The sequence below is a fragment of the Mytilus edulis genome, chromosome 2, assembly GCF_963676685.1.
Source record: "Mytilus edulis chromosome 2, xbMytEdul2.2, whole genome shotgun sequence".
Classification (NCBI taxonomy): Eukaryota; Metazoa; Mollusca; class Bivalvia; order Mytilida; family Mytilidae; genus Mytilus; species Mytilus edulis.
In genome coordinates this window covers 74,339,751-74,411,839 of record NC_092345.1, presented here as the reverse complement: position 1 = coordinate 74,411,839, position 72,089 = coordinate 74,339,751, and the positions used below count along the sequence as shown (strand labels likewise).

Genomic DNA, 72,089 nt, shown 5'->3' with positions numbered 1-72,089 from the left:
AGATCTGTTCTATCTCTAAATTTCCCTTAATAAAAAATAATATCCCAAAAATAACCCATATATAGAATAGCTAAGATTGCGTTAATTTCAATGTATTTCAACTAAAAAGAAACACGATCTGTGATCCCCAGTTTTTAGAATGAAATTTGAATGGACATTGACCCCGAAACCTGTACAGAAGTTTAAGAAAAATCTAGCGTCGAACATTTAACACCAAAGCTACTTTAACTTAAGAGTTGAATGCTTCTTTTTGTAAATTAATTGAGGTGTAAAAGCGTTGACCGATGTACATTTTGTATGAAGCGCGGAAGCCCTTCATTCTAAAAATGTGCACACGGTCAACGCTTTTACAACCCTATGGAATTACTAAAAGAAGCATTCTATACTTATAATTACATTTTTTCGCTATGGTCATAAAAAATGATTTTTATCATTTATTTTCTTAAAATAAAATGTGCAGTTTTTTGTAATGGCATGTGTCATCATGAATGTTAAACTTCATTGGGATATGAAGGTGAATTTTAGTCTGACGCAAAAGCGTTGTTATCCAATCCAAAAAAAAGGGTTCTTCTGAAACATACAAGTAATGTAATTTTATACAAATAGCACATAGCTGAGAAGGTGGTAGAGCAGAGTGTTACCCCTACCCATTGTCAACTAATGCGAAGCCAATTAGGGTTGACAATGTTTTTCGAGGGATACCAATTATACAATTTATTATACTGGATGTTCTATCATTGCTATGATTTAAATTTAAAATTGAAAGTACTTAACTATGAAGGCCTATTCATAACAACATTATAGATTAAAAAAAAGTGAAGCAGTATGTTTTTTTTTTTTTTATTTTGGCAGTCTATGGAAAAGTTCTGAAGCCAAAACGTAGAATTTTAGCAGTGTAGTTTTTTAAAGGGGTACATTCGATTCAGTATCACTTAACCTTTAAATTATTGATGTTTGATTAATCCTCACGAGTGGGTGACAATAAAAAAAGTGTCTCCCGCTGAGCCATGAGATAGAGTAAATTATCTCCCTCGTATTATCCAATCAAAATATCGCATTTTAACGCGAAGTATAATAATTTCATTCGTCGACGTCAAAAGGTGAAAGGACCTTTTTACCATGTATTTGTTTTAATACAAAGGGGCACTAGCTGTCAAATTCATGTTCACCGATTTTAATCAAATTCTCATATTTGATTTATAGCAATGTAAAACATTTATCCAAACTATTGAAAGTCTGAAATAAACAATTAACAGGACACGGGCATGAAACAATGTAACTTCGTTTCGTGTGTATTTTAACCTAGACGTCATCGAGTTGACCTCGAAAGTCATCCAATGACCATATAAGCAATGTAAACATAAATATTCAAGCAAACTCGTGCTATTGGATTTTTCTAGGTCTATTTAATTTTTATATTATAGATGAAAAATAAATGTTTAACATCGTTTTTTATTTTTTTGTGGATCGAATCAGTCAATCGAATGATTTACCTTTGTTTCACTTACAATGATGACATTCTTTTCCTTTAAATAACTTTACAAATACAATTCAGTTGTTATCCATCTCAAGCCACGAGTACATTGAAGTTTACATGAAAACGGATTCAACGAGGTCAAATTATTCACTAATAATTCATAATCAATGAGTTTTTTTTAGCTTATTTTGACAAAATTGAACCATACTGGCTACTAAAAGCGAAATATTATTTCACTTTTTGCATTTCATTAAAGATTGAGCAGAAAAAATAATATATTAGATTATATATATATATATCTCGTAGCTAGTGTCCCTTTAAAAGGCCAACAAATTGAAGTTGTACAATTCTTCAGGAAATTAAATATCAAAGAGTTTGGTTATGGCTAATTATGATCTCCTTATACATGTATGTGGTAAATACTCAAACTTGCAGTTGTGAGCTATCTTCGGGCAATTGTAATTTGGTGATCTGTTTAGAATTAAAAGAGAGGAGAAAGATAGCCAAGGAACATTCAAACTCATAAGTCGACTAAAACAGAAAAAGACAAATAGACAAACAATATTTCACAAAACACAAAATAGAGAATAAAGACTAAGCAACACGTAACCCACCAATACTGGGATGATCTCAGGTGTTTCGGAAGGGTGAGAAGATCCTTCAACAATGAACAAAGCCCATATAGCATAGTCAGCTATAAAAGGCCCCGAAATGACAATGTAAAACAATTCAAACGAGAAAACTAACGGCATAATTTATGTACAAAAAATAAAAAACAAATATGTAACACATAAACAAACGACAACCACTGAATTACTGTTTTGTTTTGTTGCTGTTATTGGTTTGTATCATTTGCGAATTCAAGACTTATGGAAATATTTTCCTCATCTGGCTTGGAAATCCCATTTACGGTAGTTTTCTGTAATCTTTTGCCGGAGTTAAAAAAAAACGACAATAGATTTATTTTGTTCTACCCCATAGCAAGCAAAATAAGTAGAATAGATGATGATACGACTCACAAATCTTCCTTAATCGAATCACTTTAATACAATTGAATCGGGTAGATTATTTAATTTTGTGCGAGAATAATTTCTAGTATATGATACAGGCGCTTGGGTATATGATACTGTAACAGATAAGGTTGGGTTTTTTTTTTTCTTTTTTTTCAGAATATTCATTTTTCTAACATATCTATCACTTCTGTGCATGTCTCACCTAGTTTCGAGTGATTTAAACGACTCAGAGGGAAAACAAACTATTTTTAAGAAACGCAACATTTTTCTTAAACTTCTGTATAGGTTTCAGGGTCAATGTTCATTCAACTTTCATTCTAAAAATTGGGGATCACAGATCGTGTTTCTTTTTAGTTGAAATAAATTGAAATTACCGCAATCATATCTATTCTATATGGGTTATTTTTGGGAAACTTGTTATTTTTTATTGAGGGAACTGAATTTTCCTCTGGTCAAGGATAATTGAAAACTGTTAGAAACTGACTTTTTCACCTTACATTTCAATGAAAATTCGCAGTTTGAGCGCTTATATTGAATTTCAAAAAATAAAATCAAAAAAAATTGTAAAAACGATTATATATTCCCAGTCAGTATGTTATACTGAAAGGGTAAAATATATATTTGACCAGATTTTTTTTTAGGCCGGTACAGTCCTGCCTGGTGCTCTCTGACATTGCCTCATTAAAAAAAAAATATTAAAAGAAAAAAGAGAAGACTCGCCCGGATAAGACCCCTGTTTTGTCCCAATATTAATATAGCGTTTTAACAAAGTTGCTAAATTGTTAACTTAAATTACTTATTTATTGGAAAGTAACCTTTGCTTATACAATGGACATGCATCTGGTACTTAGTATGGATAATAAAATTGGGGGTTTTCTCTGGGTCGTTTAAATCACTCGAAACTAGGTGAGATATGCACAGAAGTGATAGATATGTATTACAAATATGGAAAAATTAATATCTTAATCAACAACAACAAAAAAATGTGTAGTCATATATACTCATATTAAGCGCCTGTGGTATCACTTAATTTTTGTGCGAGAATAATTTCTAGTATATGATACAGGCGCTTGGGTATATGATACTGTAACAGATAAGGTTGGGTTTTTTGGGGGTTTTTTTCTTCAGAATATTCATTTTTCTATATTTGTAATACATATCTATCACTTCTGTGCATGTCTCACCTAGTTTCGAGTGATTTAAACGACTCAGAGGGGAAAAAAATATATACCTATGAGGGTATGAATGAGGTTTACAGACCACATAAAAAACGGGCCCTCAAATTAATTTAAACTTAAAAGAATAGATCTAGCCTGAGATTTGAAGGGGAAAAAAAGAGAAACATGTTCCCCTAACTGTAGAACAAATTATACACAGAGTTTCGTTGAATTTGGCATGGTATCCGCGGCAATCAAAATAAAATATGCACAAATCATATTTGTAGCATTCACTTAATGGCTTTCACCCGCCGACCTTAACGACAGGTGGCGCAACTGTACTATCAGTTACAGAAAATCCAATATGGCGGATGTTTACGTTCTGTGGCCCATACCGAAGCTAAAAAATGAGCTTTCACGTCGTGGTGCCACTACTACCGGCAGAAAAACAGACTTAATTGAGAGGTTGATAATCCATTTTATATCTTTTTATTGATTTACAGGTTATTTGTTTCAGTTTTGTTCTGTTTTAAGCTATGGATAAAACTGGATTGGCACCAAGGTCATAATCATGATCTGATCATTGAATCACTCGCCCATTATGGCAATATCTCCCGAATCTTGTTATCTAAATAATTTAATACCCATACACGATACTGTAATAATCCCAATAACTGCATTTCATCTGTACTTAATGGCCTTACGTAGGGTTTTATCATGAAATACCGTGTTTATAAGATTAAAAAGGGGTGGATATAATTTAAATTAATAGACCTGTAAAAAGGCTGTATCTTATCTTGTCACTTTCAGTTTTGATCCTGATGTGGCTGTTGTCATCCATCAAAGGGCCTTAGGGGTCCATCACACTGTTATTTATTCTATTTTGAACCTTTGGGAACCACTGTATAATGTATTAAATTTACCAAATTTTACTTAATTCTAGTCTTTAGAAGTGTCAACTTGACACTATAATCTCTCTGTAATTTCAATCACTTTGGTAATTTTATGTCGCTATTGTATATAACTCATTAGAACACTAATGAGTAATAGCTCATTTCACTAGCCAGAATAAATAATATAATTAGACTGACTACTCTACTATGCATTCCCTGTATCCATTCTTCATTTTATGTAGGGATACTGATACTAGTGATGATGTGTAATCTAAATAATCTAAATAAATGGCAAAGATTGAAACCTGAACCTGATTGTTTGTGTTGTCATGTTTTTACAACAGTATAAAATAAAAAAATACTTTAAACGACCCTCAGACCTTCCTTGATAAAATTGAATGTGGTCAGCCGTAAAACAACAATTAAGCACAAGCTTCATTTTAATATCCTTTTTAAATCATAAAAATTCATATAAATTGAAAAGATCAAATAGGTGTGGTCAGCTTCATTTTAATATCCTTTATAAATGTCATATAAATTGAAAAGGTAAAAAATGTTAACATAAATATGATCTGTAATTTTCTGCGGCACGAGAGAATTTTAATCACTATGCTCTATCACACAATATGTAAGGACAAATGTAACATTAACTCTAGTCTAGTAAAGTTTGGAGAACCTAAAGTGTCTGAAGCATAATAATGTCACACAATATGTAAGGACAAATGTAACATTAACTCTAGTCTAGTTTCGAGAACCTAAAGTGTCTGAAGCATAATAATGAGTCGTATTTATTGCAATGGATTTAGTACCTATTTTTTTTACAATTTATAGTTCATTTCATTTTTTTTTTATTTTCAGTTTCCAGTTGGCATGCTTCCTGTTGTTGTTGGAATTAATTTGATTTGTCACAGTTAGGGGAAGTGCTAGTATGTTGATTTCAATATAACATCTTGGACTTCCTCTCTTGTTTCAATTTCATTTTCATCATATTTACTGTCCAAGTTGGAAAAAAGATAAGTATGAAAATGGTGATCTCTGGTCAATGTTCAAACAAAAGTAAGTGTATTCTTATATTTTATGATATGTATGAAATGAGACTTATTGATTGCAACAGAGAAGCCAGTTGTTTTCCTACCGATATGAATGATATTAAACATGAGAAAACTATATTTTAAATTTTTAAATGCAGTGCGATATTTTATTTTTATTACAGATTGAGAGCTTATGACAGAAATGCAAACTTCCGAGGTGTTCCTGTTAACTTGCCAGAACCATTAGAGCCACAGTGGCCTTTGACAGGATTCCAACAGTTACGACCTGAACATAAAATTATGCTACCAAAACTTACTACAGAACAAATAGAGGGATACTTCCTATATCGGATGGCAGAAGATCGACAGGCCAGTGGGGATATCAAGGCATTGGAAAAAGGGAAAAAAATGTTTGAATCACATAGAATTTTAGCCTGCAGCTTCTATCAGAGTGGTCAAAACACTTTCTTGAGTGGAATTGTTGGTGCAGCAATGAGACATAAGGTTCCATTAAATAAGAAATTCAGAAAATTAACACATTATATCATTTATTTTACTACTAGGGGGATTTGACTGCATATAATCATGAGGGCCTCACACATTTGCTGCATAATTTATAATTTTTTTTAAGTCTTTTAGTTTTTTCAAACAATATTCATTTGTACTATATTCTGAAAGTCTCGGTTACATGTTAGTGCATACAAACAAATAATTTATAGTCCATATATTTGTCATTTAACTCTGTAAAAGTTTTGTGAATTCAATATTTATATGTCAACACATACATTGGACCAGTTGTCACGGTTTTTGAGGGCACATTATTTAAATATTTACCTTGTCATAGTGGTCAAAATTGAATGAATGTTTACATGATCAAACCAGATAAACTATGTTGATCATTTCTAACATTCCAAAGTACTAGTGGCTTCTTTTGACATAAAATAATTAGTGTGGTATGATTTCCACAATGAGACATATCCAACAGAGTTCAATTTCATACATGTATGTAGTGGATATATAACTTTTATAAAGGACCTTCAACAATGATAAAATTCCACATTAAATATGTGAAATATTAATAATTCAAATCATAAAAATAGGGGCCTCATTCATAACAAATCAGTTATGAAAAACACATATGACAAGGCTTTCTTAAATTTTATGAATGCATGCTTTTAAAGGTTGATACTATTGTGAAAGTAATACAATTCCTTCTACCTGTAGGTGACATACAACTATAAAATTAAAATTGATAGACGTACTGGGGAACCATTAAATTCTCACTGTGAATGCCCAGCAGGAAAAGGACCACATGGTACATGCAAACATATTGCTGCTGTCATGATGATGTTGATGCATTTTATTCAAACAGGAGACGTACAGGTGGAAAAGTGTTGCACGGAAAACCTCCAGACTTTTCACAAACCTAAAGCTTTCTACAATGGTATTGTAAAGTAGTTCAAAACTCTAGATCAAGATTACACACACTGAAAAATCTCGCCTTCTTTACTTATCATTGACATTATGTTGATACACCTAAATATAAACTTTACTACAACTGTCACATATGAACCATGAAAATAAGGTCAAGGTCAGATAAACCATGCCAGGCAGACATGTACAGCTAAAATGCTTCCATACACAAATACAGTTGACCTTTTGCTTAGAGTTTAAGAAAAATACACCAAAACACAAAAATTTAACCCTGAACAATGAACCATGAAATTGAGATCAAGGTAAAAAAATAAAACTGCGGACTGACATAGATCATAAAATATTTCCATACACCAAATATAGTGGACCTATGGCATATAGTATTAGATAAAAAGACCAAAACTCAAAACCTTAACTTTGACAACTGAACCATGAAAATGAGGTCAAGGTCAGATGATATCTGCCAGTTGGACATGTACACCTTGCAGTCCTTCCATACACCTAATATACTAGACCTATTGCTTATATTATCCGAGATATGGACTTGACCATTAAAACCTAAATTTGTTCACTGATCCATGAAATGAGGTCGAAGTCAAAACATTTTCTGTGTATCTGCTAAGTAAATTGAAACCGACATGATTACATACTTGAGTAATAGGCAGAAAATGATTAAGAATGAAAAATTTGCATTGCCCCATTTTGCCAAATTGGAAAAAAACTTGATACAAAATATTTTTATTAGATCAAGGTGACATGACACTGTCAGTATAATTGCAATACATCGACATATCCTGCAAAATTATGTCATACAGGAACATATTTTTTTTTATTCAAAAGCAACAAATGTATTTTCCAGGATCACCAGTAAAGACACAAAATATTCCATCTAAAAGGAAACATTTAGATAGTATTCTGGATGATCCACGACCAGCAAAGTTCCAGAATTTAAAGGGGTACAATGATCATGTCAGAAATTCCTTAATTAATTTTTGCTCAACATCTTCCATGGATATATCCTTACGCTATATATATCCAAAAGCAGATCTTCAAAATGCAGTTCATGACCATGACTATCTTGAAAGGCCATTTGCTGAGTATTGGATAGATAATGCCCTTAAGGTGAGTCTAATAGATGTTGTATGAGAGCCAATGAGACAATTCTCCATCCAAATAACAATTAATAAAAGTAAACCATTATAGGTAAATGTAAGGCCTTCAACACAGAGCCTTGGCTCACACCAAACAACAAGCTATAAATGGCCCTAAAACTACTAGACTAAGAATGGATTACAAGAGACTAGGCTTGCCATCAAGATATTTATTCAAGAAATATTAAGCTTGGATAACTTGTAATTATTTCTCCTGGTATTATGTATTATGATCTTTAAAGAAAAATGTATATATTTTTACACACATATTTTATAACTAAAGTCACATGACACAGGATTCATGCATACATGTAGTAAGAACTTCTGATCACATCATGAGAAACATTTTTCTTGTCACTTTGAGATGAAGAACAGTAATGAAAATCACTGTTCCTTTGCTTGGCTGTGAATTTACTGATATTTCCCATATCCTTTGTTTTTCAATCAACTTGTTTTGATATTCATGAGATCTTTTGTTTTTATTAACACAATTAACGATTGTATTTGGTATTCACAGACTATGAATTCTATGTGCTATTTTGTTGGGTTTTTTTTTTGCTCTCTGGCAAACTTTTTTTATTGACTTGCATTGAATAACAGAACTTGGGTATACAATTGTAACCTCTTCATCCTCAAATTTAGACTTGATCATGAACCAAAGACATGTATTTGTAAAATTCTATAACTAGCAATCGATATCTAATTGTTTCTACTCTGAATAAAGGTTAAAAATAAATAATAATTCATTTTGTTGCAGGTTACTGAGAATGACTGCAAGGCAATAGAGAAATGTACGAGAAAGCAAAGTAAATGCAATGAGTGGTTCAGGCATAGAAAATGGAGATTGACTGCGTCAAGATTTGGGGAAATTACCAGAATGACTTGTAGAAGAAACAAAAACAAACTATGCAAAACTTTAATTAATAGCCATAAAATAGTTAGAAAGTGTTTGTTACATGGAAAACAATTTGAATCTAAAGCTATTTGCAAATTTGAGGTACAAAAAGGTGTAAAATGTAGGCCCTCAGGTCTGTTTGTTAGACCAGATTTCCCATTTTTAGGGGCTTCACCTGATGGCATTGTTGATGGTGATTTTTTAATAGAAGTTAAATGTCCATACAATGGAAGAAATGATAAAATATTGCCAGGAAAATGTTTTCCATTCCTATACAGAAATAAATCTGGAGAAATAGCTTTAAAGGAGATAAGCACCTATTATGCACAAATTCAAGGTCAATTGTTTATTGCAAAAAGAAAATACTGCTATTTCATTGTGTATACTTTTGTAGATTTGTTTGTGCAAGTAGTCGATTATGACGAAAATTTCTGCCTTAACTCATTAGTTCCAAAATTATCCATGTTTTATGAGAAATACTTCAGACCATATTTGGCATCTTTGTTATAACTCTCAAAGTTCAAACATTCACATGTTTTTTGGTATTCTAAAAACATTAATTGTACTTTTAGATTAGATAACTGCTGCATCTTTGGTATTAAATAAAAAAAAAAGGATTCATTAAGAATTTTTCAAATGTCGATAGTTCCAAATAATTTAATATTTTTATACATTCCATCGTGTCCATGCCTGCCATATGGCTTTCAAACATGTATCATAAATTTAATATTCTAAATGAAATTAAACAATTTTGAACATAAAAATTTGAACCAATTTAACCAAGACAAAAATGAATAAACCAAAAACTTTTTTTTTTCTTTAAAAATTTTGTACATGTACATGTATATCTAAAATGAAATTACATGGAATAAATGTGCCAAAATTTGGGAACCATGATTAATTCAATGTTTGTCAAGTAACATAATTAATAACAAGAGAAGAATATCAATTTGAAAATCAATCTTATTCTTTCAAATTTTGCAAGTCAATAAATAATTTATGTAGGTAGGTACATGTAAAATAAACTTATAAATCTCATTTTTTAAATAATTAACATGCTTAAAAGTAACCAAAAAATTATGTGTGTTTCAAACTATCTTCAAAATTTTGAAAGACAATCAAATAATGTTATTATTTTGGCAAATTTTAAAAAGCATGTTATGATTGAAAATGCTTCAGTAAATCTGATATTAAAAGTAATGGCCTTACTTTTTTTCAAAGCCTTTTAAATATTTTGTATCAATTCTGCCATTAAAAGCCAAAGAATCACTTTAGACACATGAAACTGATAAAGTGTAATTTATAAATAAGCAAACAACATTTACATAAACAAGCATTTACCATGTTTACAGTTCATCTGGTTTTGAGTAATTTTGTCAAATATATATATTCTTATGCATTTTCATTCACAATACACTTTCTGAAATTTGCAATAGAAAAACACACAAAAACAATTCTAGACCCAAGTATAAGTTTGCCTGATGGCAGTTCATTTTTCAAGATCTTAAATGTTTTGGCTAATCCAATAACTCGCTCTATGTGAATTCTTTTGGATGCTACTCTCCTGTCCCTTACAACTTCCTCAGGTTCCAACTGACTTTTTCCTTTAAGCATAGTGGGAGTGTTCACTTTCACATCTTGTGCTGCAAATAAATCCTGAACCATTATTCCTCTGTCTGCCATTATGCTATCTTTAGGTTCAAACAAATTCAAATTTAGCTGAAGCAATTCAGACTTTTCAATGATCTGACGGTCACTTGCTGAACCCCCATAAGCATCACTTACATATGATACTGTGCCTCTTGGTGTGCAACCTATCATGGTTTTAATTGTGTTTTTATGTTTGTAGCTAGACCATGTCACACTTTGTGCATCAACATGTGATGGCTTCTGTATAGGGGTTTCAGTAGCATCTAAAATCACCCGGGTAGTTGCAAATTTGTTCTTAAAATCATCCGGCATATAATCAGTAACAATATCTCTAGATGGCCAAATGTTTATCTCTTTTAATTGAAAGTATAAGAAATTAATCCAAGTTATGACAATCTTTGACACAGTTGACTCAGACACTTCAAATAAAAAACTTAATTCTATATCTTCTTTGTTCTGACGTAACTTCAGTAAACACATAAACAGTTGATCTTTTGGTGTCAAAGACAGACATTGGTAATTTAACTCATTTACAGCTGGGCCTAAACAATTGAAAAACAACATAAAATGCTCGTAGTCCCTGAATGAAGTATAATATTGCACACGTTTTGGATCATTCTCCAAATTATCAATACCAAATCTTCCAAGTAAGGTACAGTGTACTCCCATTTCCTGTTGCAAAGGCTCAATACCATCTAAGTCGTCAGATTCTTCTTTGACCTCTGCCTCGTTACCAACCTCAACTTCCATCTGTACATTATTGACCACGCTTAAGTCCACATCATCTCGTCTACTGTATTTGGATGATCTGGGTGTAGAGTTTTCCCTAAACAAGAACAATGAAGGGACAGCATCTGGAAGAAGCCGCTTACGTGACCCTAAAAAAAAAGGGCATTTTTGTTACTTCAATCAATATGAAAGAAAAAACATTAAACAGGCCATAACAATTAATGGCAATATATTGACATCAACTCTCTTTTTATATAAAAAAATTTAAAAATAGAGATAGACTTTTATAGCTGACTTTGCAGTATAGGCTTTGCTCATTGTTAAAGGCCGTAAAGTGACCTATAGTTGTTAATGTTTGTGTCATTTTGGTCTTCTGTGGATAGTGGTCTCATTGGCAATCATACCACATCTTCTTTTTTAAAGTGTTTATATTTAGTGGTGAACATTAGCTTATATCTGGTCTTGAACCTGTTATTGTGATACATGTAGAAATAATGTGTTTGAATCATTTTCTAGAAATTTGAGAAAATATAGCAACTCCCCCTAGCCCTTGAAACATAAGGTTTTCCTATAAAATAGGTTAAGAAAAAGAATACTGAAACCAAAGATGTTTTTTGATTGTCCTTTTCAAGTCATATCTTTTTTTAGAACAAATTTAAAAATTAAATGAATGGTTTATGTTTAGTGGCAAATATTACATGCTTATATCAGGAGTTAAACCTGTTAATTTGATACTAATAATGTGTTTAAATCAAGCTTTTTGCTTGGCAGATATTTTTTAATAAACTATTTCAAAAAGTCATGTCAACTCTCCCACTCCCAGACAAATTGATATGATTCAAGAGTCTTCACTTTTATCCCTAAAAGTTGTGTGAGTAGCTGTGTAGCAGCAAATACCAATTTTTAAGTTTTCAATTTAATTGGTATCAAACTATCAAATGCTTGACCACCTAAACTGCATGAACAAATTATTTTTGACGAAAAGTTAGTAAACAAAGATGCAGCATTTCATTCAAATATTAATGAGTGATTGCAATAAAGTTCCTTAATAAAATGTAATATAATTATAACTTGATTTCACTATATTAAGGTGGTACCTAACACTACAGGGAGATAACTCTGTAAAGTCAAATTAACGTTATAATTACATTGTGTTGTAAAGGGAATATTAAGCTTTTCAATCATAAAAATTGGTGTTTGTCAAATTGCTATATAACCACTGTAATTTTTCTGACAAAACGGATGGTTCAAAATTTTCAAATTTTTTATATTTTTGTTCAAGGGTCAAAGTAAATACTGTGTTCAAATTTTATGAAAATTAAGCAAGCCAAATTAAATTAAGTGAAAGTGTTGTGTACCACCTTAATACATTTTTTTCTGAAACAATATAATTATTCAACTTGAACTTATTATTTTAGATTGTACCATCTGTCTAATGAATGAGTTATTGCCCTTTGTACACAAAATATTTATTTGTTGTTCATTATTTATTCATGTGGTTATTTTTCATGTTCCTGTATGCGGTAAATATATAGTTATTAATATAAATACTTTTGTACATGTCAAATGCAGATGTTGCATAATGAATCTGAGATGAATTTGTTTTTTATTCTGCCTTATAACCTGTTAATAGAATTTTTTTAATTACAACAGCATTGAAAATCAAAGCTTATTCCATAAAGTGATACATTTCAACAATACTGAATTCCTGATTCCAGACATTAGAGACTGTGTGTTGGTCAGATCAATGGTCCCTTTCAAAATGAATGTGCATCTAGGTTTTCTGTAAAAACAAACAAAAAACACAAAGCAAACAAAGCAAATATCATGCAAAAATAACAGAAATTCACTAGTAATGATAAAATGAAATGAATTTGAGTCTGAGTCTGAAAGAATTTGACCATGGAAAAAAGATGCCAAATTACAAAAAGGATGTATAGGATTAATGATGTGCTCCTTCAAAATTCGTTTGAGAGTAAAACAGAATACTGTTAGTGTTATCCATATTAGCACAAGTTGCTCAATAAGGCAGGTCTAAGAGGTAAAACAAATTACTGTTTCTTATTTTCATGTCAAGGCTTTTTATAGTCAGCTATATAATGGAGTTTTTCTCATTGTTAAAGGCAAAAAGTTGCCTCTAATTGCCTACATCCACTTCATTTGAAGTTGCTAGTAGACAGCAGTTGTGAATCCAGAATTTTTCATAAGTGAAGGCCCACTGACTGTCTAAGAGGGGGCTGCTATGGCCATGCTTCAATGATTTTCTATATAATCAACGAAATTTTGCTAGAATAGGAGGGCAGGCCCCCTGGAAGGCCTCTAAATCCACCTCTGGACAGCTTTCTCACTGACAAGCATACAACTTCTAATTTTATGTTAATTTCTTGTTTGAATTGCTTCACATTTATTCATGTGTGATATTTAATAACCAACTATATGGTATGGGATGTCTTCTTGTAAGATGTGTCAATGATACTCAAGAATGTGATGATGTCCATGTCAGATACAAGTCATATAATACATTTGTAATATATATGAATCAATGATATTGTAACCAAAGGTAAAAATTTGGCAACATATTTGCATAACTTAAACAAATACATGTAGTTAAAATACAAGATTGTGTCATTTATCTCATCTACATTTTTAAATGTTCATTCTTACATTCTTAAAACTTTTAAAAGTAAAATATCCAGGTTATACAGTGTATAGTACAGTGACCTATAGTTGTTAATGTTTGTGTCATTTTTGTCTTTTCTGGATAGTTGTCTCATTGGCAATCATACCACATCTCCTTTTTTATATAGTGGAAGCCAAATGCAGCTATGAATAGTTTGTTGCTAGAAAAACAATTGTCATTCAATATATTGTATGTTTTATTAAATTTGACTGCAAAGTGTAGGATGAAATTTATGAAGACCCATCTGAAATAGATACATGTAGACAAATGTCTAATCAGCTAAACAAAACTATATTTGGGAGGTTTGAAAAGCTGACACCTAGTACTATATAGGTACATGTAAAAATGTATGTGACTATGTCCTTAAAGGCCCAATTTATAGAAAGGTAATTTAATACTGTCCTTTTAACAAACAAAAAAAGACAAGTTGAATGAAAAAACTCATTTGACACAAAATTGCATTTGTAGAAATTGGTTTATAAACATGATGAACAATGAATATATATATGTAGTGATTCTTCAAACAAGTAAACAAGCCCAAGCTGCTAAAAAAAATACAAAAACCTGTTGCTACAGTACAATAAACATGATAAAATATAATTGATACATATTTTAAAAAATAAACAAGGAAAATGTGCTGCCAAAGTGCACTTAAAAACTGATTTATATTCATAATCATATTATATTTGCCATTATCTGCGCTTAAAATTGACATCCACTTGTGAAAGGTATATGACTTGTTCTTGGAAGTATCACTACACTTTAAAAAATTCAATAAATATTAATGTTATTCATTTTGAAAGTTATCTAACCTAATAGTCCAGAAACTCTGTAGTCAGCCTCCTTGAAATGGGCGGCACAAACAACGTCATGTTTCCCTGGCTTCCAGAGACCTTTTGTGGTAGAGTCTCTTCTTTTAATAGCCACTCTCCATCTAAGTTGCAATTCTCTTTCTTCAGGAAACTTGTGACCACCAGAATTCGTACATCCAGGAACACTACAATACTGTGGCATCTTCTTTAATCTTTAAAATTCGCGGTGTTTACGTTGACAACAATATGGCGCTTTTTTGATAGATCACGAGGAGTTCCGAAAGTATAACTGATGGAACAATACGCCACCTATTAGCGAAAAAAACGTAGGTGCAAGCCATTCAGCCAATCTCGTTTTTATAATTTTTTAAAACTACCGCTTTCAAACACTATTCAAAGAAAGACAACTCTAGTCAAACTACAAAAAAATATAAAGCCTCAAAAATCAATACTTCATTACGTAATCTAGCGATCATTTACGATTGGTGAATTCACACGACAGAACTGAAAGGTGAAGCAGCCATTGTTGTCTTCACATGGAAAGGTTTGCACACGGAACGAATTTTACGGTAAGTTTACGACATGGGAAACCGAAACGAAATGGGAAGGTTTTAATCGAGTCTAATGCAGTTCCAGTACACAACTAAATGTAAGTAAACAAATGACAAAAACAAAACACTTCAACATCAGGCCTGAGGTTTGAACGTTGTATCAGATGGTTCTTCTTTGCATTTGGTTTTGCAGTTCACATTTATATTCAATGGCACACAAGCCATGAAATTATTTGTTACAACTTTTATATCCAAGATAAGTGATATCTCTTGGATGATCCTATCTCTTTTCGGAAGATAATGTCAACAGTGTGATGATTTTGTTTATTTACTTCTGACGAGTAAATTATGTGACGCACGCGGTACGTGTGCTTGCACTTTATTCCAAATATTAACAATGAATAAAATCATTTGATTTGGTTTGGTGAAAAGAGATGTCGAAAACAACACTCATTGCTACAACATACATTCACTGAAAGAAATTTGTTTGCTACAACATAAATAAACTGATTCAACTGATTTTAAATTGCATTAACTTAAGAGGGGGGTAAAGGGTTATTTTGCGTGCAACGTGTTTTGCCATTTTTATTTCATGTGCAGCTGTAGTCCAAATAAAATATAACGTCTGGCTAGGCTAATTTGATTATTTTCTGGGACGCCTACGTTGATCGTCCAAAACAACGGGGGTTGCCACCCCAGAACTCTCCCCTGAATCCTCCACTGGTTATTCACCGTGTTTTCTTGAAATCTGTAAAAAAAAATCAACATGCAGGAAATTTTTAATTGTTAGTTAGGTCATCGTGAAATGGCAATTGTATTTCGTGTTCTTGTGTAGAATTTATATAGTCAATGCTGCATAAAAAAAAACAATTATTTAAATCACAGATCATTGAAGAACTACTGAAAGCCTAAGAAAGACAAAGATCATACCCGGCCACGTCCACTTGTATTTTTGTCCATCTGATGAGTTAAGCCTTTTTCAACTGATTTTTATAGTTCTTTCTTATGTTGTACTGTTATACCACTGTCCCAGGTTAGGGGGAGGGTTGGGATCCCGCTAACATGTTTAACCCCGCCACATTATTTATGTTTGTGCCTGTCCCTAGTCAGGAGCCTGTAATTCAGTGGTTGTCGTTTGTTTATGTGTTACATATTTGTTTTTCTTTCATTTTTTTATATAAATAAGGCCCTTAGTTTTCTCGTTTGAATTGTTTTACATTGTCTTATCGGGGCCTGTTATAGCTGACTATGCGGTATGGGCTTTGCTCATTATTTCAGGCCGCACGGTGACCTATAGTTGTTAATGTCTGTGTCATTTTGGTCTCTTGTGGACAGTTGTATCATTGGCAATCGTACCACGTATTCTTTTTTATATGTACAAACATACCTAGGCTCCGATAAACAAATGAACTTCACTCAGCAGTGAGGAGTTATTGCCCTTTATAGTCATTTTTTTTTTTTTAAATTGTAAATTTTTGTAATCTTTTACAAAAAAATCTTCTCCTCTGAAACTACTTGGCCAAATTTAACCAAACTTGTACAAACTCATCATTAGTGTAACTTGTTTATAAAGGTGTTCCCTGACCCTGAACGCAAACCAAGATGGCTGACATGGCTATAAATAATACATAGGGTAAAATTCATATCTCTGTAACCAAATTAAAGCATTTAGAGCAAATCTGAAGAGAATAAAATTGTTCACTAGGTGAAGATGTATCTGCCCTTTAGAGATAAACTGTAAACCGCAATAATGGACAGCAAAGTAAGACCAACAAATAAGTCAACACGACCAAAATGGTCAATTGACCCCTTATAGGGTTATTGCCCTTTATCATGAGTTTATAGTCAAATTTAAACAATTTTCATAAATTTTGTAAATTTTTACTAAATATTTTCCACTGTAACTAATGGACCAAGTTCATTATAGATTGAGATAATTGTTTGCAGCAAGAATGTTCAGTAAAGTAAGATCTACAAACACATCACCATCAAAAACCCAATTTTGTCATGAGTCCATCTGTGTCCTTTGTTTAATATATATACATTGTACACATAGACCAAGGTGAGCAACACAGGCTCTTTAGAGCCTCTAGTTATGTTTTCAAGACAAAATATCCAACTCAGACACACCTTAACATAAAAAGATGCGCTCGATTTTCTATTTTCTCTTGATGCAATTGTCACCCATTTCTGGGAATTATTTCTTGAGTCACATAGGGGAAGCTAAGGGCAGAAACGAAATTTAAGGAACAAATAGATTGATATGTCCTCTGTCTGTGTTAATTTTTATTTTTTAAATCAGAGGTTAATGCATTTTTAAGATCCAACGTACTGAATAGACACCCATGTCGTGGACCTGATATCTAATTGTTCTGCTTAATTATGTATTAGATAATAGATAAATTGAATTTTTGTCGCTATAGTAAACATTACAGCAAGCATTTATCGCCTTCTCTAACAAAGAGCTTCAATTCTTTTGTTCTATTTCAACTGGGTTTCCGCCTGTGTATAAATCATGTAAATGGATATAGAATGGTATCATTGACACTTACAGTATACCAATTCTTCTTCAATCTATATAAAAATATTAATAAAAAAGAACATACATGACATAGATTGTGTAAAATTGAAAAGATAAAATATTTAATTCTAACCCTGAAGTCTAAATGTTCTATCATCACAGACTACTAAACTCTACAATATAAAATGAATTTAGGTATCATAGGCGGATCCTGGGGGGCCCGGGCCCCCCCCTTTTGTGGGAAAAATTTGGTAGATTATATAGGGAATCATTGAAGCATGACTGGAGCGGCCCCCCCTTAGGTCAGTCAGCGGGCCCCCCCTTAGGAAAAGTTCTGGATCCGCCACTGGGTATACATTGTACATAGCCATGTGCACTGAGGTAATTATATATAATTGAACAATGTGTATTTACATGAATATGTGATCATTAATTAGGTGGGAAAACCAGAAGCAAGATTTTTTGGGAAATAATAAAAATAAAAAAGTTTTGCCATAAAAGAAAAATTTTCAATATTTTTTTATGTGTACATTTGAGGTGGTTATATATAATTATACATATGGCATCTTTCTTTTTACACATTTTCATACACTAATGGGATGTCAATAATGATGTAATGTTTTATTCCAGATGTGTTCCTCAAAACTATGCTTTGTATGTCTAGCATTATTTTTGCTGTCCTTTATACCTCAACAAAGTAATGGTAAAGAAACAGATCAAAGCAACTTGTATGATAAAGTCACCCCAAAACCTATCAACCCAATCGAGGAAACCTTGAAACAGATCATTCCACAGAACTTCAGTAATACATCACAAGATGAGAGACTTGTAAAGAGGGAATATTTTATTTCTAAGTTATTTGAAGATTTTGGTAATGAAAATGGTGTGTTGACACATGATGGGCTGGATAAAATGTTAACACAGTTAGGTTTTAAAGTTGGTCATGTTCACAGCATTAAAGACCATGATCACAACCGAGACCATGATCACAGCGTAGACCATGATCACAGCAAAGACCATGATCACAATCACCATGAAGTTGAGCAAAAACATTCAGAAGAGGAAGATCATACTCCCAGGAACAAAGTAAAAAGATCTTTGAAGATTAGCACTAAAAATGACAGTTCTGTTAAAGTGAGTATTTACATTGTGTATTAAACATACAACATTGTACAATGTACATGTACATGTATATATATTATCATTATGATAATGTTCAAAATGTATCTATTAGAGTTACCATGTATATCGGACACTAGATATTATCTTAAAAGAGACATTTATTATATAATCAGCATTTTCACTAAATCATTGGTATAAAGGTGAATCCATGAGTCCTGGACTCATCATTTTCAAGATTAGCGAGATAAAATTAAAGATGCATTAAGAAAGTTGTACCAACTGAGCACACATACATGTACATTTGTACATGTATTATTTTATAGCACGAGTATGATACATATATTTACATGATATATGTGGTATGAAATAACCAGATACAATGTATTATATGAACATAATGAATGAATAATGAAATTCTTCTTTTATCAATTCTAATCTTTAAACATGTTAAAGAAAAACGATAAAAGAGTACATTTTGTAATTTATATGCAATATTAATTGATCATTGGGATAGAAAACTGTCATACATTGTAACTTGCTGGAAGGTATTTGCATTCATACATGTATATAGATTATTTACATAAATCATAACTTATCTTGTAGGCTTACATACTTCACATGCTTAACTTTCTCTGAAGGTACATTTGACATTTGATCAAATGGGCTATATATTTACTTTAAAGGTGACAATGTACATTTTTACTTGTTAAATCATCAGACTTAATAATGTCTACTTGGTTCAATTGTTTTTTACTTCTTTTCCTTTAATGATTTAATTTGTATAACACCGGGGGTCACCACACTTCAGAATTATAAGGAGTGACTTCTCCCTGAGGGCCAAACCTAATAAGGAGACATCAGGGAGAATTGAAGGATCTCATCAATACATTTACTTTTTAAGTATTAAATTTTCCAAGCATCAAAACCTTTTTGTTATTTTTCACAGCCTTTCACATAACAACTGTCAAGGTGAATTTTTCCTGCCTTGCCATTCATGCCATTGTTGTGGTCTAAATTACCTGCAGACCCAAATTTTCAAAACATATGTACATTGGACAAAGATTTTTCAAACAATAGTCTGTTTTGAATTGCTCACAATTAATCGTGTTAAAATTCATTATATAAACATGATAAACCAACAACCAATGACCCCTTTTGAAAAAAAAATAACAAGTAAGTTTAAATATCTTGAATGCTGTTTCAATCTCTCATTGCCAAGAACATGATCATAACAAATAAAAAAATAGATATATTTCTTCTTTGAATTATTTAGTTCGTTGGTAGGGGACTTCAGGTTTGCACTCCCTCTATCCATACATCTTTCCTGCAAATCTGACAGCTTCCCACACTTCGTGCATAAAGATATTGATTTGATATTTGGTATATACATTGTACAACAAATATCAAATCAACAAAATGCTAACCAGATAAAGTTAGCATTTTGTTCCAGTGCAATGAAAAATAAACCTTTTTCGTCACTTGGTGAAACTGGTGAAAACTTCTAGTAAACATGGAAAACTCAATGTCAATTTCAAATCAGGGTGGGGGGAGGGGAAACAAACATATTTTTTTTATTTTGCCCTAATGTTTAAAGGACCTTAATCAAGCTATAGCAAAGCACATACAACATTCTGTAACAACAAACTGAGACATTGTTGCTCACTTTGCCTGTATATAAACTTTTGTAAAGGAAAAACATGTTTGCTTTAATTTTTTAGGACAAAAATAACAAATATAATGTTGACAGTTTGTTACACGAGTATGGATATACAGATGGTATAACAAGGAACCAGTTTGTTAACTTTTGTCCTGGGTTACTGTTCATGTTGATGGGTTTAGAGCATGCAGATCAACATTATCCCGATGGAATACACCAACATCTGAATACGTCAGAGAGTAGCTATCGTCTACCAGAAGGTATGCAGCTAAAGATAGTAAAAAAAGAAATGTGTTAAAAGCCTTCCATCAGTCCCCTGGAATTTCGTAAAAAGAGGAAGTCTTGAATTTGAAATTTTGTCTAAATGGATGATATGCATTTGTATTATTGGACACTTCGTCCAGAAGTGTATATAACATGTTTTTTCGTAGATTGAACTGTTTGTAAACCAATATATATAAAATTGCCGAATGCAGTTAAATGAATTCACTAAATGTTTTTTTATTTCAGTATGGGGATTCAGCTGTCTGTCAGTGCTTGCGATCAGTTTAGTAGGATTACTTGGTGTAACTGTTATTCCTATCATGCAGAAAGTCTTCTATAATCATCTGTTACAGTTTTTGGTAGCGTTAGCTGTTGGAGCCCTTTCTGGAGATGCTATGTTACATCTCATTCCTCATGTACGTTTAGTTACAATGTATGATATACCTCCAAACATTAGGGGGAGGGTAGACATGTCAACCAAAAAGCTTTTTTTGGGGTATAAAATCAGCTAATGACAGTATAGTGACACCATTTATTTACATAATAACTTCTTTGAAATTGGAAATTCATATTTTAATCATATAAAGTTCCCGGTTTCATGTTTTACATTTCCATCTTTAGAAACGAAAGACATTACCAACATGAGCAAATGAAGATTCTTTTAATAAAATCTAGTTTGAATTAAAGGGTAAAGGTACTCACTGTCAATAATTTATTCATCAACAACATATAAGATAAACCATCTTTGTCAAGAAAATTATAATATTCATGCCCCTTGTACAATTTTTATACCCCCGCTTTAAAAAAGGGGGGGTATACTGTTTTACCTCTGTCTGTCCGTCCGTCAGTCCGTCCATCAGTCCGTCCATCAGTCCGTCAGTCAGTCCGTCCCATGAAACTTTCGTCACATTTTTCTCAGGAACTACACATCCACCCTTTCTGTAATTTGGTATCAACATTTATATATGTTAGCCATACCGTGTGATGCGTTTTCAGATTCATCACTTGACAACTTCCTGTTTACCGAACACTTGTATGATTTTACACATGATAGCCAAGTTGAAAATTTTCGTCACATTTTTCTCAGCAACTACAATACAAGGATTTCTGAAATTTGGTTTCAGGATTTATATAAGTCAGCTATACCGTGTGATGTGTTTTCAGATACATCACTCGACAACTTCCTGTTTACCGAACACTTGTATGATTTTACACATGATAGCCAAGTTGAAAATTTTCGTCACATTTTTCTCAGGAACTACAATACAAGGATTTCTGAAATTTGGTTTCAGGATTTATATAAGTCAGCTATACCGTGTGATGCGTTTTCAGATTCATCACTTGACAACTTCCTGTTGACCGAACACTTGCATATTTTTACACTATTAATATTATCCACTTGCGGCGGGGGTATCATCAGTGAGCAGTAGCTCGCAGTTTCACTTGTTGTATCTGTTTTAAAAAAAATAGTGTCATTGATTAGGAAATATTTCATATTGGAGTCATCTCTGTACCTCATTGTAGTTGAAAACCAATTTGAATTATTCTCTTCCAGTGCTTAATACAATGCAATATTTAATTTTGAGTTCCTAATTTAAAATGAAAGAAATCTTTACCCTTCAGTACTCACAAGCACTTTAAATTTGATTTCATATACAAAGTGATGAATCTTGAAAGACAATAATGCATGCCCATTGAGTCCTATGGCAAATCTTAAAAAGATAAATTGGCAAATGTAAATTGGACTTGACAGGAAACAATATACTATATACTGTATTAATGTTTTTGAATTCCACTTTCAATTGATCAAGTGATCTGCATACAATGATAGAAGGCTCTACCAATTTACCACTTTATTCATTGGTACTCCATTGTGTACAAATTTTGGTGTTTGTCAACATGGCAACAGTGATTGTTAATTACATGATACATTTGAAGTGGAACAATTCTTTTATGCTGACATTTAGCCTTTGTCCAACATTAATACACAAACTGTATGTATAATAAAGTTCTACATAAATTTCAGGCATTCCAAGGTGGACATTCCTCGCATGGTGAACATGATTCACATGACAACTCACAGCATATGTCATCTGTATTGAAAGGACTGTGTGGACTTGGAGGAATATATTTCTTCTTTCTGATAGAAAGACTCTTGACAATACATACACAAGAAAAACGCAAAAGAAACAATGTAGGTATCAAATATACCAATTAAACTGAAAAGAATTTCTGCCTTCAAAATAGCTCGACTGGCCATGGTCAATACTAAAAATGACATGATATCAAACTTGATATGGCCATTCTGTTGATGTAAAGCTTGTATACAAAAATATATTATTCAGTTAAAAACACTTTTCAATATTTATACCACGCTTGAAATACCCCTGCTTTAAAAAAGGGAGGAGGGTGGGGAGTTATACTGTTTTACCTCTGTCTGTCCATCCATCCCTCCGTCAGTTTGTTGTCCCATGAATAATTTCGTCCCATTTTTCTCAGGAACTGCAATACAAGGATTTCTGAAATTTTGTTTCAGGGTTTATATAAGTCTGCTTTTCTGTGTGATGCGTTTTCAGATTCATCACTCGACAACTTCCTGATAACTAAACACTTGTATGCTAAAGTTTTCATCACATTTTTCTCGGGAACTACAATACAAGGATTTCTGAAATTCGGTTTCAGGATTTATATAAGTCAGCTATACCATGTGATGCAATTTCAGATTCACCACTCGACAACTTCCTGTTTACCGAACACTTGTATGATTTTACACATGATAGCCAAGTTGAAAGTTTTTGTCACATTTTTCTCAGGAACTACAATACAAGGATTTCTGAAATTTGGTTTTATTGTTTATATAAGTCAGTAAGTCAGCTATACCATGTATACCATGTGATGTGTTTTCAGATTCATCACTTGACAACTTCCTGTTTACTGAACATTTGTATGATTTTACACATGATAACCAAGTTGAAAGTTTTTGTCACATTTTTCTCAGGAACTTCAATACAAGGATTTCTGAAATTTTGTTTCATTGCTTATACAAGTAAGCTATACTGTGTGATGCATTTACAGATTCATCACTCAACACTTGCATATTTTTACACCATTAATATTATCCACTTGCGGCATGGGTATCAACATTGAGCAGTAGCTCGCAGTTTCACTTGTTAGGGCCCCGTCCGTCCGTAACACTTTAACTTTGTGTCCGCTCCATATCTAGAGAACCATTATGATTTCATACTTTATACTTTACATGTTTTTAACCACCACCAGAGGGCGTGTCATGATGTATGTACAACTTCCTAGGTCAAAGGTCAAGGTAAAAAAACTTTGGTTTCAGTTGACAACCCTGTGTCCTGTGGTGAAGATCGTGTCCGCTCTATATCTTGAGAACCGTTATGATTTCAAAGTTTATACTTGACATCCATTTTAACCAACACCAGAGGGTGTGTCATCATGTATGTACAACTTCCTAGGTCAAAGGTCAAGGTCAAAAACTTTGGTTTCAGTTGACAACCCCGTGTCCTGTGGTGAAGATAGTGTCCGCTCCATATCTAGATAACCGTTATGATTTTATTCCTAATACTTAACATGTTTATTAAAGGGAAATTCCGCGATTTTTTACTTATCATCTAATTATGTTCATCTTAACATAAAAAACACATTTGCAAAGTTTTAAATTTATATTCCTTCTAATAACGGAAAAAATCAAGTATTTGTAACTTTTTTGGTTGAATTCTCGAGTGGGTCTTGACGTATTAGCCCGATTTATTGAATTCTGGGAAAAAATAAAATCTGTTTAACTCTTATAGCTTATCGACAATATACGTAATTAAAAGCGCACAGCTGACGAATGGTCGAAGTTATAAACCACAATATAAGAATGAACGAAAGTGAATATGCATATATATACCGTTTTGTATTGATTGAATTAAACTCCTATAAAATTATCTCTAGTAAATGTTTTTGAATAAATTTAATTAATTATTGTTGAGATTTTTTTCATAAAATATTTATTGAACATTTTTACTGATATTGAACTGAAAATATTTCAGTTCTATTTACCGTTATTGTTTTGATAATCATTTCAATGCAACTAATGTGTGAGCAGAGTGTGTATATTATTTTGTAAAGGTCACTGTATATTTCTCGGCTTGAGGTCAATTCGTTTACCTTGTAGCTATTTAGCCGCAGGTGTGAGTTCAAGCGTACACAGGTATAAATGTTGTTATTTGGAAAGGATAAATAGAAAGGATTAGAGTATATGCTGTCATGATGTTAATACACTAAGATTAAATACACGATGAGAATAAAGATACAATAATTAAATTGTGTAAATTAATTGAAAATAAAATTCAGATTCGTAATTCCGAAAGTGTATAAAAATAAAAGGAAACAATTTTTGATTACTTTCTTAGCGGCAATTGGCGTAAAGATTCAAATATGAAGCAAAAAATAGTAGTTTTAATCTTTAATAAAAACTAAATGCAATATTACCCAATTTGATATACCATTGTACATCTGTTTGATATCATTGACTTTACCGGAATTTCTTAACTTGTATTCAAATCTGGCTGTGTTTAAATGCTAATAAAACTATTGCAATTTTAAAGTTTTTAATTGACAAAAAAATACAACATACAACATGCATAATTTTTTTTTAGTTTCTTTTTAACATTTTATTCTTACATAATTAAATTCATTTGACAATCATTTACACGAACTTTTTGTGAAAAGAATACTAATTATCTAAGCTAAGGCATTATATCTTTTGAGGATTTTTGAGGATTTTTTTTAAAATTCTATGATAATAGTTGTGCAATGTTGAACATGATAGCCGTCATTAATCCAAATAAGTAATACAGTAGTTGTAATAAAAGTTATACTTTAGTCATGCATTACAGATATTGACGAATTTATAATAGTTCGTTCATACATCGTTGTTCATGAAACTATCATTATTAGTATACATGTAAGTTTCCTGACGTATAAGAGCCATTGAGGATGAGCTCCAGAGAAATCAGACTAGTTGCGTTTCGTTCGTTTGTTTGTTGGAAAAGGAGAGGAAATGCAACCGCTTGTACAGATAAACGACAGAATTACCATACAAGCATTTATATTCAACACAATCAGAAAGAGTTCCCATCGTTAGACGGGGAATATGAAGGCTTCCAAGAATGAACAAGTGACATGTCTAACTCTGAACAGTTAGAGAACAGACTATCGACATCGAACGCTTGTTCTTGATATTTGAAACTGTATGCATATATATACGTATACGTTTATGATATAGTGATGAGTTCTGACAAAAACTAAATTCCATCATGGTTATATCTTGCCATACGTTTATATTGGTTTGTAAGGTGATTACTCAAAATCGTTATTTGAAAATCCTGTTTGTGAGATGTAGATTCATTTCAATACAGAAATTTCGTCTATATATTTCACAAGTGTATAACACGGAGAAGCTCTGAAGGTTCATTACTCCCATTTTGTTTGGGTGTGAACCATCGATGTTTACAGCAATATCAAGGAATAAGGTGATGATGGTAGAAAGAACTATGGGCGTCATGTGGCAAATATTACATGCATATCGGACAATGAGTTGTCAATCTGTATGAAAAGTTTTCCAATACAACCATATTATTGAGAAGGAATGTTTACATGCTATACTCTCGTACTAGTATTACAGGGTTCTTGTGGCGTTCACCTTAGACACACATCGTTTTAACGATGTTTAAAAAAAGACAGAACCAATTTAATGTCATATTTCCCTATTTTTTTAAATATAACTAAAATTCTTTTATCTGACAAGAATATCCCTATTTAGCGAACAAGTAATTTATTCTTTTTTCGGTTATTGAATACCAAGAAAGAAAATAAATCCCTAAATTAATTTGAAACTTTGATACTCAAAAGTTTCCCAGCAAAATATTCACATCCCCTGGGGATAATTAGTGTTCGTCCAGTGGCATATATAACAATTGTGATGACGAATTCCTTCCTTTGTTTGAGAACAATCTTATTGAAATATAAATCTGTGATTTTCCTAGGTCCACAGCTTCAATGAACCAAAGCAAAAGTTATACATCGACCTGTATTTAAATCAAATTGGTTCTCTTCTTCTTTTGGTATACAACTGTAGTCTATCGACATTCGATGATTACATACTGTTGGCATACGTTGGCTAGTCTATTTACAACACTTTTACCCCTATTTATTCAAAATATATGTTTTTTTCTTATGTTCAATGTATACACGTATATATTTTAAATTACGCTATAGTTCCGTAACTTTATATCCAGTCGTATAAACGAATCGTCGGCAAGTGCGTACATTTTTTTAAATCAATATTTCTGGTCTGTTCCAATCTGTCCTTCACTATTGACAATGACTATATATTACATTTTCCCAAATTCACCCTTGGAAAAAATATTTAAATAGATTTTAATTTCATCAAATCTTATTTTTTGGGTATTATTTATATATTATGAATTATATTCTTTACACCAGAAATGTTATTTATAAACAAGCGTATGAGTTTAGTAATGACAAGTAAGACAGAGTTGTATATTATACATCTGATAGTTCAAAATGGAAAGTTATAAGTTATAAGTTATCAGCCGTGTACACTGATCAATACCTGCAGAAGTGAAACGATGCATGAACTTGCAAGCCCGACAGGAAATCGCTTGAATACCTGGACGTGTCACCTCACACCCCTCACAATACCTTTGGAAGTAATACCTTTAGCCATGCTGGTGATCAGATAAGGGAAGATCAAAATATATTTGAAAAAAGTTTATTACTTTAAAGAATTATGAACAAATTAGATTTTCGAAAACAATTTTCACGGAACACTTATTTATGATTTCAACTTTGACTTTTCACCTAATTCCAATATCAACAGTTTAAAAACAACAGACCATGGTAATTTAAAAAAAAGTAAGAATATTTTCCGTATCAAGTTAGTTAGTCGTATTAAACAACCGTACGATTGACAAGATATCGACACGCAATTACGACTACATCGGTTACTGTAGTTTTGTTTCTTTGTGGTTTATAGACATATCGTTTTTATTCATCGGGAAAGAAGACAAGATGGCGGATCTCGGAGAATTGATACTCTAAATTTAAAATCGATGGTGATCGCTTATCTAGCGGAATAAAACTTTAATATCTATGAATTTGAACATTTTTATACAGAATGAACATAATATCAATTTTTGATTTTTTTGCGAAGTTTCCCTTTAACCAACACCAGAGGGTGTGTCATGATGTATGTACAACTTCCTAGGTCAAAGGTCACGGTCCAAAACTTTGGTTTCAGTTGACAACACTGTGTCCTGTGGTGAAGATCGTGTCCGCTCCATATCTAGATAACCGTTATGATTTCAAAGTTTATACTTGACATCCATTTTAACCACCACCAGAGGGCGTGTCATGATGTATGTACAACTTTCTAGGTCAAAGGTCAAGGTCAAAAACTTTGGTTTCAGTTGACAACCCGTGTCCTGTGGTGAAGATCGTGTCCGCTCTATATCTTGAGAACCGTTATGATTTCAAATATTATACTTGACATTCATTTTAACCAACACCAGAGGGTGTGTCATGATGTATGTTCAACTTCCTAGGTCAAAGGTCTGTCTGTCTGTTGGTCTGTCCATCGCTAACAAATTTGATCCACACTATATTTTGAGAGGACAGCTGTTATTATTTCATACTTTATACCTGACAAAAATTTTCAACTTAACATATATATTAACCAACACCAGAGAATGTGTCATAATGTATGCATCCTATGTCAAAGGTCCATCCGTTAGTTGTTCTTAACACATTGTGTCCGCTCTACCTCTCGAGTCATATCACTATTATACTATGAAAGTAAGTTGAGAATATTTATCAGTTTTAACTTAAAATCTTAGAATAAAATCACACATGAGACTATGTAATAATTTCAAATAAGGCTTCATATCAGATTATCCATACAACTTATTTACCCCTAGTTATTGACAGCGGGGCCCACAGAGATGGCTCCCATCTCAATGGTATCTAGTTTTATTTACTTACAGGGTAAATCTAAACACACCAATAACAAGACGGTATATAGTAAGGAACAAAACACCAGTTTTATAGGACATGCAAGAAAAACGACTGAACCTGATTGTGAAGATATGATTATGGGCATTCATCCTGGACACAAAGGTATGTTTGTTGTTAATTCTAGAGAGGTTCACATGCCATTCATCCTGGACACAAAGGTATGTTTGTTGTTAATTCTAGAGATGTTCACACTCCATTCATCCTGGATACAAAGGTATGTTTGGTGTTAATTCTAGAGAGGTTCATCACACTCCATTCAACCTGAACACAAAGGTATGTTTGATGTTAATTCTAGAGAGGTTCACATGCCATTCATCCTGGACACAAAGCTATGTTTGATGTTAATTCTAGAGAGGTTTACATGCCATGCATCCTGGACACAAAGCTATGTTTGATGTTAATTCTAGAGAGGTTCACATGCCATTCATCCTGGACACAAAGCTATGTTTGATGTTAATTCTAGAGAGGTTCACATGTCATTCATCCTGGACACAAAGCTATGTTTGATGTTAATTCTAGAGAGGTTCACATGCCATTCATCCTGGACACAAAGCTATGTTTGATGTTAATTCTAGAGAGGTTCACATGCCATTCATCCTGGACACAAAGCTATGTAATGTTTGATGTTAATTTTAGAGAGGTTCACATGCCATTCATCCTGGACACAAAGCTATGTTTGATGTTAATTCTAGAGAGGTTCACATGCCATTCATCTTGGACACAAAGCTATGTTTGATGTTAATTCTAGAGAGGTTCACATGCCATTCATCTTGGACACAAAGCTATGTTTGGTGTTAATTCTAGAGAGGTTCACATGCCATTCATCTTGGACACAAAGGTATGATTGTTGTTATTTCTAGAGAGGTTCACATGCCATTCATCCTGGACACAAAGCTATGTTTGATGTTAATTCTAGAGAGGTTCACATGTCATTCATCCTGGACACAAAGCTATGTTTGATGTTAATTCTAGAGAGGTTCACATGCCATTCATCCTGGACACAAAGCTATGTTTGATGTTAATTCTAGAGAGGTTCACATGCCATTCATCCTGGACACAAAGCTATGTAATGTTTGATGTTAATTTTAGAGAGGTTCACATGCCATTCATCCTGGACACAAAGCTATGTTTGATGTTAATTCTAGAGAGGTTCACATGCCATTCATCTTGGACACAAAGCTATGTTTGATGTTAATTCTAGAGAGGTTCACATGCCATTCATCTTGGACACAAAGCTATGTTTGGTGTTAATTCTAGAGAGGTTCACATGCCATTCATCTTGGACACAAAGGTATGATTGTTGTTATTTCTAGAGAGGTTCACATGCCGTTCATCCTGGACACAAAGGTATGTATGTTGTTAATTCTAGAGAGGTTCACACTTCATTCATCCTGGACACAAAGCTATGTTTGATGTTAATTCTAGAGAGGTTCACATGCCATTCATCTTGGACACAAAGCTATGTTTGATGTTAATTCTAGAGAAGTTCACACTCCATTCATCCTGGACACAAAGGTATGTTTGGTGTTAATTCTAGAGAGGTTCACATGCCATTCATCTTAGACACAAAGGTAGGTTTGATTTTAATTCTAGAGAAGTTCACACTCCATTCATCCTGGACACAAAGGTATGTTTGTTGTTAATTCTAGAGAGGTTCACATGCCATTCATCCTGGACACATAGGTAGGTTTGGTGTTAATTCTAGAGAGGTTCACATGCCATTCATCCTGGACACAAAGGTATGTTTGGTGTTAATTGTAAAGAGGTTCACATGCTCTCACACAAATGGATTGAGCCATTGTATCTGTTTTAGAAGCCAGTGTCTCACTTACAGTCTTATTGTCCTTTGGTTGGACCTGTCATCACAAGAGAAGTTATTATAAAAAAACTTCCTGTTTTATTGTCAATCCTATAACATTTATGTTTTTTTTTATCGACCAGACCTTTGGTTTTCCTGTTTAAATTGTTTTACGCTTGTCATTTTGGGGCCACCTCATAGCTTGCTGTTTGGTGTGAGCCAATTCCAAGGCTCCATGTTGAAGGCCGTACCTTGATCTATAATTGTTATCTTTTTATACATTGCTACTTGGATGAAGAGTTTTGTCATTGGCTCTCATACCACATCTTCTTATTTACATGTATGTTTTTGTTCCAGCTTTGAAGAATTATGCTGAAGAATCTCACAATACTGACTGTCACAAGCTAGATGATTTGAGTGACGATGAAAATCATGTCAACTGTAAGAAGTCTACAGACGAGGAAGAGCCATCACTAGTATTAAGTCATACACATGGTGGTCATGGTCATAGCCACTGTCATAAAGTACCGAAGACAGTGGCAGCTATTGCATGGATGGTTATTATTGGTGATGGAATCCATAACTTTTCTGATGGTTTAGCTATAGGTGCAGCTTTTGCAGAAAGTTTAACAGGAGGATTGAGTACATCAATTGCTGTATTCTGTCATGAACTACCACATGAAATAGGTTAGATATTGATATGGTTGTTTCAAGACTTTTAAAAAGATATTATGTTGTTATAGCACTGCCAAAGCTAAGGAAAAAATATAACCTCAAGCTGCTGAAACAATTTTAGGGGAAAACCAGAGGAATGCTATCACAGGATATTTTTTGACGAATTTTCAAACTATTTATGAAATTTCAACTGAAAAATAATCCTTTGCTACATGCATAATATGTATTAGAAATGTGAATTTTGATCAAACCATACTGCATATGTGCTGATATAAGAATAAAACTTAATAAATTTATAATTTCATGGAGAAGTATTACAATCATAACCAGTTTTAAAAACTTTTGATGAAAGTACAAATGTTATATGTTTCTTCATTTTAAATACCAGAAAGAATTTTGTGAATCACTGGTTTTGCTAAAAATTAGAATTTGTAGGTTCAGAGGTATTTGAGTTTATAGGGTGAACAAGATGAAAATCTAAATAATAAAAACTCATATTCCAATTTTATACTGGGATATTCTGTATTGTACAACATGTGCAGTAACCTGCATTTTTATTTTGCAGTAAAATCAAATGGTTGCCCCTCTGTTAGAAAATGTGAAGATTGTTTTGTATTTTTCAGGTGATTTTGCTGTTTTATTAAGAGCAGGGATGACAGTTAAACAAGCCTTGGTATATAACTGTGTATCATCTGTGCTTGCCTTTATGGGTATGTGTATTGGTATTCTCATCGGTAATATAGAAGGTGCTAGCCTATGGATTTTTGTTGGAGTCGCTGGCATGTTCCTGTACATTGCTTTAGTTGATATGGTAAGATATTTCATGATCAAAAGGACTATTTAACAAATAAAGGCAAAAGTTTTGCCATATAAAACATTTGTGTAGGTTATATATATGATACTTTATACTATATCAGCAAGCTCTTCAGTACAAAAACATTATATGTTGTAAAAACCTGAAGAGACAAAAAAAAAGGAATATTTTTACTCAAATCTGAGTTGAATTCAATATGGTTTCATTAAAAAAAGAAGTTGAGCATCCAGAATTGAATGGTTTGGAATAGATGATTAAATCTGAATTTAAATTGTGGCTTAGAAAATCTTAATTCACTGCAATGTTTGTATCACATATAATTAAGTATACACAGGGCAAACATGGAATTCCTTATGAGAAGGATTCACAGGCAATAAATCAAAAGACACAACAGTACCACAATATGGTCCTAGCTATATATGTTCGACTCAGATCAACGTCCAATCTCTAATCAACTTCTTATATCGATGTCCAAGTCAAAGTTCAATATTTTAATCCTCTAAACAACAACCAATGTGACATACTGAATCAGACCTGTATTGTTTTGTCTTTTTGTAAAGTATTGTTTTTTTATATTACTATTAAATAAAAGGACAAACACCAGAAAATGACAATAAGAATCACCAACATCATATTACTATTACATGTAAATGCATACCATATTATAAGTTGTATGGTTTGCTACTGAAATATGTTATAAATCATGTCAGTAAAATTGTATTTTGATCGAGTCATAACTGCAATGACAGTGTAAATTATTTATTTTCAGCTTCCACAGGTGTCTGATGTAGATACAAAGAAGGGAGAGCATCCACTTTGTCATCTTTTGTTACAGATTTCAGGAATGATGTTAGGAGGAGGAATAATGTTTCTCATTGCTATATTTGAACATGACCTGAAGAATATCTTCTGATATGAATCAGCTGATCAAACAAAAAACCTAGTGCTTCCAGTAGTGCTTAACGAATGAATGATTATGTAGTATGTGTATAAGTTTTGTATGAAGGTAAAAATTACAGTAGGAAATGATGATATTTATTGATGTCCGTTATACAAATTTACAATGACTTAAGAAATCCTTTGTGTACAAATGGAACCTCAAAAAACTTTTTCTTTTATTTGGTGTCTCTCTTTCTATACAGTACACTTATCATGGAATTATATAAAATCAAATTGAACAATGTTCTTTGTTGAACAGAAGTGGCTCATGGAATTGCTTTCATCTGTTTATGCATTTATATTATATTTTCTGTTCATCTTAACAAAATTGCAGAAGTGAGAATTCCAGCCTGCTGTTTCCACAGGCTGCATCATAAATGTGTAAAAGTTTATGATAAGGTCAGTTTATAGGGAACAAGATGTGGTATATCAATGATATTTGGTATGCCGTTGTATATGCATCCCATTTCTATGGAGATTTTGTATGCCCCTTGCTAAGTCATGTTTGCTACTTTTGCATATTTTCACATTAAAGTTTGTGATAAGGATTGTTTTAAGGGAAAATTTAGTGGTCAGTGAATGATTTTTAATATGCGGCTCAATTAGCATTGACATATCTCATTTTCACAGATTTTTTGGCTCAGCATATTCAGACAGGATTCATGGAATTTGAAAGTTTTTGATACTTTTAAAGTTTTGTCGTTCTTATTTTGAAAAAAATATTGCATTTAATTATCAACACTACATACAGGTGAGACATTTCCCTGTGTGAACAGATATGTTTTATATACCTTCAAAGTTTCCAGTTAAGGGGTTTAAAAAAAATAGAAAATATATGATTATGTCTAGGTCTTTTGATGGCTCTATCTCTTTTTGAAAACGGATGATAAGTGACAAGTCTAAAACAATTGTTTACTGATTTTGATAGTATCTGTTATTTTTTGTCTGTAAGATGGGTTGTTGTTGTTGGGGAAAGGGGGGGGGGGGGGTCGATTGAAACCTGCAAAAGAAAAGGAAGCTTCATTTTATTTGCAGGGAGTCTCCCTGAGGAGAAAAAATTAGAATGCAATTATTTTTAAGATGAAATGTAATACTTGAATAGTGTGATAAAAATTTTGTCCATGTATTCCAATATATGTTATGGATTTAAAAGATGTATAATAATGAGATTTAATATTTTGTAGACTTGGTAAAGTTCAATTTTAAGTATTTTAATTTCAAGAGTTTAAAAAAATGCTGCTTTTTTATTGACTTAAAATCCTTGATGTTTAAAACATCTTATGTCTTGTGGACTATTTTTTTGCATATAAGTTAAAGATGTTCATTTAGGTGGTTACATAATTTCATAGATGTCTTTTACGATACTTGTTTTGTAGATACATATTAAATGACAATGATTACAGACTACAGTATCCTTACCATTCTCATACTACTAACTCTTAGTAGTAAGATGTGGCCTTGTAATAGAGATGAGCTCTTATGAGGTTTTAAGTACAACAAATAATACTGCCTATATAAACAATTGATAATGATAACATGTGCCCCCTTGATTTTGATCATGTTTGGGGAGGACAACATTTACAGTACCTTGGTTTTTTTTTTATAAGAATTGTAATTATACCTTTTGCTAAAAGTACAGAATGGGTATATACTTTTTGTCCTGTCCATGCATCAGTCAGTAGGTAGTTTACATAATGGAAAACTTTATCTAATTGCAACCATACTCATATTTATGCTCATATATAATGAGAATAGGATCCCATTGATATTGAGGTATAAATAATGAAAAAAGTGGTTTCTAATGCTTGCTGAACTACTTTATTTCAGATTGTAACCATTCATGAATTTTATGCTCACATTTAATGAGAGATGTGAATTCTAGAGGTTTAACAAGAAAAGATTATAATTATTTCACTGACATGGATAGGTTCACATAATTTTGTGTTTCTCTTAAAGCAACTAATCATGACCAATACATGTAAATAGGTAATTTGGTGAATCGTAGTGCATAATAAGTCATTTTGTATATAATTAGTTCACCTACACCAGGGGCCCAGTTCAACAGATATAAATGTTAGGGACACTTCAGTATTTAACCATTATTATGAATGTTTTGGCCCACCTAGGCCAAAATATGTGTTGGCCTATCGCCATTATTTTGTGTGATATCATCATTCATTGTTTACAGCTTGCCAAGCCCTAAAGGCTAATCACAATGTTATTATTTTTATTTTCAACCATTATACATGATAAAGCCCACAGAGTTATTAGTAGAAAGTATTGTTTTCACTTTAATTTGTGTTCAGCAATCATTTATTGCTTATATAAAAAGATCATTTATTCTGAATTTGGTTATATTGGCATCACTTATGTCATCCAGTTTTTCTGTTTGGTCATTTATCTTTTTATCAAGTCAAGTTGAGTTTTAGTTACAATCTTTTTTATTTCTTAATGTTTACAGTTTTTCAGCGTTACAGGTCAAAGACTAGTAAATATTACTTACCAGTTACTCAATGGCATCTAAGAACTTATTGTCTTTTGAAAACAATTTTTTAAGCTTGATTTAGAATTTAAAAAAATTATTCAAAAGAATTTTGAATTTAAAAAAAAATTATTTCAAAATAAGACCACTTTCTCTGTCCAATAATGTGTAATTTTGTATTTAAATGTTATTGGAGAAGAAAGGAGAAATTGTGAATTGATGATCGTTGGAATGGCCATATGTTTGGTTCATTTGCTATTCCTTATTCTCTTCTTGCTATATATTATTAGTTACATGGTGTGTTAGTGACCCAATACGATATATATGGGTCAGTAAATTCCATATGGGGTGAGAGCGAAGCTCGATTCTACTGAACCCATATATATCGTATTAGGTCACTAGCACACTATGTAACGAATTTATCTTGCGGATTATCTTCACATGTGGTATTTTGACTAGCGGCCTATCAAAGTGATCAAGTCTTCAATACTTAGTAGATCATACTTCCATTTGTCTATACAGAAAACAAATGCCAACATTAACAACTTTTTAGCTTTAAATTTGTTTTATGAATTTATTTCAATCGTTCTTACGTGTATCAATTTCTTTGTCTGTTAAAACTATTACATTTCTTTTTATGTTTTGAAAGGGAAGTAACTCCCTTATGCCAACAATAACAACTTGGTAGCTTTAATTATGTTTTATGAACTTATTCCAACCTTTCATCATCAATTTTTTCGTCTGTTGAATCAGATTTTTCCTCAACACCTGGTTGTTTTTATGTTATAGAGGGTTGTGGCATCTTTATTGTTTTGAAAGCGAAGTAATTCCTTACTAACCCCATATGGTTGCTAACCCTTTACGGTAACTAATCATGAATTTTTTAGAGCACCCTATACCAAATATACATAGGCACCAGGTGTAGTCCTTTAACCAATCATATCTCTATAAATCTATAGGAGGTAAGATAAATATATATATATTTGCAAATTTAGAATATTACATCTACAAGTATTTCTTTTAAACCTAAATTTTTATCAATTAATGGCTTGACTCATTTCATGTAGTGATAGTATATGGTGATTTCTCCATAGAATACCACACAAAGACCACAATGCTCACAACACACTGGTGTTTGCTGGTAAAGAGTCGGTCTCAATTTGTTGTGCTATTAAAACCTACCTTTTAGAATCTTTAATTTGTAACAATAATATTTCTATCTACCACTACTGTTAAATAATTCAAGAAATGCATTTCTAACACCGACTGGAACTTGACCTGAAACTACAAACTGTACTTAAATACAAATGGAAGATCTAGATCTGATGAGACCTAAATACTCAAACACCTAGCTCATTCACTGCTTGTTTGCACTGCCAATTTATTGTATTCCATTATGATGAACATATCACTTTATATTATCTTCACAATGTAAGAGGGTTGAGGATAAAGGTTTATGAAGATATTTTTGTTTATTTCATGGATTATTATTATGTGTCAATATTGATCAAATGTATTAAAGTCTCAATAAATCTTATACATTTGCAGTTAATTATAACTGTAGTGTTTATTTGAATTTGAATACAGTTATTTGTGTCATTGTAACAATGTAAAATAAATATAGATTAAGTAATATGCATCAATATCATATATACAAATGAGAAGATGTGTTATGATTGACAATGAGACAACTCTCTAGAAGAGACCAAATTACACAGAAATTAACAATGTTAGGTCACCATACGTACTTCACTAATGAGCAAAGCCCATACCGCATAGTCAACTATAAAAGGCCGTTAAATGACAAATGTAAAACAATTCAAACAAAAAAACTAATAGTCTAATTTATTTACAAAAGAATGATGTTACACAGCAAAGAACAAGCACCACTGAATAACATACTCCTGACTTAGGATAGGCACATACAAAATGTTGTGGGGTTTAACTAGTTTAAAGGCCCCAACCCTCCAAAAATCTGTAACAGTGGTGTAACAGTACAAAATAAGAACAAATTATGACTATCGGTTGAAAAAGGCTTAACTCATCAGAAATAATTCTGATGAGTTAAGCCTAATGCTCGGTATAAAGATATTAACAAATATAATGCCTACCCATGTTAAAATGAGCATAGAGCATGGCATGAAAGAATTATTTCTTAAATAGCTTAAAAACAAATTTTGCATCTAAGACTAAATTATTAATTAGTATACATTCAACATCTGTTAAATTTAATGTAAAGACGTCATAAACAGTTGGAGAAAAACATGACCTTGTTCAATACCAAAATACAGGTATCAACAGATTGTAGAGCCATGAATATGTATGTGTATATAATAATACTATTTAGTTAGCTCTTAATTTATGTATACCAATCAGGGCTGTGAGGAAAGGGCTTGATTAATAATATAAAGCTTTGAAGTTTTAATTATAAGTCTACTAGAGTATCTTGAATTAATAAGTTATATGAAGATGTGGTATGAGACAACTCTCCATTGAATTCATAATTTGTAAAGTAAACAAAGTGCAGTCTTCAACACAGAGCCTTGGCTCACACCGAACAACAAGCTATAAAGGGCCCCAAAAATGACTAGCATAAAAACCCTTCAAACAGGAAAACCAGCGGTCTAATCTATATAAAAAACGAGAACCATTTATGAAGGACATCAACTAACAACCACTGAACATCAGGTTTCTGACTTAGAACAGGTGTAAACAAATGCATCAGGTTTAAACGCTTTAATAGGTACCAACCTTCACCCTTACCTGTAACAATATTGTAACATCACAACATAAAAAGACACTATAAAATATATCAATTGAAATTGCTTAACTCAATCATAAGACAACTTGTGGAATGAAGTTTATGCTAATACATGCCAAATTTCTTCATTTTCAAGGTTCAATCTATGAACGCTTTAACAACACTAAAAAGTTTCATGATTCATGAATATTATTTGCCATTGGTATACAGAAGCATTGGGTCCGCCTATGTCCTTAAACTGATTTTTCTACGGTTTCTCAGAATGTTATGATAAGGGCAGGCTAATTTCTTATGAAATCAAATGAAATAAAAGGGAAGTCCTTGGGTAGCACCCCACCCCTCCTGTTTGAATACTTCTAAACGGTCGAGATCCCCAGCCTTTAACCAGGCAGTAGGATAGTCAGGAGTTAATTTCTTTATAGAAGAAATTAACGTGTGTCTCTATACATTAATGAGGAATACAAATTTAGTTACATATATGTTTAAATTTGCTGATGACAAAATCGATATTTGTGCCAATTTAAACTATCTATAATCAAAGATCTAATTACAACATTGGTAAGATAACCTTTACTAATAATTTTGTTTAGAGGTTTGATGAGATTACATGCGCCAAGTTTTAGTACAATATTAGAGAAGTTCAATAAGGTATACAAACAAACTATTATATATACCGGCAGCATTCGAAAAATGTCTACTCTCTATTTCGACAAGTCTCTATCTAAAATATAACACAACATGTTTGTATTGCAAAAACATCTTTATGACTCACATATTTCACTTCGAGTTATCTACAAATATGCGTATGGTAGATGCAAACTTGTACCAGAATGTCTTTTAGGCAAACAAAAAGGAAAAGGAGACTTCGACCAAAACAGTATAAAAAAATATTAAGTCACTTCTGGCTTAACAGTGGTACAAACTGTCTCTGTAACATCACAGTACTCAAATTGCACCTATTCAACATAAACAGCTGAGAAATTCTTAAAGTTTTCTTTGAGACTAAACTATTTGTATTTTGATTCTTTGACATTATACGTCTTACAAAATTGGTAAATATATTCAAATCTATACACTAAAGGGGGGTTCACTAAACATTCACAGTTTATAATATCAACAGATGAAGCTTTCACTGGAAATGAAACCGCCGCCATGCGACGTTCACAAAAAGTCATCTTTTAAAAATGAACAAAAAAATGTAACAAGCATCCATTTAAAAAAATGTATAGTGAGCTTGTACTTATGTCAATTGTTCTAAATATTTGAGAAAAAAAGAAAAAAACATCTGATATTTGATTTTTAAAGATGTGAATTTAAGCATGGATGCAATTTGGGTACTCCTCATTACGGAATCACGGATATTTTGAAGTTCGATTCAAACCCATTTTTCTATAATGACTCAATAGGGATTAAAAACCAAATTGGTGTACCTATATATAATAAAGAAGGATACGTCTACAAAAGAAACACAGAATGGAAGTTTTTGTCTTTATCATAAAAAAAATGTCAAAAAGGTGAAATTCGGATACCGTCACGTTATATGATCTTATGTACTTTAGTACGACTTGATAAAAAGCCTTGTATCCAAACATTTGAACTTTTATCATTCAGTACAGTTGGCAGAAAGGGAGAAGGATTTAAAAAGTCCCGTCACCAAGTATATATGTTATTGAACAAAAATTTTCACTACAATAAACAGAAGAAAAATCTACTCCCACAAAAGATGAATCGTCGCTTCTTTATTGATCTCGGTTTGTCTTTTTTTTTAATTTGATTTATAAGTACCAGTCTGGGTTTAGTCAAGGCCATTCATGTCATTCAGCTCTAACGAAAATTGTTGAAGAATTGTTAATTAATATGGATCAAGGAAACTACACTGGAGTTGTATTCTGTGATTTTAAACAAGCGTTTGATATTGTAATTCACTCAATTTTATTAAAATTATAAATGTATAAGTTTGATTCTCTTTCTTTTAAATGGTTCAAATCATATTTATCAAACAGGTCTCAAAAAGTAAAAATAAATACCAACATATCTTCAGAAAAAAGTAACATTTGGTGTACAGTATTATAGGTCCTTTATTATTTCTTTTATATATTAATAATTACATTAGATGTATGTTTCATTATAATATTTTATTCTGATTGGCTAACTGCACATCACGTGTTATTCCGTAAGCAGTTGCATTGCCCAATACAACTTTTCACTCATGATAACACGTGCTCCAACAATAAAGTGCACAGGTGAATTAAATAATAAAATATATAAAATTCGTGTTTTCATGATCATAGCTAAAAAATGTAATTATAAGTATTGAATGTTTCTTTTTGTAACTTTATAGGGTTGTAAAAGCGTTGACCGTGCGTACATTTTTAGAATGAAGCGCTTCTGCGCTTCATACAAAATGTACTTCGGTCAACGCTTTTACACCCCAATAAATTTACAAAACGAAGCATTCAATTCTTAAATGATCTCCCACTTCAGCTTAATCATACAAAGCCTGATTTGTATGCAGATGACACAACTTTTAAATACTCTTCAAATTCCGTTGATAATATATGTGATAAAGTTAATAATCAAATAGCAACTTTGAACATGGTGTGAACATAATGATATGATTCTAAATATTAAAAAATCCAAATCAATGTTAGTTGGTTCACATAGAAAGCTTCAGAGTATACAAGATACTTTAAAGATAGAATATTGTGGAATTCTTTTACAGTGAAAAATTACTTGGCATCATAATCGATGATTGTCTTTCATGGAATCAACAAATAAACAAAGTATGTACTGTGATTAGTTTTAGACTAGGTTTACCAATTGAAATCAATTGAAGCATTATACTCCACAAAAAGGTTTATGTTTAATTTATAATGGATGTGTACTTCCTCTTTTTGATTATTGTTGTACAATATGGACTGAAACATGTAATCTAAATATGGAAAAAAATGTTAAAATTGCAAAAAAAGGCAGCCAGAATAATTCTTAACAAATCATATGACATACCATCAAAAACTTTATCTAAACAATTAGGATGGTTAACTTTTCAATCAAGAATCACATATCACAAAGGAGTATTAATGTATAAGTGTGTAAATAGTCTTGCACCTGATTATCTTTGTCAATTATTTAAAAATAACCAAAATGTTAATGCAAGATATTTTTGCGTTCATCGGACAATAATTGTCTTTTCATACCACGTCCGAGAACAAATTTTATAAAAAAAAAAAACACACACATTTCAATATTCCGGTACAGTTCTTTGGAACAATATTCCTGTTTAAATAAAAAAAAGAAAAAAAAAAGATAGAAACGATAGAACAGTTCAAACAAAGTTTTTATATTTTTTTGTTTCTAAACTAAAAATGTAATTATCAGATGAAATTTACCTATTGAATAAAAGTCCATATATTTTTTTCTTTTTTTTTTTCTTGTACATCTGACATTAACAAAATATGTTCATTAACCTATTCTGTATGTTTTTCGCCTTTTGTTTTGCATAAAAAGTATGTATGTAAATGCATATATTATATTATTGTACATTTTAAATTATTATGAGGGCATCAGGGGAGATTAGCATTGTACTAACTGATTTTACCCTTTTTAAATAAAGTATTTATTATTATTGCACCCTCAACGGAGTTGGGGTGACATATTGTTATTGTTCGTTTCTTTTTTTCTTATATTTATTCTTCAACACTTTTTTGTCCATGCTATTTCTCAGAATTGGCTTGAACAATATTGATGGAAATATACCACAATGAGGACCACTATATAAAATTGTGCAATCGCGGTATGGCATCATCAAGATGGGTGCCGTTGCCATGGAAACTAATAAAATGTATTAAAAACAAAATCACAATTCTAAAACTTTCGTTATAAGAGCCAACCTAATGAAACTTTATGTAATGTTGGCAGTGGTGCCCCGAGGTACCAACAGTACTTAGCTTCTGCAAAATGGTTGCCATTGCCATGGAAACTGGAGAAAAGTTTAACATTGACCCTATGGGAAAAAACCTCAAACCAGCATTTTCTTAAGGAATATCAGACCAAACTCAAAGAAACATCATGAACATGTAACATGGCATAAGTCAATGTTGCAACTGTTGTTGGAATTTTCGAAATGGACACCGTTACCATGGAAACAGCAAAAATATCAAAAAATTTCAAAATGGTCTTAACTTAATGAAACCTATAGAACAGACAATTGGAGATAAGACTTTGGACATCAGAATTTCCAAAATGACCGCCGTTGCCATGGAAACGGCAAAAAATGTGAAAAATTGAAAAATGGTCCAAATTTGGTGAAAATTTACAGAGAAATATATTTTTATGTCTTTGTGTGCAGTAACTGTTTAAATTTTCAAAATGAATGTAGTTTAGAGGCAATGTGGGCAGGGTGCCATCCGCTATTGCTTGCAATGGCAAATCTAGTTATATATTATTATTTTTGTTAAAATTATTAGGTTCTTGCCTCTTTTTTGTACCTTGTATTTTTTGGCATATATTTCGGATTATAGACAAACCGGAAATTGTCTATTGTAGGAGTTGTCCCCCTTTGCTTTAACCCATGTAAAGTAAAGCAGACGAAAACACATTACTTACTGGCTTTAGACCTACACATTTTGTAAACGAGGGCTTGTTAATGGAAACGTTTATTGTTTGTCATAAGGATAAGAAGAATGCTGCATAGTCTTGGTAGGTATTTATGTTCACCAACACTGCAACAACGATCTGATCGAAGTTCACTTCCAACTTCCTCTGACTCTTAACAAATCCAACTTCCAAGTACTAAGTCTAAGTTAGTCCAAATAATTATGACGTCTTAAAAGGCTATTATATTTTTTTTCTTTGACGCCTTACTTCAAAGTACGGCGTCAAAGAAAAAAAGTATAATAGCCTTTCAAGACGTCATAATTATTTGGACTAGTAGTACTACTAAAGTAAGTAAGAAAGTAAGTACTTATTAGTAAGTTAATTTTTATTTCAAGTCGTCATATAGATACATAATAATAGACCGAGCATGATCGAGCTCTGGTGCGCACTCTTAACCTACTATCACATAAAAAAAACCCACACACAAATCATACAGTGGAATACTTATAATTTAATGAACATAAAGATTGCACACGTTGACAACTTTTTTTCATACTTTCCTTAAATAAAAGGTGGACCAAACTGTACAAATTAAACTTAAAAAAAACTATAGGTAGGTGTTAATATAAGAAAGTTTTGTCATATTTTCTAGTCCAAATATTAAAGACGTCTTGCAAGCCTATTTTTTTCTGTGGCGCCTTCAAGGTCTTGCAAGTTCTTTTACTTTAGGGGTCCCAACCCTTATAGAGCATTTCTAAACTATCCTAAACCTAATCTTACCCTAACCCATACCTAACCATAACACTTGCCTAACCATAAAGCATAACCCTAATCTAAAACATCCCCCCAACCTAACCATTACCATGAATAAACCCTACCCCTAAAGTATAGGGACCCTTAAAGTAAAAGAAGGCCAGAGTTATTTGTACTACATTTTTTTTTTGTATCAAATTTACATCCTGTCCATTTGTAAATTTATGATTTTCTCTTGTTTAAAAAAAAATGTTAAATGTTCTTTTTTAGAAATGATTGAAAAAATACATATTTGATTATCTAAGAAATTTGAAAAGAAAAAAAGTGATATAGGATGTACAAGTTTCTGGTAAAATCATTTGTTTTACCCATCATTCATTTTCTCAAAATTTGACTAAAAAGACTGACTTGATTGATAAAAAAAAATAAATTAAAAACTTGTTATAAAAAAAAAGATATTGTAAATACACAATTTTTTCACAGAGTTAAGTTTGATTATGATATATTTCAAATTCATTCTATTTTCCTCTTGTATCACATGTCTTAGCATCTTCGCTAGTCAAGGGTTACGATCCGCCCCCTAAATACATGTACACCTTAAAATCATTCAATACACTCATTATAGTTGATATATTGCTTATAGTTTCTAAGAAACAGACTCAACCAAGAAAACTAAACATTGACCAATGAACCATGAAAATGACGTCACGGTCAGATGAACCATGTCAGGCAGACATTTACATTATAAAATATTGCCATGCACCAAATATAGTTGACCTATTGCATATAGTATAAGAAAAAAGACCAAAAGTCAAAACTAAAAAACTTAACTTTGGCCACTGAACCATGAAAATGAGGTTAAGGTCAATGACACGTCCCAGTTGGACATGTACACCTAAAAATCATTCCAAACACCAAAATAAAGTAGACCTACTGCACAGTATAAAAACAGACCAACACTTTAAACTGTAACCACTGAATCAAGAAAATGAGGTCACGTATTACAAAAAATCAAAACTTTGTTTCAAGTAATCACTGAACCATGAAAATGAGGTAAAGGACAATGGATATTTGACAGACAGATCATAAGTCATCTATATACAATTTTGAAGCATCCAGGTCTTCCATCTTCTAAAATATAAAGCTTTTAAGAAGTAAGTTAACGCTACCGCATCCAACAGTCACAGGCTCGACAAAAAAAATGCAAATATTCTGAGCATCTGAGCATCTGAGCAGAGTCCATTCTCATGCGGCAAACACCTCTATGTGCATTGAATGGAGGAACCAGTAGCAGATCCCTGCCATATCATAAAATACAAACAAACATAAAAGCATAAAATAAAAAAATAATTAAATTAGGCACTGGCATTTAATATCAGGTATATATATTTATATATAATAATGCATTACTTCTGTTCCCGACAATGAAATCACGATGAGGGTGTTTCTTCCAATTGTGAAAGTGTATACAGACGAGACGTTGGAATTGATCTGTTTTTTTGATAATTCAAATATGAAAGTAACTTCCAGTTTTGTTTGAGAAATTAATATGGACTCGCGTAGTTTAATTTAATAGCCGTTGCCTCAGTTTGTGGTCTCTTCATTCATTAATATAAACATTAAAAATCACTACATTTATGTAATAGAAAAGTTTGGATTACAATACAGTATACATCGGGAACCATCTATAGATCAGTCCGCGCCTGTACTTGTACCCTGCTATTTCAGATATTATACGAGGGAATTTTCCCCATTTTTTAATTGAACGGTTAACTGAAATTTTCTTTTCGTCTGTGCGCTTTACAAAAACTTGATTATCGATAACCGCGAATTTGTATGTTAGTAGTTGCCTGAACTTGCAGTATAATCTCAACGAAGGTGTAGATGGCTAGATGAGTAAACCAAAGCTGTTCATTGTTATGGCTATTAAAAGATTCTTTTTGGTACATTTTGATTCTTCGCTAGTTAGTTTTCCACATTGCTGATGGAAATGTCTACTTACTTGTTATGTAATTTCTTACAAAGTAGTAGGCATTTTGTTTGCCGTTTTCATTTACAGGAGTATCTGGCCATCAATTAAAAACGTCCTCAGTCGAATCACATAAAATATTGTGTTTATAAAAAGTTATAAAATTATTTTGTATAATTTATTTTTAACTTATCCATTCTAACTTAGCAACTTTTCAATAGGTACGTTTCGCGCAAACGTAATGCGTTTAATCGTGCAAACGTAATGTGTTTAGTCGTGCAAACGTAATTCGTTTAGTCGCGCAAACGTAATGCTTTAAGTCGCACAAACGTAATGGATTTAGTCGCACAAACGGAATGCGTTTAGTCGCGCACACGTTATGCGTTTAGTCGCGCAAACGTAACGCGTCGCAATTTTTTTTAAATTAAAAACATAACCATGAAAGCCAAAAAAAAAACAGAATAAAAAGACAGATGATACATAACGTGCTTATGCTTTATTTCTAGGACTGACTTTTTCTGTTATAAATCTGTTAGCATGGAACCACATAACAGCAAACACAAACACTCCGAAGAGATACAAACGAGCAACTGTAAGTATGGACTGTTCAAATTAAATAAAGTTTCAAAATTACAGCAACCAGCTACCCGTGTCCATACAATGTACTTCTCTGTATAATCTATAAACATCTGTTTAAAGTGTTTTTCATAACTGCAATGCATAGCCTATTTTCTAGAATTTGAAAAAAAAAGATTGAAGTGGATTAAAACGTTGATAGCTTAATATTCTATGTTTTAATATTTATAAGTTGTGGCACTGCAGAATCATTAAAACGTATATTGAGAAATCACTGGAGGGAAATATATTTTTTTATCAAATAAAAATCAGTCAATATTTAAATATGAAAGTTCATTGCGTTTGAATTAAATTAATTTTTTAAGTTCAATGCGTTTGAATTAAATTGATTATTTTTAGCTCACCTGGCCCGAAGGGCCAAGTGAGCTTTTCCCATCACTTTGCGTCCGGCGTCCGTCGTCGTCGTCGTCGTCCGTCGTCTGTCGTCCGTCGTCGTCCGTCGTCGTTAACTTTTACAAAAATCTTCTCCTCTGAAACTACTGGGCCAAATTGAACCAAACTTGGCCACAATCATCATTGGGGTATCTAGTTTAAAAAATGTGTGGCGTGACCCGGTCAACCAACCAAGATGGCCGCCACGGCTAAAAATAGAACATGGGGGTAAAATGCAGTTTTTGGCTTATAACTCAAAAACCAAAGCATTTAGAGGAAATCTGACATGGGGTAAATATGTTTATCAGGTCAAGATCTATCTGCCCTGAAATTTTCAGATGAATCGGTCAACCCGTTGTTGGGTTCCTGCCCCTGAATTGGTCATTTTGAGGAAATTTTGCTGTTTTTGGTTATTATCTTGAATATTATTATAGATAGAGATAAACTGTAAACAGCAATAATGTTCGGCAAAGTTAGATTTACAAATAAGTCAACATGACCGAAATGGTCAGTTGACCCCTTTAGGAGTTATTGCCCTTTATAGTCAATTTTTAACCATTTTTCATAAATCTAAGTAATCTTTTACAAAAATCTTCTCCTCTGAAACTACTGGGCCAAATTAATCCAAACTTGGCCACAATCATCTTTGGGGTATCTAGTTTAAAAAATGTGTGGCGTGACCCGGTCAACCAACCAAGATGGCCGCCACGCCTAAAAATAGAACATAGGGGTAAAATGCAGTTTTTGGCTTATAACTCAAAAACGAAAGCATTTAGAGCAAATCTGACATGGGGTAAAAATGTTTATCAGGTCAAGATCTATCTGCCCTGAAATTGTCAGATGAATCGGTCAACCTGTTGTTGGGTTGCTGCCCCTGAATTGGTAATTTTGAGGAAATTTTGCCGTTTTTGGTTATTATCTTGAATATTATTATAGATAGAGATAAACTGTAAACAGCAATAATGTTCAGCAAAGTAAGATTTACAAATAAGTCAACATGACCGAAATGGTCAGTTGACCCCTTTAGGAGTTATTGCCCTTTATAGTCAATTTTTAACCATTTTTCGTAAATCTTAGTTATCTTTTACAAAAATCTTCTCCTCTGAAACTACTAGGCCAAATTAATTCAAACTTAACCACAATTATCTTTGAGGTACCTTGTTTGAAAAATGTGTCCGATGACCTGGCCATCCAACCAAGATGGCCACCACGGCTAAAAATAGAACAGGGGTAAAATGTAGTTTTTTGCTTATAACTCTGAAACCAAATCATTTAGAGGAAATCTGACAAGGAGTTAAATTGTTAATCAAGTCAATATATATCTGCCCTGAAATATTCAAATGAATTGGACAACCGGTTGTTGGGTTGCTGCCCTCCAATTGGTAATTTTTAAAGAAATTTTGCTGTTTTTGGTTATTATCTTGAATACTATTATAGATAGCGATAAACTGTAAACAGCGATAATGTTCATCAAAGTAAGATCTACAAATAAGTCCACATGACCTAAATGGTCAATTGACCCCTTAAGGAGTTATTGCCCTTTATAGTCAATTTTTAACAATTTTCATTAATTTGGTAAATTTATGTAAATTTTTACCAAATATTTTTCTCTGTTACTAATGGGCAAAGTTCATTATAGATATAATTGTAAGAAGCAAGAATGTTCAGTAAAGTAAGAACTTCAAACACATCACCATCACCAAAATACAATTTTGTCATGAATCCATTTGTGACTCCTTTGTTTAATATGCACATAGACCAAGGTGAGCGACACAGGCTCTTTAGAGCCTCTAGTTATATTTGCAGATCAAAGATTATTTTAGTAATTTCGAATCTTTATCGAAAGAACACAAAACTCCACCTTCAAAAGGTATTGAAATGTAGCTAAATACTTGCAAAATTTGACGAGTCTTTCAATTGCAAAACGTTTTACAAATGGGATTTACAATGTCACTCCTGAAATCACTGGAGGGAAATATATTTTTTTTCATATTAAAATCAGTCAATATAATATGAAAGTTCATTGCGTTTGAATTAAATTATTTTTTTTAAGTTCATTGCGTTTGAATTAAATTGATTTTTTTTTATATTTGCAGATCAAAGATTATTTTAGTAATTTCGAATCTTTATCGAAAGAACACAAAACTCCACCTTCAAAAGGTATTGAAATGTAGCTAAATACTTGCAAAATTTGACGAGTCTTTCAACTGTAAAACGTTTTACAAATGGGATTTACAATGTCACTCCTAAAATTCACGTAGTTTTTTTTAAAGTATTAAATACCTCATCAATATAAAAAATAGAAATGTAATATAATTCCAATTAAAATGAGACAACTACCTATCAGAAAAAAAGACTACGCACATTTAAGCAATTGACACTGTACAACCTTCAACTATGAGCGAAACCCATATCGTATAATAAGCACGACAAAGTGTGTAAAATAATCAAACGAAAAAACACATCTTTTTCAGAAAACTATAAACAAAAGAAAAATATGATAGAAAGAAACCAACGACAACCATCGAATCATGGACTCTTGACTTGAAACAGGCATGCGCTTTGTTGTTGGGTTAATCATGTTTGCGGGCACCCAACCAATTCCCTCAACTGGGACAACAGTGTAACAACACAATGTATGACTAATTCTAAAACAATCTATTAAAAAAGGATATGACTGATTCATAGTGTATAGAACGACTAACAAAAATATTAAGATACACATAACTGAGTACTGACGTTTACTGAAAACTAGTTCAAAAATATTTGTAGGAGTTACTGTTGTATTGTTCCCTCTACGTCAGTTCTTTTCCTGTTATCGATTGTCATACGATATTTCCCCACTTGAAACATTTGTATACAGTGTATACAAACGAGCAGATCCCATTAATTCCATTTCTCTTTTTATTTTATGAAGCAACGACAGAATAAAATCCGACAAAAAAAGAAAAAATATAATTAAGGGACACAAAAAAGCGACTTGACAACATGAAAAAGGTTAACAGCGATGAAAAATCATTTTTGTAATGTTGACATCATTATCTGATACTTGCATGAAGTTCAACTTTTAAATTTCCCTATTTTTTAATCTTTTATTCGTTATTTTGTAGCTCCATCATTAATGAAGTTCATATTAATTAACACGAAACGCCAAGGAAAAGACGTGTTTCAATTAACATGTTCAGACACAAAAGAACTTAGTAAGATGTCTTTGCGATATGCTGGTATTCTTCTAGAGTTTAAGCCAAGGAAAAAGCCATTTTCGGCACTCGTTGGTCTTGATGAAGACAAGGATATCCTGTGGAACAAAGATTTGAAGTGGGATGAAATATATGGCAACCGATTATTGGCATCTGGGAAGACAACAAATTCTGAAAGTATTACATAATTTTATTGTCGAGCCTGCAACTTTTGTTGCAGAAAGCTCGACATAGGGATAGTGATCCGGCGGCGGCTACGGCGGCGGCGGTGGTGTTAGCTAACTTCTTAAAAGCTTTATATTTTAGAAGGTGGAAGACCTGGATGCTTCATACTTTGTATATAGATGCCTCATGTTACGAAGTTTCCGTCAGTCACATGTCCAATGTCCTTGACCTCATTTTCATGGTTCAGTGACCACTTGAAAAAAAAGTTCAGATTTTTTGTAATGTTGAATTCTCTCTTATTATAAGTAATAGGATAACTATATTTGATATGTGCGTACCTTGAAAGGTCCTCATGTCTGTCAGACAGTTTTCACTTGACCTCGACCTCATTTCATGGATCAGTGAACAAGGTTAAGTTTTGGTGGTCAAGTCCATATCTCAGATACTACAAGCAATATAGCTAGTATATTCGGTGTATGGAAGGACTGTAAGGTGTACATGTCCAACTGGCAGGTGTCATCTGACCTTGACCTCATTTTCATGGTTCAGTGGTTATAGTTAAATTTTTGTGTTTTGGTCTGTTTTTCTCATACTATATGCAATAGGTCTACTATATTTGTTGTATGGAATAATTGTGAGGTGTACCTATCTAGCGGGCAGATGTCATGTGACCTTGACCTCATTTTCATGGTTCAGTGGTCAAAGTTAAGTTTTTGAGTTTTGGTCTTTTTATCTAATACTATATGCCATAGGTCATCTATATTTGTTGTATGGAAATATTTTATGATCTTTATGTCAGTCGCGCAAGTATTATTTGACCGTGACCTCATTTTCACGGTTCATTGCACAGTGTTAAGTTTTTGTGTTTTGGTCTATTTTTCTTAAACTATAAGTAATAAGTCAACTTTATATGTTGTATAGAAGCATTGTTAGCTGTACATGTCTGCCTGGCATGGTTCATCTGACCTTGACCTCATTTTCAAGGTTCATTGGTCTTTGTTTAGTTATCTTGGTTAATGTTAAGTTTATGTGACAGTTGTATTAAAGCTTAGCTTTATACTTAGGACTATCAACATAATACCAATGATTAGTATAGAAGGCGAGACATTTCAGCGTGTGCACTCTTGTGTTATTTATTTGTGAAGTTAAAATGAGAAAATACGATGTTAGGTGGTGTCAACATGATTCCAATTTTGTTAAGAGTTCATGTAATTCCCTTAGTTTTTTCGTTTCTATTCATAAAAGATTTATGTGTTTTAACATGGTTTTACAACTGATTAACACATGACATTGGTAAAATCTCTTTGTTCTTACTGTGTTATAATCTGAATAATGCTCGGGTAAGGTGTGCATTAACTATCTCAGATATACTGCACAGTTCAAATATATTCTTACCTTTAGGGGCGTTTCCTGGATTCTGAAAGGGTTGTGATATGTATCTATAAAATTAAAAAATATCAAATTGTAGCGAGACTAAAAACGTTTCGTTCTCCAATTCAAGGATGAGCAACCTATTCGAACCCCCAGTTTGTAGTTTCTGCCAAAAAAGAAATCATGTACTTATGAATATTCAAATAAAGGAAATCTGATTTGAACAAGTTTTAGACTCAATAAATTTCAATATTTTTGGTATATTTAATCCTATAAAGGGACTATTTGGGTATCGAATTTAAATTTGGGGTCGTGAGAGGGGGAGGGGTTAAAGATTGGATATAGAATCGTTGTTTCTGTTTACTGTACTAAAATCTTCCTCGTTTCATCTTTCTCTAAGCATATCATTAAGGAAAGAAAAGCAATTCATCTTTACTCAATAACACCGATTTGAAAGTACAATATGTCAAAGTATTAATCGTCACTGATTGCAAGAAAAAAAAATTAAGAATAGATTTAACAGAAACCATAAAAACAATTTACAATTAAATCGCAAATAATGTAAAAATTGAGGAAGAAGCCTAAATAAAAAAAAATTATAATTTAAAACTTATCAACCTCTTACTACATAAAGGCTCAACTCCTACGTCGTTCGGGTTAATCAGGGTCACATAAGCCGTGCAGATTAAATCCAATATACCGACTTGCTTAGTCAATTACTATAACTTGTCTCATATGCAATTTGGTACTACTAGCATGCTAATTTACTCGATTGCAAATCTAAATTTCTTCCGTCAAAGCAATGATGTATGAAGCGCTTACGTTATTTGTTAATATAATGCTGTTGTGTCCGAAGCGCTTTTCTGTAATTACATCCTGAGGAACTTTCTAAGCACAATCATTGTTTGAATATTTTCAAAGTAAACAACAAATTAGGGTTTTGATCCAAATGTAGAGGTTTACTAAACATGTAGATGTGATTGATTTAGTCACTGTTCTGTGGACACATATATTATTGTCTGTTTCTTTTTTATTTAATTTCGGGAATATAATAAACCCTAGTATTTACCTGTTACCGTAAAAATATTTGAAGTTCCATGTCAAATTCTGATTCTATTTTATGACCAATATCAGTTTGTTATACAATATTTTTGTTTTAGCTTATTTAAAGACAATTGTTTCGTGTAATGAAAGAATTGATAACTTTTTTAGATTTTGTTTTGTTCTATTTGGTTACTCTCTTTTTTCATTGACTTTATTTTATAAACTTACTAAGAGCAAGTCCTTATTTTGTAGGAGGTTTTGGGAAAATGACTCTTATCATTCCAAACGACAAATGTTATAACCAGTATGGGACTATCAGATGTAAAATATATTCTTACGCAGAGGAAAAGAACAAGGAAAAGGTGTACCGACAAGTACAGCAAGATATGCCTTTCCCCTCAAACGTAGATTGTAAGTATTCAAAATGTAGCCGAAATCTGACTATTTGACATGGGAACAATTAAAATTGTTGTGTGAGTTGAAGATTTTTTACAACAATGACATTATAAAGTGCGACCATGTATATCATACCAAATCTCCTTGTCTTTATATTAACAGCCTGTTTGATAACAACACAACAGAACAAAACATGCAAGCCTTTCGCAATTTCTTTACAGCTCTTTTCATAATGCTAGCAAGACATATGCTTGTTTGTATCAATCGAATTTTGGCTAAAACTGTTATAAGACTCTTCAAAGGAGTGATTTCCTTTAAATGACGATTTTTTAACCCCTTTTGTGTCTTGTCATACACTAAAAAGCAGTACAAGATCCTAAAAAAGAGAGTTATGTATTTATCAAAGTTGTACAAAAATCGAACATGTAAAAATGTTGTTTGTTTGTAGTTGACTGGTGTTTAGTTAATTATCTCTACAAGTGGCGTCTCCCATGAAAGAGCTTGTGGTTGCTTGTATTTTCTATCATGATTTCCTTGATAGAGGGTTGCTGCTCACTAGGAAGCTTTGAAACGAAGAGTTCCAATTAGTGAAGTTGAAATCAACCCTTCGTAAATCTTTCGGACGCCATCATGAGTTGGTTGACCGTTATGGAATACCCGTTTCACAGATGATATCGGATACGTTCCTTAAGCTTCGTTCACACCTTATCGGATAGTACGAACGGACGACTAACGGATGAAAATAAAAGTTGTCCGTTGACAAAATTGTTATCCGTTGGGAGTCCGTTGATGTACTGACCGAATAAAACGGACGTGTAACGGATGCATAACGGACACACACCGGATATGCAACGTACGATAAACGGACACGTACCGGACAGAACGGATGTCGAACGTACATCGAACGGAGGAGTACCGCATAAAACGGACACCTAACGGAAGCGTACCGGATAAAACGGATGAACAAGATATACGGAAAAATAAAAGGCGACAATAATAAAACATGTAAATCGCATAAATATTCAAAATGTTTCTGTGTTACTGGTTTTGGTTTGTTCTTTGTGTCTGCCCTGAATATGAACTGCTTGATTGTGAAGACGTGCCTATACTGTAAGATCGATTATGAATAATAAGAATTCATGAACCTTAAGAAATCTGACATACCAATAATTGGCATTTCTGACGCAAATTTTTCAATTGGCATTTATCCGTTTCAAATCCGTTCATCATCCGTTTTATCCGTTATACGTCCGGTACAAGTCCGTTTCTCATCCGTTTTATCCGTTACACGTCCGGTAGAAGTCCGTTGGTGAATTTATCTTCCAGACCTCCAACGGATGTATAACGGACACGTAACGGATACAAAACGGAAACGAAACGTACAAATACCCTACAAAACGGAGGCCTAACAGACGTTCAACGGACATTTTATCCGTTGGACGTCCGTTGAAAGTTTTGAACATGCTCAAAATTTTCCACTGTACAGAACGGACGTCGACGGATAAAACGTACGCTAAACGGACATGCAACGGATATGGACGGACGTCTGACGGATAAGAACGGACGTCTGACGGACATGAACGGATTGAAAAAAAGTTATCCGTCAGTCGTCCGTTCGAGCTATCCGGTAAGGTGTGACCGAGGCTTTATCTCGTAACTACAATCCCGTTCCCTTTTCATTAATTTGACACGACGAGTGCCCACATGTGGAACAGGATCTGCTTACCCTTCTGGAGCAACATATATCACCCCCAGTTTATTGGTGGGGTTCATGTTGCTTAGTCTCTATGTTGTGTCGTGTGTAATATTACATTTTATTTGAATGTTTGTCTTTTCTTTTTTAGTTATGGCGTAGTAAGTTTGTTTTCGATCTAAAAGTTTGGTTGTCCCTCTGGTATCTTTCGCCCCTCTTTGTTAGAATGCTTCCCAACAATAAGCTTGTTTAAAAACTTGCTTATTTTAAGGCAGATCTCTCTAGCCACTTGTTCGAATGGTGAACTGGACTAACCAGTTATTTCCTGTTCCCCAATACTGTTTGAAAACATCAACGCCGCTTGTTCCCCGACACCAATAGTTGGAATCAAACATATTACATTTCTAGCTCACCTGGCCCAAAGGGCCAAGTGAGCTTTTCTCATCTCTTTGCGTCCGGAGTTCATAGTCGTCGTCGTCGTTGTCGTCTTCCGTCGTCGTTAACTTTTACAAAAATCTTCTCCTCTGAAACTACTGGGCCAAATTAAACCAAACTTGGCCACAATCATCACTGGAGTATCTCGTTTAAAAATTGTGTCCGATGACCCGGCCAACCAACCAAGATGGCCGTCATGGCTAAAAATAGAACATAGGGGTAAAATCAAACCAAAGCATTTAGAGCAAATCTGACAGGGTAAAATTGTTTATCAGGTCAAGATTTATCTGCTCTGAAATTTTCAGATGAATCAGAGAACCCGTTGTTGGGTTGTTGCCCCTAAATTGCTAATTTTAAGGAAATTTTGCCGTTTTTGGTTATTATCTTAAATATTATTATAGATAAAAATAAACTGTCAACAGCAATAATGTTCAGCAAAGTAATTTCTACAAATAAGTCAAATAACCAAAATGGTCAGTTGGCCCCTTCAGGAGTTATTGCCCTTTATAGTCAATTTTACCAATTTTTCTAAATTTTTGTAATCTTTTACAAATATCTTCTGCTCTGAAACTACTAAGACAAAATGTAACCAAACTTGTCCACAATCATCATAAGAGTATCTAGTATAAACAATGTGTCCGATGACCCTGCCCGCGAACCAAGATAGCAGACATGACTAAAAATAGTACATAGGGTAAAATGCAGTTTTTGGTTTATATCTCTAAAACTGAAGCATTTAGAGAAAATCTGACTGGTGCGTTTTTTGCTTTTATCTTAGATATTATTATAGTATCTAATGATATCTTATACAATAAATGATGATTTTAACCTTATTTTACATGATTTCCAAAGCATCAGTAAATACAGGTGAGCGACACAGGCTCTTTAGAGCCTTTAGTTTTGATATGAAGACGTAAAGCGATCCATTGTAAATGGATCCCAATCTCTATCAAATATTTGAAACAGCTAATATGTTCGTACACATTGTTTTATTCACATTTATGCGAATGTTCATGTTTATATCTTGCAAAATAGTCTTTTTACTACATACCCTCATGTCATACTACATGACAAATATGTTATTGTCCCCGAAGATAAACCCCAAACAACATCTTTTTTTTGTGTGTTAATATCATTACAATCATAAACTGCTTGATAAATGAATTAGGTATTGATAATTCATTTGGAAACTCAACATATACCTTCACGACACTTACCAAAGAGGAAATCCTGGATAATCATAGATCTGTTCTATGTTCCTTTGGAATTTCAACCGAATATGAAGAACTGGATATTCCATCATTGTATTGGATACCTAAACAACGGTAAATTGCTGGGTCTTCCAAATGCTCAATGATTACCATCTTTTTTATCAGCAATCAAAGCCGGGCTCCAAAGTTATTGTGAGACTGCCTATTCTAGAGGTTGGGTGAATCAGATGTGGATACTAAAAAAATCCAAAGATCTTTTGGAGTACATACAATCTAAGACTCTTTCATCTTGAAATATTATTAAAACATTTGACTTTTCTACACTTTACACAAGTATTCCCTATTCTAAAAGATATATTGAAAGAGTTGGTATTACTTTTCATTCAAAAGAATGTCGAACGTAGATACAAGTACCTTGTCTTAGGGATGGATAAATTCTACTTTGTAAAGAACCACTCTGATGCAAACTAAAAAATCTCTGCAAATTGACATTATCAAGATGCTTGATTTTTTTATTGACAACATATGTGTTACGTTTGGAGGAAGCGTTTTTCAACAGACTATCGGAATTCCAATGGGAACCAATTGTGCCCCTCTTCTTGCCGACTTGCTTCCTTATTATCATGAGGCTAACTTCATACAGGAATTTCTCAGGAAGAAAGATAAGAAGCTAGCAATAACCTTTAACTTTAAAATGATGTTCTCTCACTAAATAATACAAAATTTGGAGACTATGTTGAACGAATTTATCCCACCTAACTAGAGATGAAGGATACTACAGATACTGTTAAGTCTGCCTCATATCTTGACTTACATCTAGAAATTGACAATGAGCGTCGATTAAAAAAAAAACTTTACGACAAAAGAGATAATTTCAGCTTCCCAGTTGTGAACTTTCCATTTCTATGTAGCAACATTCCATCAGCGCCTGCATACGGAGTATATATCTCCAAATTGATACGTTATTCCCGGGCTTGTATTTCCTATCATGATTTTCTTAATAGAGGAATGCTAATTACATGGAAGCTTTATACCAAGAGTTCCAAATGGTGAAATTGAAATCATCCCTTCGTAATTTTTTCGGACGCCATCATGAGTTAGTTGACCGTTATGGAATAACAGTTTCACAAATGATATCGGATATGTTCTTTATGTCGTAACTACAATACCCTTCCCTTTTCAGGAATGTGACCTACCAAATTAGACTATTTAATGCATTTGTAATAACACAAGCAACACGACAGGTGCCACATGTTTAGCAGGATCTGCTTACCCTTCCGGAGCACCTGAGATCATCCCAGGTTTTTGGTGGGGTTCGTGTTGCTTTGTCTTTAGTTTTCTGTGTTGTGTCTTCTTAACTTTTATTTGTCTGTTTGTTTTTTTGTTTTGTTTTTTTTTAGCCATGACGTTGTCAGATTATTTTCAATCTATGACTTTGACTGTCCCTCTTGTATAGATCTTTCGTCCCTCTTTCTAAAAATAGTTTCAACATTTTTTATCCGTATACTAGTATATTTTTACACTATGCCCATTAAATTTGGGCAAATTATTTTTAAAACCCTATGAAAAGTCTTAAGTTCCCTCAAGGTAGAACTCATACTTGTTCCATGTGCGTCCCAAGCACCAAAACAATTCTACCGTAGGCATTTTATTGTTCCATGCCTCAATAGCTATAAATCATATAACATAGTCTTTACCCGAGGCATCCGAAAACACATTAACATCACTTGATTTGTTTGTCAAATGAATAACTTCTGATGATACATCTGCATTAATCTTTCTTTATTTGATAACCAAAACTTTAGTTCAAACTCCGTTTCTTGAGTAACCACGACCGTTGCCTCCCATGATGTTCTATCCTGAACACATTCATAGGCATACCGAGTCCTTAAGATTGTTCGCTACTGAAGCATTTTAAAAGACTTTTAAAAAATGATAGCATATTAATAAAGAAACAAATGAAGTGTGCTTGTTTTCGAGATATCAGTCATTGAAAATTTTGCGGGAAATAATTATCTCTAGATATTTCCTTTATTTAACATTGGCACCATTTTCCCCCTCAAAAATGATGAAAAATAACAAGGAATTTATAATATTTTCAAAGATACATTTTAAACTATATGTAATAAAATTCTGGAAAAAAAAATAGGTGTTAATGGGCAAAATAATTTAATAGCACAACATGGATAAAACCAGAGGATTCCGAATATCTGGCAAAAAATCTATAACAAAAAGTAGCGAAGATCCTTAACCTTACAGTTGTACACAACACACTTTGTGTATATATTAACGGATCAATATATGAAGCCAAGAATTGTACTGATATCACCCGTTTATTATGTAACATGGTACATATGCAGGATATACATTTTATATTCCTGTCAATTCTCTATTTATTTAGTTTGATTATACCTTTAGATGTATCCCATATCATTTAAAAAAAAAAGTAATCATTTTTCTTTGACTAGTTGGACTCATCTAGCCTTCTTCGTCTTTTCAGCTTTCGTCTGTTTTTCTGCTCTGTTCTTATCCTTATGTAATTTCCTTTCATTCTCCGAATCATTTAACACTGTGCTGGTTTCATATTCATGCACGACTCGCAAGCCGAGGTGGAGTGAATCAGCAATCCGTATGTACTTTTTAATTAAGTTCATTAAAGCTTTAACTTCTGATAAGTTTTCCTTGGCTTTGCATACGGTGTCTGGTGGTGGAATGTTGCCGTCTAAAAGACTGTCTAATTAGATTTTCTCAGCCCCCTCATACTGCTCTATATATGCCTTTTTTTTTAATTTTGACATTCCGTCAAGGCAGCTTCTATATTTGAAACATGTGTTTCTGTCATCTGTTGATGTTGCACATGCATCTTTCCTATTTGGTAAGAAAACATTCACCTTATTCGGTTAATCATGTCCTTTTGATTTACCGTCAACATATTTGAAACTCAGGCGTCCCTTTTTATGTTTATGCTTCGAAGGGCGGCTTGAAAGTGAGATTTATTTACATGTATACCTGTTACCTGTAATCAATTAACAATTACAAAACAATCCTGATTGAACAATATCTTCAATTCAAACCGGTCATACAGACGTCTATTCGTTTGCTTTAAATGCCGTCTCAAATATATTTTTAGATTTTGCTCGCTTGGTCACGAAAACCGTTTTGTTCGATTGTGTCTATTTCTAACTAGAATATAATGCTTGCGATAAGCAAAAAAAACAAAAATACTGTCATGAAAGTAAGGTTTATTCCCTTTATATAAACATAAATATACAACAATGTTAAATCTGCAAATTTGCGGAATACATTTTTGTTCTTCCCTTGCCTGGATTTGACTTCTTGCTATTGGGATATCAACACCGCCTGCACAGTGTCTAGCGCTCTAGACCGCTTGGCTATTTAGACAGAACTAAACATTGCAGTTTTTAGTGGCCTAGTGTTACTTATCCTACTCATGAGAGAAATCATTGTTTAAACAAGGCGAGAAGATCAGACCAATCAATTTCATCTTCAAGCCTAATATATAATTTGCTGTGTTACAACTCTAGATTCTACTTGATATACATATATAAAATTGAAGTAAATTTTACTAACATTTGTCGGATCTTCTCACCTTGTTTAACCAATAATGAGATGGGCATATGACAGATGAAATTGATCTGGGTTTTCGAACTTCATTGGTTTTATTTTACAAAAGTTATGTATAAAGTCTGGTCAATTTTCAACTTCAGTTTTCGATATATTGCAAAATATTAGATTGCTCGACATTGATTCATATTGACGTTAAAAAAACCTTCTTTTCGCTAGTCGTTTTCCTTCTTTATATCGGAAAAACATGATCAAAATTAATGGCTAAACTATACAACTTCATTACTGTTAGATCTCAGTGATTTAGAAACATTTTTGACTTCTGTTCATTTCTACCTGTTTCATATGGTCATTAAGATATATTGACCCCTGATCAAGGCGGATAGTTTTGGTTTTGATTGTTGTTGTAGCTATGATAAAAAAAATCAAAAAAATCTGGAAATATACCCATACGTTCAGAACCCTCCTCCTAACCTGGGACAGTGGTGTGACAGTACAACATTAGAAAGAACTATAAAAATCAGTTGAAAAAGGCTGAAACTCATCAGATGAATGTAGATGAATTTAAAATTTCATTCTTAAGAACGTCCATGTAGTACTTACGGCATACCACTACCACATTGTTGTTTGCTTTGTCTGCCGGCATAAACACTAACTACTTTGGAAGTTCTTTAATAGTTATCAAAAGTACCAGGATTATAATTTAGTACTTTAAGTTTATTTTTGATGTCTACTTCTGCAAGTATGTTTACTTTTGCGGATATGTTTACTTTTTCCAGTTATGCCTATTACTGCAGCTGTGTACATTTGTAGGAACTTGATCGGAGCCGCTCAATGAGTTCGATGAATTATTCTCACCTGCTTTAATACTGGAATATTTATTCACCTTTTTAGATTTCTTTTTTGTGGGTTTTTCACTTTCAGAGTCACAGAATACATTAACATTTTTCATTTTAGTGCTTAGACCTGGCATTTTATTGTATATAAATATAAAAACTGAACTGTTCTTTTCTCTTGTTAAAAGACATAGCAATATTGTTACGTGTCAAATAGTTAATAGTAAGTCCAATAATTTTTTTTATAGGTGATGAGAGTTCACCTCCCATTGAACACCAGAACAAAACAGAGCACAAAACAAATGGAAAACTTAAAGACGGCGCACAAATTGACACACCGCCTTCGCCGAAGCACGAAGAGTCTGATGACGCCGTTATTTTCATTTTCCTATCTATTATACTGTTAGCTCTTGTTGCAGGATGTGTTCTCGTCTGGTATGTATGTCATACTCACAATCTGCTGACCTTTAAAAAATTTAACCATTTAATAATCATAACAACTTTTTTTATTTTACCTTTAGTGTCTTACAATTTTGAATTCGCAGTGCACATTAACTTTGCTGTATTTTCTGACAAGTACTATTTGATTCACTTCAAAATACATGCATTCAGGTTCTTTTTGTTGTTGATAGTATTTGTTTTTAGTCTAGAAGGTAGAACGGATGGTTTTAGTAGTCATGTTTTACATGGTCTGTACATAAGTAGATCCCACTCCCACTAGATAGCTATATCTTTACAATCTGATAAAAAAAAATTAGAAAATAGGGTTACAAATAAATGTGCAATATTTGGAATGATTAAATAATGTAATGGTCAAACAGTGTAAATGGTCAAATTAATAACATTTTTTTTTTATACTATGAAAGTTAATCGTCACTGTTGCCAAAATTACCCGTATGAGAGACTGGTGCGTCGTTAATGATGAATGTTATTCCGGAAAAAAATGATATTTGCTCTGTAATTGGTATCATATAGATATAGGAAGATGTGGTGGGAGTGCCAATGAGACAACTCTCCATCCAAATAACAATTTTTAAAAAGTAAACCATTATAGGTCAATATACGGCCTTCAACCATGCCAGGATAACAGGCTTATAATTTAATACGCCCGACGCGCATTTTGTCTACATAAGACTCATCAGTGACGCTCAGATCAAAATAGTTTAAAAGCCAAAGAAAAAGTTGAAGAGCATTGATGACCTGAAAATCCAAATAGTTGTACCAAATACGGCTACGGTAATTTTGGGATAAGCAAATCCTGCAACATATTACACACTTTAAGTTTAATGAATGTGATTGAGAGTTATCTCATTTGCACTCGTACCTCATTACATTATACCTATAGGACTCTTCACTGGTATGCTGGACTAGTGAGGTATATTGTTAACAGCAGAAAGTGCAATTTGTTGTTGAATAAAAATAAAAAAAACATTATACCTATAGAGTATTACCTTACATCAATCTTACTGGCAAAGTCTCATTACTAAGGAATGACAAATTATAGATTTTTAAAATAAAACCTGTATCTTAGGAATGACGCTACCAATATGTTGTATAACATCAAAAGTAAGCTTTCTTGTATCAATCCTAATGTTCTACTAAAACTTGTGGTAATTGTTTTAAGTAAATTTGAGTTTTTGTAGGAAGTGTTCATGGTACAATATATCATAATACGTCGAATATAGTACTGACGTTTAAAACAACACTTATGAGTGTATGCACAAATGAAATAAATAAATCTTATGATAGCACACATGTTCCAAATGTCGTACCTATAATCCCATCCTCTTTTCCCCGATAGTGAACTACCGAACTATACGTATTACAGATCTTGTATAAACATGATCAACACGACGTGTCCCGCATGTAAAGCAGGATCTGCTTACTCTTCCTGAGTACAGGTCTGACATCATCCCCAGTTTTTGGTGGGGTGCATGATTCTCACCCTTTAGTCTTCTATGTTGTAACTTGCGACTATTGTTTGTATGTTTGTAGTTTTCTTTTTTAGCCAGTGTATTTCAACTTTGAATGTCCTTTTGGTATCGCTCGCCTCTCTTTAAACAACCACACAAACCACATTTAACTTGAAAGTATGGTGCATTGAAACGACTCATAGCTTTTTAAGAAGGAAATAACTTTTAGAAAGTTGATTTAACTTAAATGTATTTCTTTGTGTTGAAGGCATAGGAAAAAGACAAAGCAGAAGGAAATCGAGGCAAAAAAGAAAGCGGAAGTTGAATTAGAAACTGCTAAGAAAAGACAGAGTTCAAAGAAAAAAGCAAAGAAGCTTGGATCCAATAAAAAGACTTCATCACTTCAAACTGATAACAATAAGAGTCAAGGTTTGTCTTTCATATGATACTTTAAATAGATGTACTTTCTCCTCATTTAAAGTCATTTCAACTGTTTTCTACATGAAAAGCTTGAGAACTTTTGGCTATTGCCAATTATTTATTTTATGAATCATTTACAAATGAAAAGCACATAATATATGTTGTATATTAATTTTTAGACCTGTTAGTTATAACTTAGTCTTAATGGCGAATACATGGGGGTTACAAGTTCATAAATACACTTTCAATAAACTACTAAATCTGGAAAAAAATGTATTGATCAAAATTAAGTCTTCAACAGTGAAAAATTGACACATAAATTCAACAATCGCTAAATAACTGCACAAATTTAATGAACTCTACAGATAAAAACCTATTCTAAAAGAGAAAAAAAACATACGACACTGAAGAAATTATTGGCACAATGGTAAATTATTTTAGAATGACAAATTACAAACTAAAACATCTCTGTGAGCCATTTCTGTCATTTTGGTTATTCTTTTCGTTAATGACAATAACTGAAGGTATTTCAACAAGAATATACACAAAGCTTCGTCTAGATAAGATATATGTTGTAATAAATTTTTAGACCCTGCACTTAATTTAGACAGATATCATAGAATGAATAAATCCTACTCTGTTTCATAAAAAAAAACATAAATTCAAAATTAATTTGGACACATAATACTATGTAAAACCACTTTCATTAAAAAAAAATCTTGAAACTGGCTTTATTGAAATGGCTTTATTGTTTTAAACAACTTGTTTGAGACTTTCGTAGGACGTGTTTGTAACAGTCCCTATTCCTAATGGAGTCACAGTGTTCGTCTTCTCTGTGATTCTTTCTTTTCTCCATTTAAGGCAACTATATATACTTGATACACAAAACTTCATATTAATCAGAGACTGTATATCATGTGCTGACTCTTTAACTAAATACAGATTAAAAACATGAATACAACTTCGCTTTATGAAATAGTAAACGTGCATACAAAATTAAACATTGCTTACAAAAAGGTTCACATAATTCTATCATATAAATAAGAGACCGAATATCATGTGCTGACACTTCATCTAAAGAAATATTTAATGAATAAATCCTTCTTAGTTTCATAAAAATAAAGAATAGTCAACGTGCAAACTTTTATGTGGCTTTAGAAAGAGACATATAAAACTATGTAAAAAAACACTTTGATTCAAACAAAAGTTCTTGAAGCTGGCGCAGTATTAATAAACTTATCATAGAAACAAGGACTGAAATTTTGTATTTTGTCCACAAAAGACTCACAAGTGACGCTCGAATCAAAAAATTTTAAAAAGGCCAAATAAAGTACGAAGTTGACAAGCAGTGAGGATAAAAAATTCTGTAAAAGTTTTGCCACATACAAGCTAAGGTAATCTATTCATGAGGTAGAATAGTTATCAAAGGTACCAGGATTATAATTTAGTACGCCAGACGCGCGTTTCGTCTACATAAGACTCATCAGTGACGCTCATATCAAAATATTAATTTATAAAGCCAAACAAGTACGAAGTTGAAGAGCATTGAGGAACCAAAATTCCAAAAAGTGGTGCCAAATACGGCTAAGGTAATCTATTCCTGGGATAAGAAAATCCTTAGTTTTTCGAAAATGCATAGTTTTATATTCAGGAAATTTATGAAAATGACCACATAATTGATATTCATGTCAACACCGAAGTGCTGACTACTGGGCTGGTGATACCCTCGGGGACGAAACGTCCACCAGCAGTGGCATCGACCCAGTGGTGTAAATAGTTATCAATGGTACCAGGATTATAATTTAGTACGCCAGACGCGCGTTTCGTCTACATAAGACTCATCAGTGACGCTCATATCAAAATATTTATTTATAAAGCCAAACAAGTACGAAGTTGAAGAGCATTGAGGATCCAAAATTCCAAAAAGTGGTGCCAAATACGGCTAAGGTAATCTATTCCTGGGATAAGAAAATCCTTAGTTTTTCGAAAATGCATAGTTTTATATTCAGGAAATTTATAAAAATGACTAGGTCTTAATATTTTAAAAAATCTATGTTTTGTAAACAGATAATTAAAATAATGAGCATATCAATGATAATTCACTTCAACACAGAATTGCTGACTACTGGGCTGTTGATACCTATGGAGAATAAAAACTCCATTAGCAGTGGCATCGACCCAGTGGTTGTAAAAAAACTCATCATAGAAACCAGGATTGAAATTTTGTACTTGCATCAGATACGCGTATCGGTTGCAGATTATCGCCGGATTTTTCTTGCCGGCCCAACACTCTGGCACCTGTTTTCGCCCCTTTGTTTTTGTATGGCTGAATCTGTAGCTTAAATTGGATTGCTTTGTGGACCGTGGTTCGTTTTTTTTAGTCCGAGTATGGTCTTTCTTCGTATTGTGTGGTTGTTAGGCAACCTTCATTTTCTTTTTTTATCTGCCTACTATAAAGAAAATGAGTATGCACGCGTGTGTCTTCTCTGAAGGTAAATCATATGTAGCTACACATTTCGTGATACTTAGAGAAAAAAGTAAAATCACAAAAATACTGAACTTAGGGGAAAATCAATTCGGAAAGTCCATAATCACATGGCAAAATCAAATAACAAAACGCATCAAAAACGAATGGACAAGAACTGTCATATTCCTGACTTGGCACAGGCATTTTCAAATGCATAGTCCATCTATAATACTAAAATAACGAGGTCCAATTTGTCAGCCGTCATGGGGTAAAACAACAAATCAAAGAATTCAACTTTATATATAGCTAATATAGGACAATGGTGTAGATTAAAAATTACACCACTCCAGACCATTTTGTTTTCCACATAATTAATATTGCCAATAATTAACAAGTTCCGGGTCGAATATGATACCGATACCACAGTATATTCACCTGTTACCTATTGTCTTATCTGTACGTTCCGCACCAGACAGGCGCACCACCAAACGGTGTATTTAGGATTTTGCTATATACACGGGTCATAATCACAGGGTTGACACTTCTAAATTCAATCATTGTCAAATTGTTCCCTATTGTAGTATTTTGATAAGTAAGACTTTCTAAGATACGAATACTAAAAATCTTGACTTAAAATAAGGCGTATAGGTACAGTTTTCAATCTGTTAGCGGGCATGACGTAAAACAGCGAATCAAAGAATTCAACTTTATTTATAACTAATATAGGACAATGCTGTTGTTTAAAAAATACTCCGTTCTAGGACCTTTTGTTTTCCAAATAAGTAATATTACCAATAATTGATAAGTTCCAGGTCGACGGGTTCACACAGAAAGAGTTTGAATGACTTTATCAGATGACATTACCAATACTAAAATATACTTACACATAGTTATATACTTTAATTCAGTGGGAACCCACGATATCACGGGTGTGTTCTAGTATTAATAAAACTGATAACCCGTATTTACCTGTCAATAATCAACTAACAATAGTATTTACTGTATTTGGAATAATATTAAGGGTTTGAAATATTATATGACTCCTAAATAAAGGCAACAGTAGTATACCGCTGTTCAAAACTCATAAATCCATGGACAAAAAACAAAATCGGGATAACAAACTAAAACCGAGGGAAACGCATTAAATATAAGAGGAGAACAACGACATAACACTAAAATGTAACACACATAGACAAAATCCCACGAGAATAACAAATATAACATATATATATAACATCAAAACCAAATACATGAATTTGGGATAGACAAGTACCGTGACACGTCTTATCGCAATGTGAATTTACACTCAAAAATAAGAGAAAACAAACGACACAACGTTATAATGTAATACACACAGAAACGAACTATAATATAACAATGACCATATTCCTGACTTGGTACAGGGCATTTTTAAAGGAAAAAATGGTGGGTTGAACCTGGTTTTGTGGCATGCCAAACCTCGCACTTTTATAGATCCTAAATGTATTTGTTTTGTTGTTGTTATTATATGACTCCTAAATGTATTTGTTTTGTTGTTGTTTTTATATGACTCCTAAATGTATTTGTTTTCTTGTTGTTGGTTTTTGTGAAAAGAGGAAAAATAATTTGAAATATTGTCCCAGCCTCTAAGAACATCTTATCTCACTTCAATTTCACGAACAGATAATTTAACACTATGGAATACGAACAGCATTATAACCAAAGATGAATCATTTTCAGTTCCTGATACACTAGCAACACCTGTGGTTTTGTTCGTGGCTAGTAAATATTCCGAAATATTAAACTATAGCAAGTGAACATAAATCTATGGTAAGCGGGGAAACAAATGTTACAAAAATATCAACCAATTCACAGAGAATTGGAAAGCTGACGAATAGAAAACTGAGAAATGTTTAGTTCACATCCGAATCTTATCGTTGATTTCTATATTTGACAAAAGAGATATGAAGCAGACTAGCAATATATTTGATATCTTTTATTGCAAGTTCAATGGGATAACAAATATTCACAATTACTTTTTAAATAAGAGGACATTATCTTAAAAGTTGAGCGTGAAAAAAGCTTCTATTCGTTCATCTTGAAAAAATTCCTGTATGAAGTGTGGATATTCTTTAACAAGGATAAAAATCAACAAGAAGTGTAACACGGCTGCTTCTTATTTGTTAGTGCTGATTGTCTATTCATAAATGAATCAAATGTACCAAATCTTCAAAATATGTTGATTTGATTATATTTTAAAGTTTAAAAATGAGGAAATCGTCTGTAAACGGCAGTGAAGTAAATGTAATCATTCTAGTGCACGGTGAATCTTATGTTGTATGTTTTATAACAGATATTTTCATTTTTAGTATCCACATTAGATTCACATCAGTCCCGAGCAAGTCGTCACACAGTAAATCAGAATCCTAGTGACCCGTGTGAGTAGAATAAATGTTTATATAAAGAAAAAATGTCAAGGAGTTCAATATTGCGTTTATTTAATTATCTAATGAGTAATTAGGTTATTGAGTTGCGTTAAGCTTGTTACTGTACACAGCCATATTACGTGATATGATGAAGGCTAAAAATTTTGCAATTCGTATTCAATTTCTTTATCGATTTATATCATAAAGCTATGACTGGTTACATTTTAGAGAATTTCGTTAAATGTCAAAAAATAAATTTAGAAAACTACAAAACTTGTACATGTGTAAGGTCGTGTAATGTCGTATTCATAAAAAGATACAGAAATAAGCAGAAACCAGAAAGCAATCAGGAACCATAAGCAGGGGATAAGTTGTAGCAAAATTGACAGAAAACAAACAAAAATAAACAAAACACTGACCAGAAAACTTAAAATTATGGAACAAAAACCGAAGGTTAATCATTTGCTACTCATGGGTAAATAGCTAATATACAGTCACAGCTGGAATATTGCTACAAAGAAGTGGAAAGTCAACGATGGGAAAAGTAATAAAATCTTGCAGCATTATATTTAGTTCTTATCCGACTCTTATCATTGATTTATATGTGTTAGCAAAGTTATATAGCAGACTTAACGAAATCTTTTGTATCCTTTTTTGCAAGATCATTGGGATAAATTAACATATTCACAAATAGTTTTAGAGTTTTAGAATAAGAAGACAAAACCAAAATAGCGGAAAGTGAAGAAAGAAGGATAATATTAGCCCTCTAAATATCATCTTGAAAAAATTCATGTATGAAGTGTGCAAATTCGTTCACAAGGATAAAAGTCAGTTAGAAGTGGAACACGGCTGGTTCTAAATATGTTGATTTGATTTTATGTTTAAGTTTAAAATGAGGTAATCTTGTGTGAACGGTAGTGAAATGAAATGTTATCATGCTATTGCATGTATGTTCTTTAACAGATGTTTTCAATTTTTAGTATACCCTTTGGATTCACACCAGTCCAGAGCAAGCCGTAACACAGTAACTCAGAATTCTAGAAGTCATTGTGAGTAGAATTAAAATAGTTACAGAGAATGCATGTTAATATATAGGATAATAAAGAGAAATTTCTAAGAGTCCAGTATTGCGTTTTTTTACTTGTAGTGTAATGTGGTTATTGAGTAGAGTTCAGCTTGAAATTTTTTACATATGTAGTCAAGTTTATTTTCTGTATCTGCTTTTTAGCTAAAATTAAACAAAAGTACAAAAAGAACTGTAGTGAATATTGTCACAAATAAAGTAAACGAATATTATGAGTGTCCATTAAGTAGACATTTAATCGGATAAATTCTTTCTTAACTTAAGTTTTGAAGTCTGAAATGAAACTGTTCTAAAATATCGTATTAAAAGGAAAATATTAAAGGAATAATCACCCGAATGGTTGCCTACGATATTATGAATGCTAAATGATGTAGAAAAAAATGTGTATGTTACAGACTGAAACATCAAAAGTTAACCACTTAAGTGTAAATAACTACAAAGCCCACAATAACATATTTGAAGCCTACCTGCGTAGAAGACACGTTGGTGCCCTAGTAACGGCCTAGTCTGTGTTTTGCCCTTTGGTCTGGTAGTTGTTTCTTTGAAACATTCCCCGTTTCCGTTCTCAATTTTATCTTAATGGATCAATATATTTTACTGTACAAAAAAATTGAAATATATCATGGAATACTAACCTCTAACTTAACAGGAAACACATCAAAGTATTTTAAAACGAAAAGCAATTCTAAATATGGCCCCCTTATATTTTACAGTGAATTTTTATAATCGAGGATTATGTAGAATCACTGATTTTTCATGTATTTTGTACAATAACTCAAATTGATATTGTTTGCCAAAAACAGGGTCGGATGCATATATATGCATGAACTGAATGTACATACATAGTGCATGAAATATTCTGTAACGGCGATATAGATTATTGAAAATAATTTTATCTTGTCCATGTCCCAATTAACAATTAAAGACTTCAAACTTAGCAAACAAATGCAACTAAACGTACAAAAAAGCCAGACGAATGTTTGACGGATCGAACACAAATTTGGAAAAGGTCAACGATCCCTAATATGTTTTAATACCGATTCAGTCTGTTTATTGCGAAGAGGGAGACCAAAAATGTTATGATGATTATTTATGAATGACTGATAAGGGTATTGCATGGCTAAGTAACACGAATGGGTGAATGCATATAATCTTTCATCGTTCTGTTAAGTACTCATTCCAATTTTATTGTCTGTTTCTGTGTGTTAGAAAAGATATATAGCAGACTTAGCTATGTCTGTGAAAATCCATTATTTCAAGTCCAATGGGATAAATCAAATATTCACTAATAGTTTGTTTTTTTAAATGAGAAGACATAAACTCAATAGCGGAACGTGAAGAAATGGCATAATGTAAGATGCTTTTCGTTCATCTTGGAAAAATTCCTGTATGGGAATTCTTTCACAAAGATAGAAGTCAATGAAAAGTGTAAAATATTGACTTAACGATTGTATAGTGAAATGTTATCATGAAATTGTATAGTGAAATGTACAGTGAATATATGAAATTGTATAGTGAAATGTTATTGCATGAGGAGTAGGATTTAAATTGTATGTTCTATAACAGATGTTTTCAATTTTTAGTATACCCTTTGGATTCACACCAGTCGAGAGCAAGCCGTTACACAGAAACTCAGAGGCCCGACGATTATTGGGAGTAGAATAAATGTTGACATAAAGGAACAGACTTAATGGAAGCAATATTGCCTACACTTATGTTAAGTGGTTAAATAGTAGGGTTAAGCTGAAACTGTAGTCAACTTTAATTTCTATATGTATTTTTGCTAAAATAAACTGTGTATGTAAAAAGTACCGTATTGAACATTGTAACAAAAGAAAAGAGTATACGAATATTTTTGATAACGGCTTTACGAGTGTTAATAAAACGGACATTTGTGAAAACTCTTTTGTAACTGTAATCCTTATTATCTGAAATACAGTCATGAAATGCTTGTTTGTTGATTCATAAATTCAGATAGTGGTGAGGTCGTGGTATGAGCGGCATAAAATGTAAATTTTCGCTGTTTTTGCTTCTACATCCTCATAAAGCTGTGCTCACACATTCACGATTTTACTGCCGTCTTTGACAGGACCATTCCTGATTAAAATTTGTCAAATGTCTGATTAAGAGCCCGTGAATCGTTGATTGAAATTCAAACTTAAATTAAAATTTGTAACAAAAATTATTTAATCACGACAATCAGATATTGTTCAGGAAGCGTTGATATTTAAACGTTTCCAAGCGAATTTGTCAAAATAATTTCGTTCTTAATCCGATTCTAATCCGATTTGTATCTTTCGCATGGTAAAAAGAGACCTGATGTGTCCCGATAGGGTCCCGATTCTACCGAATGTGATTCGACAGATATCATACTATGACCAGACAGTGAACCGACGTTGACGGAGGGTATCCGTTAGAAAATTGTCGGCATATTCAGATGATCAGGTACTGTTACAACGTAATCCTATCGCGGTCCATTGTATGGCATTACAGACGGCTTTGTCGTAATCTGTTCGGTAATTGCCGGGACTCGAACGTGGGTATCATTGCGGAATTTCGTATTTATAACGGAATTCTTCCGGAACTGTTTCGGAAAAGACGGTTCGTATTCGACAAGATCTTGATGCAATCTGGAATCAATCGGCAGGAGAAACAGAAATGACCGTTCCACAGGACACTGTCCAGAAATCACAGAACATTGTCAGGATGTTGATCCGACACAGCAGAATCTGTAACGACATCGGATTAATATCCTCAATGTTCAACAAATGGAAGTTTTTAACGACCTTGACTGGCTATACAGCCCTTGCACGGTCGGTCCTCAATTATATTGAATGTCCTATCATTTTATTGATGCAGATGTTTAAGTTCGTAACACATTCCTACGGGTTTGAAAAGTCCAGATAGTTCAGCAAAGCACCCCGAC

The 72,089-nt window shown here is 32.7% G+C and overlaps 5 protein-coding genes across 9 annotated transcripts; 4 read left to right on the top strand and 1 right to left on the bottom strand.

The window, feature by feature from the left end:
* Positions 1-3,963: 3,963 nt before the first annotated feature.
* Positions 3,964-6,240, top strand: LOC139512922 (uncharacterized). Its single transcript, XM_071300901.1, has 2 exons — positions 3,964-4,112; positions 5,754-6,240. Exons 1-2 carry the CDS (start codon positions 4,012-4,014, stop codon positions 6,142-6,144), a joined length of 492 nt encoding a protein of 163 aa, XP_071157002.1. The 5' UTR covers positions 3,964-4,011; the 3' UTR covers positions 6,145-6,240.
* Positions 6,241-6,775: 535 nt separating this feature from the next.
* LOC139512921 (uncharacterized) lies at positions 6,776-9,565 on the top strand. The gene is made up of 3 exons (XM_071300900.1): positions 6,776-7,015; positions 7,865-8,127; positions 8,914-9,565. Exons 1-3 carry the CDS (start codon positions 6,913-6,915, stop codon positions 9,559-9,561), a joined length of 1,014 nt encoding a protein of 337 aa, XP_071157001.1. The 5' UTR covers positions 6,776-6,912; the 3' UTR covers positions 9,562-9,565.
* Positions 9,566-9,996: 431 nt separating this feature from the next.
* Positions 9,997-15,258, bottom strand: LOC139512920 (uncharacterized). Of its 2 annotated transcripts, none has more exons than XM_071300898.1 (2): positions 14,923-15,258; positions 9,997-11,579 (listed from the first exon to the last, which is right to left on the bottom strand). In XM_071300898.1, the coding sequence occupies exons 1-2, from the start codon at positions 15,122-15,124 to the stop codon at positions 10,444-10,446; spliced, it is 1,338 nt and encodes a 445-aa protein (XP_071156999.1). In that variant the 5' UTR covers positions 15,125-15,258; the 3' UTR covers positions 9,997-10,443. The 2 variants fall into 2 exon arrangements, with proteins under 2 accessions (XP_071156999.1, XP_071156998.1); XM_071300897.1 differs by lacking the exon at positions 14,923-15,258 and adding an exon at positions 13,119-14,902.
* A 133-nt stretch (positions 15,259-15,391) lies between these two features.
* Positions 15,392-37,433, top strand: LOC139512919 (zinc transporter ZIP6-like). 2 transcript variants are annotated; one of them, XM_071300895.1, is made up of 9 exons: positions 15,392-15,491; positions 18,625-19,128; positions 20,835-21,033; positions 21,284-21,453; positions 23,064-23,231; positions 29,113-29,245; positions 31,299-31,628; positions 32,240-32,427; positions 33,200-37,433. In XM_071300895.1, the coding sequence occupies exons 1-9, from the start codon at positions 15,459-15,461 to the stop codon at positions 33,341-33,343; spliced, it is 1,869 nt and encodes a 622-aa protein (XP_071156996.1). In that variant the 5' UTR covers positions 15,392-15,458; the 3' UTR covers positions 33,344-37,433. The 2 variants fall into 2 exon arrangements, with proteins under 2 accessions (XP_071156996.1, XP_071156997.1); XM_071300896.1 differs by having other exon boundaries at positions 15,471-15,571.
* Positions 37,434-43,154: 5,721 nt separating this feature from the next.
* On the top strand, positions 43,155-71,114 carry LOC139512926 (uncharacterized). 3 transcript variants are annotated; one of them, XM_071300906.1, is made up of 10 exons: positions 43,155-43,310; positions 46,437-46,522; positions 49,035-49,098; positions 50,049-50,315; positions 52,971-53,129; positions 61,123-61,309; positions 63,056-63,216; positions 68,023-68,091; positions 69,060-69,128; positions 70,747-71,114. In XM_071300906.1, exons 1-10 carry the CDS (start codon positions 43,295-43,297, stop codon positions 70,821-70,823), a joined length of 1,155 nt encoding a protein of 384 aa, XP_071157007.1. In that variant the 5' UTR covers positions 43,155-43,294; the 3' UTR covers positions 70,824-71,114. The 3 variants fall into 3 exon arrangements, with proteins under 3 accessions (XP_071157007.1, XP_071157009.1, XP_071157008.1); XM_071300908.1 differs by lacking the exon at positions 49,035-49,098; XM_071300907.1 differs by lacking the exon at positions 68,023-68,091.
* The last annotated feature ends 975 nt before the right edge of the window (positions 71,115-72,089 follow it).

Excerpts from the sequence above, each read along its gene's own strand:
- LOC139512921 (XM_071300900.1), top strand. The coding sequence starts at position 6,913 with ATGATGATGTTGATGCATTTTATTCAAACAGGAGACGTACAGGTGGAA. Across the intron at positions 7,016-7,864 it reads ACCTAAAGCTTTCTACAATG|GATCACCAGTAAAGACACAA; the intron begins GTATTGTAAAGT and ends TGTATTTTCCAG. Across the intron at positions 8,128-8,913 it reads GGATAGATAATGCCCTTAAG|GTTACTGAGAATGACTGCAA; the intron begins GTGAGTCTAATA and ends ATTTTGTTGCAG.
- LOC139512919 (XM_071300895.1), top strand. The coding sequence starts at position 15,459 with ATGGAAAGGTTTGCACACGGAACGAATTTTACG. Across the intron at positions 21,454-23,063 it reads TGTTACATCTCATTCCTCAT|GCATTCCAAGGTGGACATTC; the intron begins GTACGTTTAGTT and ends CATAAATTTCAG. Across the intron at positions 29,246-31,298 it reads CATTCATCCTGGACACAAAG|CTTTGAAGAATTATGCTGAA; the intron begins GTATGTTTGTTG and ends TTTTTGTTCCAG.
- LOC139512920 (XM_071300898.1), bottom strand. The coding sequence starts at position 15,124 with ATGCCACAGTATTGTAGTGTTCCTGGATGTACGAATTCTGGTGGTCAC. Across the intron at positions 11,580-14,922 it reads CAGAGTTTCTGGACTATTAG|GGTCACGTAAGCGGCTTCTT; the intron begins GTTAGATAACTT and ends CTTTTTTTTTAG.
- LOC139512926 (XM_071300906.1), top strand. Across the intron at positions 50,316-52,970 it reads GAAGACAACAAATTCTGAAA|GAGGTTTTGGGAAAATGACT; the intron begins GTATTACATAAT and ends CTTATTTTGTAG. Across the intron at positions 53,130-61,122 it reads TTTCCCCTCAAACGTAGATT|GTGATGAGAGTTCACCTCCC; the intron begins GTAAGTATTCAA and ends TTTTTTTTATAG.
- LOC139512922 (XM_071300901.1), top strand. The coding sequence starts at position 4,012 with ATGGCGGATGTTTACGTTCTGTGGCCCATACCGAAGCTAAAAAATGAG. Across the intron at positions 4,113-5,753 it reads AAAACAGACTTAATTGAGAG|ATTGAGAGCTTATGACAGAA; the intron begins GTTGATAATCCA and ends TTTTTATTACAG.